Source organism: Ascaphus truei, chromosome 3 (genome assembly GCF_040206685.1).
Source record: "Ascaphus truei isolate aAscTru1 chromosome 3, aAscTru1.hap1, whole genome shotgun sequence".
Taxonomy (NCBI): Eukaryota; Metazoa; Chordata; class Amphibia; order Anura; family Ascaphidae; genus Ascaphus; species Ascaphus truei.
The window spans coordinates 162813284-162885372 of NC_134485.1; the positions used below are offsets into that span (position 1 = coordinate 162813284).

General features: G+C 42.2%; 1 protein-coding gene across 1 annotated transcript; it reads left to right on the top strand.

Moving 5' to 3' along the window:
• Positions 1–22870: 22870 nt before the first annotated feature.
• ATP6AP2 (ATPase H+ transporting accessory protein 2) lies at positions 22871–47903 on the top strand. Its single transcript, XM_075589691.1, has 9 exons — positions 22871–23079; positions 38205–38332; positions 39294–39422; positions 39992–40087; positions 40644–40781; positions 43019–43072; positions 44161–44310; positions 46170–46289; positions 46777–47903. The coding sequence occupies exons 1-9, from the start codon at positions 22971–22973 to the stop codon at positions 46969–46971; spliced, it is 1119 nt and encodes a 372-aa protein (XP_075445806.1). The 5' UTR covers positions 22871–22970; the 3' UTR covers positions 46972–47903.
• Positions 47904–72089: the final 24186 nt, after the last annotated feature.

Consider the following 72089-nt stretch of genomic DNA (forward strand, 5'->3'; position numbering starts at 1 on the left):
CTTGCCAATGGGAATTGTGCTTACGGGCTCAGACCCAGCAAACGGTCCCTTGGCCAGCCCTATACCTCCTGCTGAGTAGGTACACTGGAAGGGAAAGATCTTGGATACCATTTAAGAAATGTAATTCTTCAACTCCACAAAAATGTAATAAGCCTAAAGGACAACACAAATCTATACTCAAAAAGAATATCTCTTTTTCTCAGTCGGCCAGTGCCGGATCTGGTATGTCTGATAATGACTTTCTTCCACAAGCAATGTCATCTAATTATATGGAAAAGCAGAATTACGATCATCGTAATGAACAACGTGGCGGATATCGAGGCGGTGCTTCTTCAATCCAAAATGGCCAAAGAGATACTGAGTTTGAGACGAGAACCTTCTTCGGATCATCAAAAAACCAGGGCACTACAGGCGCACAAGGAGGAGCCAAAAAAGAAAATTCAAAAAATCCTCAGAAGTGGAAAAAGAACTTCTAATTGAACAAACTGGTATTATCAATCTCTCTGATACTACTCTCAATCAGGTTGAATTATCAGTATTAGATAAAGGGCTTAAGTTTGCTCCTAGTACTGATTTCAAATTATTTGACACCATAGTAGATTTGCATAAATACATACGCAAACTGACACTTAAGAGATTCTATGGTCAAAAGGGTAATGCTATTCAGCCTGATGTACTTGAAGATGAGATTGATGATATAGCTCCCCTGGAAAGTCTCTGTTTAGAGAAATTTAGTTTTAAAGAACATTGTTGCTTACAGGACTTGAATGATCTGATCAATGAAAATGTTGATGTAATTGACACCTCTTCCCTTTCAGGTAGACAAGCTTCCGGCTTTAAAAATAAATCAATATTTTACCCTTTGTATATGAAGGGGAACTGTCTTACAACCTTTGAACAACTAATAGAACGGGATTTGTCCCTCCTATCTAACGGATATACTTTTTCTTTGTCACCTTTACAACACAGTTTTGATAATCTAACTAAAGCAGAAATAATAGCTTTGAATACTCTGAAAGCTAATAACTCATTGATTATTAAGGAGGCAGATAAAGGGGGAGCCATTGTGGTGCTTAATAAGACAGATTACAAAATTGAGGCTCTACGTCAACTTTCTGATGAGTCATCTTTTATTAAACTACGTGGCGACCCTACTGCCCCCTTTCTAAAGGAATTGAGAACACTATTGGAAGAGGGCTCCTTATCGGGTGTTCTTGATGCCAAAGAACTGAAGTTTCTTTTTCATCCCTATCCTACCATCCCCATTTTTCATCATCTCCCAAAGGTCCATAAGACTTTGGTCTCCCCTCCTGGGAGGCCAATAGTCTCCAGTATTGGATCTTTAGGAGATGGTGTATCAAGGTATGTTGATCATTTCTTACAGAACATTGTCCACTCATTGCCATCGTACATTAAAGACAGTGGAGATCTTCTGGCTCAACTTGGATCCATTAAATGGGAAAGTAATTTTATCTGGCTAACGCTTGATGTCACGTCGTTGTACACAGTGATAGCCCATGAACATGGGATGGCAGCTGTCAGATTTTGTTTACAACACTCTGATTTTTCACTTGCACAGAGCATTTATTTTGGACGCAATGCACTTTTTGTTAACGCACAATTATTTTATGTTTGACAGGGTTTTTTATCTCCAAACATGTGGTACTGCTATGGGCACCAGTTTTGCCCCCTCCTATGCCAACCTATTTTTAGGTTGGTGGGAGTCGGACCACGTGTTTGGAGATAACAACCCCTTCAGACATTTTATCACTTTTTATAAACGATACATTGATGACCTTATTTTCATTTGGAATGAGGATTTACACACTCTTTTTTTATTCACTGAGTATCTTAATAATAATAATTCAATTTACACTTCACTCAAAAATATGAATTTCACAGTATACAATATCTAGATTTACTTTTATTTATTGATATGCACTTGAATATTAGTACAGATATTTATCGCAAAATTAATTCACGTAACACTTTTTTGCGAGCTGCCAGCTGCCAGCTGCCATCCCAAGTCTCTCCTTAGAGGAATACCTAAGGGTCAATTAATAAGATTAAAAAGAATTTGTACTAATGATGAAGATTTTTTGACTCAGTCTAAGGATCTTTTGGAACGATTTGAAGCCAGAGGCTATCCAAGCCACGACATAAAGAAAAATTTTGATGAGGTCAATGATATGGACAAGACTATGCTTTTACAAAGAAGGAAGGGACGAGACTCCGGTGCTCAATCACCGCTCTTTATCACACAATTTAATAAACAAGCTGATCAAATTAAAAATATTGTGCGAAAACACTGGGGAGTGTTGGCAGCAGACCCTATTTTACATCACATCTATAGAGAAGGCCCCAAATTTGTCTTTAAAAAGGCAAAAACCATTGTGAATCATGTCTCTTCAAGCTTATTTTCTACAGAGAAAACACTTGTTAGAAACTTACCTAAAGGAAGTTTCATTTGTTTCAAATGTAAATCATGTAAATCTATGGATTCTACATCTGAATTTATTTCCACCAACAGTGGTAGAAAATACAAAATAGCTTATTTTATCAATTGCAATACCACGTTTGTGATCTACCTTCTCAGATGTAGATGCGGGAAACAGTACGTTGGCCGGACGATCAGAGCCTTAAAAGTTCGTATTCTCGAACATTTACGTTTAATTATCAAAAAGGATATCAATCATCCAGTCTCCTTGCACTTCACTAACAGTGGTCTGGGTAATGTTGATAATTTTAAATATACTGGTATAGAACATGTACCATGCCCCCTGAGGGGAAGTAATAGAATGAGTTTACTAAATAAAAGAGAACTATTTTGGATCTTCATCCTTCAGACTCGTATTCCCTATGGTCTCATTTCTAATTGGGACTTTGTCACGCTGTGCAGCCCGCAGACCAGACCAGTCCCCTGTACTGAGGTGGGATGTAGAGTATACGCACCGACAGTAGAGGGGGCATGTCCGGGATGTGGCGTAGTAGCATGGCCAGGCCTGGATGTAGATAAAGAATGGTCAAGTACTTGCCGAGTCCGAGGATATAGAAAGTTCCGTAGTCAAAATCCGTAGATGAGTCCGAGGGTCTTAGAGGTAGAGTAGTCTGTAGGAAAGCCGAGTTCAGGAGCCAGAGGGGGTATTCAGAAGAGCAGGGTCAATAGCTGTAGGAAATAAACACAAAGAGAGCACGACACAGGTTCCAGGCAACACAGGTAGCAAGGAGCTATGCAGAGCAAGGAAGTGAAAGCAAAGCAGGATATTTAAAGTGGCAGGGACCAATCCGGACGAGGGGCATGGCGGGGGCGTGTCGAGGAGCTGCTCGTGAGTGGCTGAGAGACCAGGACGTAGTAGAGCACAGCAGAGACTGCTGGAGACATGGTGAAGACTCCCACGCCAAGCGGGGGGCTGAGACAAGCATAATGGGCGTGCTATAAATCCTTGAAGGAAGCGCGCGCTCTGTAACACCAGCACCATAATCCAAGATGGCGGCCGCGGCGGAGTTCAAGGTATGCGCTGGGCGTCGGCATGGGTAGCGACGGGGGGGCAGGGGCAGCAGCCGATGCAGTACTGGTAGTGGGTAAGGAGGGGTCACGCCGCAAGGGACGTGGCCCCGATTCCTTACAGACTTAGGGCCTCTTCTACATGATTCTTGAATTATGCTTATAGTTACCCGTTGGATTTGATAATGTTGTTCTCTTATTATAATCATCTGGAGGCCTCATGTGTCTTGATACATGCAAATACAGCAGAGACTGCGACTATTCTTTTTTATAACTTGTATTTTATTAGTGGGTAAATACATGGTATACATGAAAAACAGATCCAATACATGGTGAACAGGGTAGCATAGATTACACAATGATATAAGCATAACATATCTATCGAGCCCACGCGGTATTTCGAGCAGTACTCAACCGCATGGGTAAAGATCGTAATTTAGGTTATGTGTATCCAAGGTAAAATAATACTTGTTACAAACAAGGAAAAATAGAAAATAGAAATAATAAAAAAAAAAAAAAAAAAAATTGAGGGAGGGCGTTAGAGGGGGTGGAGAGAGGGAAGGGGGGCATATAGGATGAGGATGTAATGGTTTCTGGAGTCTACTGAGACGGCTCATGAGCTGTGGGACCTCGTAGAAGATCGTGTGGAAGTATAAGTAGTTAATAAAAAGGGAAAGTGGTGATCTAAATGTAAACTTAGTTTCCACTCTACCCAAGGAGAACGCATCTATTACTATTATAGCCAAATTGTGTCACGCTCTACCCCGGGGATATCTGTCTGAGCAAGCCATGGGGCCCAAACTTTTAGATAATTGTCGCCAGTATCATTAACTAAGCTTGTTAGCTTTTCCATCTGGCAGATATACCAAATACGGTTCCGAATCTTTGGGATAAATGGAATTTCGGGGCGTTTCCATAATGCTGCGATCTCGCACCGCGTGGCTATTGCAAAATGTGCAATTAGTTTGTTGTTGGATTTTGAAAGGCCCTTTAAGGGTCTGTTTAGGAGAAGCAGCCACGGGTCTGGGGGAATAGTGAGATCGAATATTCTCTGGATCCAATTTCTGATCTTTTCCCATATCGGGGATATCCGCGGGCAGGACCACAGCATATGTAACAGGTCAGCTGTTCCTCCGCATTGTTTAGGGCACAATGGAGAGGACCCTGGTATGAACTTAGATCATTTGAGTGGGGTGAGGTACCATCTCATAAGGACTTTATATGCGTTCTCCTTCAGTGTGGTGCACATCGAGCTTTTTGCGGCTCCTAAAAATATAGTATTCCATTCTTCAGCCTCCAAGGTCTCCCCAAGGTCTCTCTCCCATTGGGTACGGAATGATGGCATTTGTTGCCTTGAAGTTGCAGGCTCGACTACCTCTCCGTATATCGTAGATATGAGTCCCTTTGTGTCGGTTTCTGCCCGACAGAGCTTTTCGAAATTCGTCAATGGGGGATATGGGGCGAATTTATTATAAAATGCTCTGATCTGAAGGTATTCGTAGAATTCAGCATGGGGGATATCTTTTTCTAATCTGAGATGGTCAAATGATTTAATTTTTAGATCATAGCCCTCCAGATCTTTGAGTCTATTATATCCTTTTTATCTCCAGATTGAGTGATTATGACCAATAACACTCGGCGCAAAATTAGGATTATTCCAAATAGGTGACATCAGCGAACTTGCTGAGGTGAGTGAGTTTTTCAGTCTTGATACTTCCCAGACAGATAAAGAGTTAGCCATTGAGGTGAGTGGAAACAAAATGCCTTTCCTTGACGACTTAGGTAGCCAAATCAAATTATTAAGCTCTAATGGGGAGCAAGCAGCACTTTCTAGCTCCACCCATCTTTTTTATTTAGGGTCGGAATGCCATTGTATGATCTGGCTCAATTGAGCCGCTTTAAAATATGACAACAGGCAGGGTACCGCTAAGCCCCCTGCAAAGGTAGGTCTCTTCATATTTAATTTATTTACTCTCGGTTTTTTACCTCCCCAGATAAATTTGGAAATTTCAGACTGAAGTGAGAGTATAGGATACGGGGAAGTAAATACATCTTCACGCTATGTATCCTTCCTATCCAAGAAATCTTCTTGGAAGACCATCTGATTAGGTCTTGTTTTAGAGTCCGGATTAGTTTGGGATAATTTGCCTTATAGATGTGTTTTGCATTTTTGGTGATATGGATCTCCAAATATTTGATTGAATTCTTTTGCCAGTTAAAATTAAAATTCAATTTCAGTAGTTTCTCTATACAGTATGTCCAGGGAGATTGATGTTCAGAGCCTCAGATTTGGATTGGTTTATCTTAAACCCAGAGCCCTTAGAGAATTTATCTAAAAGGTCAAACAGATTAGGCAATGATGTGAGGGGTTTTGAGATGATTAATAGGATATCATCTGCATACAGGGCCGCTTTGTGTGATTGGGAGTATGCGTTTAACCCTGAGATATCCGGATTTTCTCGAATACGTGCCGCCAGGGGTTCAATACATAGGGAAAACAGGAGGGGGGATAATGGGCACCCCTGTCTCGTGCCACTTTGGATAGGGAAAGGGTCCGAGGGGAAGCCCTGATGTATGACTCTGGAAGATGGGCCTGAGTACAGCGACATAATCTCTCCACTCACCCGATTACCGAAGCCAAACGCCACGAGCGTCTCCCGTAAATATGGCCAGTCTGTCCTATCAAAAGCTTTTTCCGCATCCAGACTTAATAACATGCTTTTTGTGTTATTTTTGTTTGCCAATTCCAACAGATCAATAAATCGTCGGGTGTTATCCGCTGCCTGCCTCCCCTTAACAAAACCAACTTGATCTGGGTGTATTAGTCTGGGTAGGATTAGACTCAATCTATTGGCCAGTAATTTGGCATATATTTTTATATCGGTATTGATTAGAGAAATTGGTCTATAGCTTTTACAATTGAGCGGATCCTTGCCAGGTTTATGTATTAGTGATATAGACGCCCGTAGCATATCCTCGGGAATAGGGGCTCCTGCTAAGATAGCATTAAACATATGGAGCAACCGTGGGGCGAGTGATTCAGAGAACTTCTTGTAGTACAACCCCGAAAAGCCATCAGGACCTGGTACTTTTGATGGTTTCAGTTCCTTGATGGCTTGCGACACTTCTTCCAATGTGAAGTCAGCGCTCATAGCTTCTCTGTCACGCTCTGTCAATCTCTCCAGTTTTGAGCTGGCCAAGAAATCTCTCAGTGCTCTGCTCGTGTTATTATTGTGTGCCACTTTCTTTCCATCGTATAGGGAACCATAGAATGAACCAAATTCTTCTACTATTTTTTTAGGGTTGGCCCTGGGTATACCTGATTTTAAGCGTATAGCTTGGATATTAAACTTAGATTGCCTATCCTTTAGTGCTCGAGCTAGCATCGTATCCGGCCTGTTAGCTTTTTCATAAAACTTCCTCTTTGACCAACATAAGGAATTATCTGCTCAGGAAGTCAATAACATATTTAATTCAATTTTTGTGTCTTTCAGTTCCCGTGCTGTAATTGGATCTGGGTTGGTTTTATGGTTTGATAGCAGGGAATGTAATTTGGATTGGAGCGTCCGAATTTTGGAATCTCTGACTCGTTTTCTTTTGGCAGTAATACTGATTATTATGCCCCGTAAAGTTGCTTTATGAGCCTCCCATAAGACCGTATGGGATTCCACAGAGCCTGTGTTAACCTCAAAAAATTGAGTTATTTCCTGATCTATTGTAGTACAAATTCGGGTATTTTAAGAATAGATTCGTTGAGTTTCCAATTTGCTCCTGGTCGATTGGTCACAATATTGTTGCACCTGAGCTCGATTGGTGCATGGTCAGACCATGAAATATCATGGATCATTGTATTAGTGACCTTCGGAACCAGGTGGCACGAAACGAAGAGATAATCGATTCTGCTGTATGAGGTATGTGGGTGGGAGTAGAAGGTATAGTCCCTAGATGTTGGATGGAACTCCCTCCATATATCTACTAATTGAATGTCTTTCAATGCACTGCATAGGGTGTCTTGAGCTCTTTTATTATCAGAGTCGCCTCCTCCTGACCTGTCCAGGGAAGATTGCATTGTAATATTGAAATCTCCTCCTATTATGATATATCCTTTAGCTACTGAACTTAACAGGCGGAAGAATCTGTCAAAGAAAGATGCCTCTTGTACACAGGAAGCATATAGGGAGGCCAATGTGATGGGCTGCTCGTGGATTGTTCCAGTGAGAATGAGATAGCGACCTTCTGCGTCTTTCTTAATTGTCTGGGCTACAAAGGGGATGGTATTATGAAATAAAATGGCCACTCCTCTTTTCTTGACAGATGCCGAAGCCATGTAAAATTGAGTGAAGCCTTTATCTAGAAACCCAGGTGAGTTATTCTTGCTGAAGTGCGTCTCCTGCAAGAACAACACCTCCGCTTTTTTCCTCTTATAATCTGTGAAAGCAAGGTTTCTTTTGATCGGGCTATTAAAGCCCTTTACATTATGTGAAATACATGTGAGCGCCATTTTTCATGTGTAAGAGAAAATATGTATAGTGAACAATGTACTTACTCTTGATGTTATTCCTGGGGTTTCTTACAGCTATATTCATACCTGCTATGCCAGCTTGATGTGGTGGACGGAAATCATGCATCCTAGGGAGGGAAGGGTGAGGGAAAGGGCGGGGATAGGTAGACAATACAGGGACTGCAACAGAAAAGGGTGGGGAGGGAAAATAAAAGGTGAGAAAAAAATAAATAATAAAAAAGAAAAACACAGGATACAAGAACGTATCTCGGGAGCCCCCGAGAGTAGCTCCTGCGCCCAGAGGGTGGGGCGTCTGGCTCCAACTTAATGATGGGCCAGTCTCCTAGAGTGGAGATCGACCACCCTGGGTCTTGGGAACGGTCCTTCAGAACTGAGGACCGAAAAAGGGGACACATGCACGAAGGAGAGTAGCTCCCCCGGCATCATACTCATATTGTACAACTTGTAAAACTTGTAAAACTGGTATCACTTATATATAACTCATATATAACTTATATGTCTTGTCTAACTTAACAAACTAACTTATCAACCTTGTCAAACCCGTCAATATTCCATACTCGTCCAACCTGTCAACTTTATTATTTGTCCAACCCGTCAGCTTTCAAATTTGTCTAGACCGTCCATTGTCATGTAGTATGTAATTTATATAACTTGTCACTTGGATAACTGTGACAGAATATATGCCTGTAATAATATAATATTATATTCATATCCGTAGAACATAGTATATGCCTATTGAATCTTTAGTATCGCTCTCCCTTGACCTTGCGGAGTGATCCAATTTATTATGGGGTGGGATATAATGTTTCTATTCGTATGAACATCCCTTAGAGCTGGAGCATCTTGTTGTCCTAGATTAACTAACCATTCCCTCAACTATATAGCCCACTATACAGCCCAACAATATATGTATATGTATCTCTGTGACATCTATACAACATAAATCTTATGGAGTCAATATGATTTATATCTCAAACTATATAACTAAAATATACATATACATATACATATACAAATGGCACATAACATGAATCACGGATATATATATTCGCTACCGAAGGCATGTAACCTATATGGACACATACATATACACATACATATATATATATACATATATATCCAGACACATACACATACATACATACACCCGTACATACATATATACATATATACATATACGCACATTCATACGTACACACATATACATACATACATACACCCGTACATACACACATACATACACACATAACCATAGTCCTAAAAATACATATAACCACCTATATAACATATATGATAACATATATAGCTTATATATCAGTAATATGCCCTTACTTGTATATACTTCATTATATATCTACAACTATTATATAGCTATTATATATCATACTTATAATATGACATCTGTGCTTAATACCTGAATCCCATCCCAGGAATGTAGATATTGTAGAAAATATATCATAATTAATTATATTATTAACCATGTTAATTAATTAATTATATATATTATATATATTATATTAATTATATTATAGCCATATCATCTTATGTTCATGGCATAACCATAAATTGCTGAATATAGCAATATTTAAAGGGGCGGGCAGGGGGAACTCTTTATTCGATGTGGCATCTTGTAAATAACTATATATATATATAACTATGTGACCCAAGCAGAGCAATTTGGACTACTTAGGGTTTTGTGTTGAACTTCCAGATTGTCTAGGGCGGTCGGAGTGGTGTTCCACAGTTTCAGCACTTCTCCGACCCCCTCGCGACCATCCCGGACAACCCCCGACCTCCATCTTGGGTCCTGATGTGTTCAAAGTCTACGTCATCCGGGGGCGTCCGAGATCCCGCGAGAAGAGGGCGCCCGGCGATGACATCATCTCCCAAAGCGCTCGAAAGCCACTCTGCTTCCCGCGCGAGACCAGGAAGGAGCCTGGCAAGATGGCTGCAGTGCTAAAGTTGGGTGCGTGTCAGCTCCAAGCGGGAAACGATATCCTTCATCCAGGAGACATCCAGGTAAGACTGGTCCTTGTCGGGGAGTCATCATTGCGGTACTCCGGCTCCTCCAGTGTAGGACGGGGGTGTGAGAGTGCGGGATCTTATGTGGTAGTGCAACAGAGCTGGTTATTCTTTAACAGGTCCAGGTGTCATCCCAGCTGCGCCATCTTTGGTGGGTTTTCTGGTACCAGAGGTGCCTGCGCGACTCCAGGTGGGTGTTGGAATGCTGGAACGGGTCGGAGAGACGTGGGGTGGATTATGGTTAGCCCCGGTGAGTCCAAGTTTGGCTAAAAATCCCTCTCCTTCTTCAGAGTGTGTGCTACTCCATTTTTAATGGATAGGAGGGCGCAGGGAAACAACCACCTATACCTCGTGTTGTTATCCCTGAGAACCTTAGTGATGTGTGCTAAGGCTTTCCGTTTGGCCAAGGTGGCCGGTGCCAGATCTTGAAATATTTGTATTTTAACTCGAAAGCTAGGGAGTTATCCTCTCTGGCAAGCCTGCAGACCTCCTCCTTAGTGCGGAAATGGTGGAAGCGGGCCACAATGTCTCTTGGGGGATCACCTTTCTGGGGCTTGCTACGGAGAGCCCTATGGCACCGGTCCAGTTTGATTTCAGACTCCGGTTTATCAGGGAAGATATGTTCCAGCCAGCTATTTGTAAAATCCTCAGGGTCGAGGACACTTTCTGGGACACCCCTCAGCCTTATATTGCACCTTCTGTCACGGTTCTCTGCGTCCTCCACTTTATCTTCCAGAAATTTGATTCTGTCATTCATTGTGGAGACTTGATCCTGCGTCTGTGCAATGGTGGCTGTAGTTTAATCAGTGTTTCTCTCCAGGGTGTCAGTTCTCTCCCCAAGTGCGTCAACCTCCTTCCTAAGAGCCCACAATTCAGTCTTAAAGAATTTTTGCATCTGGGCGCAAAATTCTTTCAGGTCCTTTCGTCGGACCATCTCCTCGTCCCTGTCATCCTCCTGAGAGGGATCACTGTCGGGGTCCATGTTAGCAAGTTGAGCGGGAAGCTTTGGTTTCTCCGCTGGTATCTCTGCTTTCTTTCTAAAATATGTAGTGACCGGTTGACTTTTAGCTCGGGCCACTCTGCCTGCTGGCATCCTCGGGTGTTTATAGGTTTTTCTTTGTGGTTTATATAGTTAGATCGTGGGATCTGTTGCTGTAATTAGCTTTATTAATGCAGGTGGGAGCGGAGCTCAGAGATCAAGGCTCCATCTTCCTCACCGTCGCCGCCCCTCGACTGCAACTATTCTAACACAAACCAGTGGCAATTGCCAAAAAGACCCAGGTACACCCAGGTACATGCTGGATACATGTCTTAAACTTGCCTTAAACTAGACCCAGCATTTCTGCATTGATTAATGGCCCATCAGATTAATAGCAGGGGTCCCTGGCAGTCCCATTCAAATTGAATGGGACTGCCAGGGACCCCTGCTGTGTTAATCCTATGGGTCATTAGTCAATGCAGAAATGCCTTAAACTTGCCTTAAACTAGCCAGGTTACACCCAGCACATACCCAGAATGTAACCGGGCTAGTTTAAGGCAAGCTTTAGAATAGTCGTGGTCTCGTCTGTATGTATTTGGTTGTGTTGGTTTATGATTTAACAATATTTATTTATGGAATTATATATTGTTGTGTAACTTGGTTTATGTACTGGTTTCAACACATCCTGCTGCCTGTGCATAGAGGACACTCATTTTAGCATTGGCATTTTTGTGTTAGGATTGTTATTACTAGTTCAGTTTAGTATTATTTATGTATTTTGTACAAAACTGATATCAAATGATTATTATTATCTTAGGCATAGTTTAACATATATTGCACTAATTGAGTATTTACTAATTATTTTTTTAATTTTCAGTTTGATGTTTATTCACAAGTATTATATACTGGTGATTAATATTATCTTGTGAATTATTATTGTTTTCTTATACATATATATATTTTTTAGATATATTTAATTAATATATGTCATACTACAATAGTCTCCGTTCATCACTGATGTGGTTGCTTTACCATAAGTTAGGTATACATATACCCCGATTCTTAGGAGTTTTTGCTTAACATTTTATATGTTTTTTAATGGTGTAATATATATATACATATATAGATATTGCTTCACATATATATTAGACTTTTTAGTTCATGTTTTGTGTATGTATTCCCGGAGCATGATAGAGTTTTAGTGTTTTGTTTAATAAAGTTTTCTGTCAATAGCGGTCCTAACGCGCGGACGTCATACGTCCCGCATCATTTGACATACCGGAAGTGGTTGGGATTGGCTTCAGTCGCGCGAGTACCTGCTATTTAAACATGCTCCAGTAAGTAAGATTATTCACCTTGATAAAGGGCTTGCAGCCCGAAACGCGTAGGTGTGCTGTTCGTTTCTTCTATCCATTAAACTTTATTTTTTATTGTGGGACCGCATCCTTGATATTTTTGTCAGCAAGCACTAGACGTAGTGCTCCGTTTTTTTTCTCCTTCCTACGTAGGTACATTGGAAGGGAAAGATCTTGGATACCTCATCACCAAATACATGCTTCCAACCTCATTAAGCGGTTTCAGGCACAGTACCCTCTCAAACCATATTGGAGTCGTCCAGAGGCCACTCCTCAAAGGGAAGAGGGGTACTGTAAATAATCGGGGAGCACGTTCCCTGCGGCGCACTCTCTCCTTACCTGTTGTCTCGGACACACGCGCTCCCGCAGCTTTTCTGATGTCGTGGAGTCTGGCTTCGCCCCCCGCTTGTGACACGCATCAACGTCGCACAGCGTGCACATGTGACGTGTGCACAGCTCCCAAGCTGCGTGTCAACGCTCGTTATCATGCCCACCTGTCTCCTGTGTCTGTCTCACTATCAGTGCCTCCGCGGAGGCCTCGCTTCCGCTCCGCCCCCCTCTCTCATTGGTCATGCTTCCTCATATATGCTCAGCTGTGCCACTTGTACTTTGGCTGAGCATAGTTCCAGTTAGCGCTGTTCTCCCACTTCCTGGTTCCTTGTCCTGACTTGCCTTGTCTCAGTTACCTTGTTTCAGATTAATCTCCTGTGTACTAACCCGGCTTTACTTTGGACTCCGCACTTCTGGCTCACCGACCCAGCTTACCTCTGACCTTCTGCATCTCTCCAATCCTGACCATGACTAACAGACCTCTACGCTCCTACTGGCTCCAACCCGACCACGGCTAAACGGACACTGAGAATTCTACCAGCTCCTACCTCAGACCTCGGCAAGTACTTGACCATTCTACCCTCTCCAATCCTGACCCCGCTGCCTGACCATCCACACTCCAGACGTGCCCCCGTGGCTGTGGGTGCGTTATACCCATTCCCACCTCAGTACCGGGGTCCTGCCTTGTTTGTGGTGAGCACAGCGTTATAGGTTAAGTCTATTTCCCTGCAGACACTGAAGCGCCTACGCAGCAGGAGGTATAGGGCTGGACAAGGGAACCATTTTCTGGGTCTGAGCCCCATAGGCACGATTCCCATTGGCAAGTACAAATTTGCCGCTTGCCAGCAGCTCTGTCATTGAGGGGCGGTCCTGTGTGCTTAAGCCAGCCCCCTTCTCTGATTGGTGCAGCCGGGCAAGCTCTCATCCTCTGATTGGCTGCACCATCACGATCTGCGCTCTGATTGGCCTGTGGATCCTGCTCCATGTTAAGTATAGCAACCGAGGGCTATGTAAGAAGCGCGGACGATCAGGGAACTAGATCGGAGACACAGCGCATTCTAAGTCAAACTTCTTTGCGTTTTGTCACTGAAATTGTCAGCCCTGAGGCTGAAACAGACACACACACAAAGTGACACACACACACACAGAGTGACATGCGCACACAAGGAGTTCACAGTTAGTATAGAAGTACAAATAGCTAAAATGGGATGTGTGCTGAGCACGCGCATTCTAAGTCAAACTTCTTTGAGTTTTGTCACTGAAATTGTGTTTTGATTTTTAATTAAAAACATTACCATCACAAATACAATTTCTGTGACAAAAGACAAAGAAGTTTCACTTAAAATGTGCATGCTCAGCACACACACACACCTTTTTTTTCCCCTCTCGAAAGTTCTGCATAAATTCTTGATGCAAAAAAGTGCACCATTGTTTTCCCCATGGATTTCAAAGTAAAATAGAAAAGCAAGGATTACTTGCATTTACAAGTAGTATGGTAGAAAAAAAAAATATAATTTAATTGCTGGAGATAACTTGACTGTTTAGAAGGGAAAGGAAGTATTTAAACTGTTCTTCTTATACTGTATTGTATTGAATGTCTTTATTTATATAGCGCCATTAATATACATAGCGCTTCACAGTAGTAATACATGTGGTAATCAAATAATTAACAGGTAATATAAATAACAGGTCATGGGAATAAGTGCTTCAGACATAAAAGTAACATTAAGGAAGAGGAGTCCCTGCCCCGAGGAGCTTACAGTCTAATTGTTAGGTAGGGAGAACGTACAGAGACAGTAGGAGGGAGTTCTGGTAAGTGCGTCTGCAGGGTGCCAAGCTTTATGTATCATGTTCACAATATCCACAGTGCTATTCATATGCTTCTTTAAACAAGTGTGTCTTAAGGTGGGTCTTAAAGGTGGATAGAGAGGGTGCTAGTCGGGTACTGAGGGGAAGGGCATTCCAGAAGTGAGGGGCAGTCAGTGAAAAAGGCGGAAGAGGGCTATAGATACAAAGGGGGTAGAAAGAAGACTTCCTTGAGAAGAACGCAAGAGTCTGGATGGCGCATAACGAGAAATTAGGGCTGAGATGTAAGGAGGGGCAGAAGAGTGTAAAGCTTTAAAAGTGAGTAGAAGAATGGAGTGTGAGATGCAGGATTTGATCGGAAGCCAGGAGAGGGATTTCATGAGGGGAGATGCTGAGACAGATCTAAGAAAGAGTAGAGTGATTCTGGCAGCAGCGTTTAGGATAGATTGTAGGGGAGAATGGTGAGAGGCAGGAAGGCTGGACAGCAGGAAGTTACAGTAATCAAGACGGGAGAGAATGAGGGCCTGAGTCAGAGTTTTAGCAGTCGAGCAACAGAGGAAAGGGCGTATCTTTGTTATATTGCGGAGGAAAAAGCAACAGGTTTTGAATATGAGGGGCGAATGTGAGAGAGGAGTCGAGTGTGACCCCTAGGCAGCGTGCTTGGGCTACTGGGTGAATGATCGTAGTTCCAACAGTAATGTGGAAGGAGGTAGTAGGGCCAGGTTTGGGAGGAAGTATGAGGAGCTCTGTTTTAGCCATGTTGAGTTTAAGGCGGCGGTGGGCCATCCAGGATGATATAGCAGAGAGACATTCAGAAACTTTGGTTTGAACAGCAGGTGTAAGGTCAGGTGTTGAAAAGTATATTTGTGTGTCGTCAGCATAGAGGTGATAATTAAACCCAAAAGATGTTATTAGGTCACCTAGAGAGAGTGTGTACAGAGAAAAGAGAAGAGGTCCCAGGACAGAGCCCTGGGGTACCCCCACAGAGAGATCAATAGAGGAGGAGGAGGTGTTAGCAGAAGAGACACTGAAAGTATGATGGGAGAGGTAGGATCAGATCCAGGATAGAGCTTTGTTCCGAATACCAAGAGTATGGAGAATGTGAAGGAGAAGAGGGTGGTCCACGGTGTCGAATGCTGCAGAGAGGTTGAGTAATATGAGCAGAGTGTAATGACCTCTGTGTTTGGCAGCATGGAGGTCGTCAGTTATTTTAGTGAGGGTTGTTTTAGTGGAGTGAGCAGTGCGGAAGCCAGATTGTAGAGGGTCTAGGCGAGAATAGGTGTTGAGAAAATGGAGCAAGCGAGAGAATACAAGACATTCAAGGAGTTTAGAGGCAAAAGGCAGGAGGGAGACAGGTCGATAGTTAGAAAGACAGATAGGGTCAAGCTTGCTGTTCTTGAGTAATGGTATGACTGTTGCATGTTTGAAGGAGGATGGAAAGGTTCCAGAGCAGAGGGAGGAGTTAAAAATGTGTGTGAGCATAGGGATTATAGTAGGAGCAAGAGGTTTTAGGAGATGGGAGGGAATGGGGTCAAGAGGGCAAGTGGTAGAGGGAGAAGAGGCGATCAACATCGACACATCCTCCTCTGAGACAGTGGAAAAAGAGTCAAGGAAGGCAGGAGGAGAGTTAGGAAGAGGTGTAGGATGGGAGGAAGAAACAGAGGGGATGTTCTGCCGTATGGATTCCACCTTTTCCTTAAAATAGTCATTATACTTTATTTCCTACTTCCAGTAAAACACCAGTTGTGGCAAGAAACTGGTCAGCACAAAGAAATGAAGGTCCCTACAAAGGTCTACTGTTAACTTAGAATTGTTATTTAATAAAATCAAGATTTAAAAGTTCATTTAGAACCTGAGTTATATGCTGAAGCATTGCATGGTTTGCTGCTCTATGATCTTTATAAATAGAAGATTGATGCCTCTACAATATTGTATTGATACGTCTCTGAAATTGAAAATCGCTCAAGGATTTATGACACATTGATAGATAGATAGATAGATAGATAGATAGATAGATAGATAGATAGATAGATAGCAGAATAAATGAGTACTTCAGTATTACAGTAGGTGATACATTGTTAGTCCAAATAGAAAAGGTATCACCTAATACTGAATTACTCATTTATTCTGCACTATCGCAACTGGACTAACACGGCTATTTCCAGATAGATCGATAGATTGATAGATAGGACAGGTATCTGTACCTTCTTAGCCAAGCTTAATAATCAAAAACGAATAGACGATACCATTCTGTGCCGGAAGAGATCATTGTATCTAGAAATCTTGCACAAATGCCACAGAACGGTATCGTCTATTCGTTTTGGATTATATATATCTATATGTGTGTGAACATGACAAAGAAAAAAGAATCCCAGATTAGCACTCTAGCATACAAAAGATATCTTTTGTATGCTAGAGTGCTAATCTGGGGATTCTTTTTCATCATCCCAAGCACCGGCAGTAGTGTTTATATCTTACACTTCACCTACTGGTTATAGCACTTCTTACTTTTGGTCTGTTGCAGGTTGTTTCTTGTGTTTCATATATATATATATATATATATATATATATATATATATATATATATATATATATATATATATATATATAAAGCAGAAAATAGCCGTGCTAGTCCAGTTGCGATAGTGCAGAATAAGTGAGTTCTTCAGTATTAGGTGATACCTTTTTTATTGGACTAACAATTTATGTCATAGGACAAGCTTTTCAGAGTTCTCCTCTCTTCTTCAGGTCAGCAATACTGATATACAAAGGATTCAATGGCTAAAGCAGTGAAGAGAGAGGGGAAAAAAAAAAAAAAAAACAACAGATATTTACTGTAGATAAGGTAGGGTGTTAAGTGTTTGAAGCCAGGGGACAGTGTCAAAGAAAGGACACTTTGTCTCCCCCCCCAGCGTCCCTTTCCCTCCCCACCTTTCTTTGACACTGTCCCCTGGCTTCAAACACTTAACACCCTACCTTATCTATAGTAAATATCTGTTGTTTTTTTTCCCTCTCTCTACACTGCTTTAGCCATTGAATCCTTTGTATATCAGTATTGCATGACCTGAAGAAGAGAGGAGAACTCTCGAAAGCTTGTCCTATGACATAAATTGTTAGTCCAATAAAAAAGGTATCACCTAATACCGAAGAACTCATTTATTCTGCACTATATATATATATATATATATATATATATATATATATATATATATATATATATATATATATATAGACAGAAAAAGAGCGAGAGCGCACGCCCCATAGCATAATACTGCATAAAATTTATTAAAACAAGGAAAGAGGATGGGGGGTGGGGGGGGGGTAAGGAATCGCACTCACAGGATGCAAATAGTTAAAAGGCAATTTGTGATTATATCACCACCATCCGGTTCTGGATACTGGAACACGTCTCCGTGGACTCCTTCAGGGCTGCCAGACACGATCACCAGGGACCAGATGTTAAAGGCTCCGTTCGCTCTCTGTACAGAGTCCAAGACTCCAGCTCACACTTTCAATGGCCGCCGATCGTATTCCCACGCTTGGTGTAGGCTGCTGCGCGTGCGCGGCGTCGTCGTGATGACGTGATCGCGCTCTCAGTACCCTAACGCGTTTCGTCACCTGACCGGTAACTTTCTCAAAGGGCTGATGTCGAAAGGAATCAAGTCCTGCCCTCATATAGCCAGTCCGTTGCCAGGCAACCCGTGATCGGGTGATTAATAAAACCTGAGTGGTATTAAATGGAGCTAATATATAACATAGATGCTAATCATATTGAGGACTAGTTTTCTAAGGGCTGATAGGGACTAATGCACTTAAGGAATGAACATACAATAATTACAAATGTGCGATTGAAACACAATAATAAACAATAATGAACAATAGTATGGGAACAGAAAGGATATCATGAGTCCACCAGGGGTAAGAGTCTGGACTCAATGAGTGTCTGGATGCTAGTACACTGGTTTGATCTCCTGACCTTTTGGACTCTCCTCGCTCTCCTCAAAGGAACCTATGGATGGTTCCTACCTGCGGTCCTCTTTTTTCCACACTCCTTAATAGTTCACTTTCCCTCCCTCCCTTCCCATCCCCACATTCCCCTCCCCAGAGCCCTCCTTCCCATTCATTTCATTATCTTTCATTTTTTCACAATACCCATCCTTTCATCCCTATCCATTCTTAATCCACCCCCTACAATATTTGAAGAGGTGTTTATTATCATTTTCCCCCATTCTTCATTTCATTTTCATATTTATTTTTATTTTTAATTTAGTTTTCCCAATTAAATATAAATTTTTAATATTTTTAATATTCTTCATTTAGAAAATTCCTTTATTGTAGGAGTTCCTATGCACTATACATAAATTTAGTCTACAATTATTATAATCCAAACCTTGCCCTTCCTCTCTTCATCTCTCTATTAACCCATTGTATTAGTACAAGGGTATGATTGTGACTTTTAAAGGTCATTCTTTTCCTGTCTCTGTGGAAATAAGTTAATCCAATTTCTATATCCTATAGTATTTGAGGCACAAAGTGTAATAAATTGAATACTATGGAGCATATATAATCTGTTTGTATTTTCAGTATACAGAGATATTAAAAGGATATACAGATACAATCTATTAACCCAAAAGGGAATGTATTAACTTCTTAATATACATCATTTTTTTCTCTATATACATTCATGCCTTATATAGATTATGGGTCTTAAATCCTTCTCCATGTATATATGGATATGGAATTGGAATTTATGGGTAATGTTGTTCTGTTTATGATTAAGATCTGTCAGATCTGAATTCATTGTTTTAATTAATGCAATCTTGCTTTTACATGTTGATCATGTTGTGCAATGTATGGTATAGTTATCCACACTTATGGAGAGTGTGAAAACTAATTTTGCATACATCTTGTAAAATATTTATCTTGTGGATTTTCCTAATGGGAAACCATCAAATACAGTTTGAGAATAATGTTTGGAAATATACATTGCAGTACAATGATTGATGAATTTATATGGTGTCAAAATGTTTGAATTTTATTGTTAGTGTTAAAAATAATGTCATGATATCCTTTCTGTTCCCATACTATTGTTCATTATTGTTTATTATTGTGTTTCAATCGCACATTTGTAATTATTGTATGTTCATTCCTTAAGTGCATTAGTCCCTATCAGCCCTTAGAAAACTAGTCCTCAATATGATTAGCATCTATGTTATATATTAGCTCCATTTAATACCACTCAGGTTTTATTAATCACCCGATCACGGGTTGCCTGGCAACGGACTGGCTATATGAGGGCAGGACTTGATTCCTTTCGACATCAGCCCTTTGAGAAAGTTACCGGTCAGGTGACGAAATGCGTTAGGGTACTGAGAGCGCGATCACGTCATCACGACGCCGCCGCGCACGCGCAGCAGCCTACACCAAGCGCGGGAATACGATCGGCGGCCATTGAAAGTGTGAGCTGGAGTCTTGGACTCTGTACAGAGAGCGAACGGAGCCTTTAACATCTGGTCCCTGGTGATCGTGTCTGGCAGCCCTGAAGGAGTCCACGGAGACGTGTTCCAGTATCCAGAACCGGATGGTGGTGATATAATCACAAATTGCCTTTTAACTATTTGCATCCTGTGAGTGCGATTCCTACCCCCCCCACCCCCCATCCCCTTTCCTTGTTTTAATAAATTTTATGCAGTATTATGCTATGGGGCGTGCGCTCTCTCTCTTTTTCTGTCTGTAGATATCTGTGGAGTTGGTTTACCCCGTGTGAGAGCAGCCTAAAGACCCCTTTCAACATCAGAAACCTCATCATTATGGACTAATTATTGAAGGACTGGTTGGAGTTTTTTGATTTTAGATTTTTGTGTCTTTCTTTTTCTCTTTTTTTTTTAGCACGTTTATGCACTGTTTTGTTTACTTTTATTGGTTGTGTTATAATAGAATGCACTAAGGTCACATTAGTTTAAGAGATATATTAATATTTTCAAACATTATTCACTTTACACAACTCTTTATTTATTAATTATAGTTATATTCAATTTATCATATCACAGTTATATTATTATTTTTTGGCGCCACACTTTTTTGTTTTATATATATATATATATATATATATATATATATATATATATATATATATAACACACAAAAGGAGAAGTTGCTCAACACATAATATATAAGGTTAACTCAAGGTAAAACTAACTATAAGGGTAAAATAAAATATATACCCCAAATAAAGTCAGTATATAAATTAAATAGGACCTGATGGTGCTAGGGGATAGTGAAAACTATATAAGACACACAGATGAAAAGAACAAAGACAATCCCCTTAGTAGCACTCTAAATTACACCCAAACTAATCCATAAAACAAAGATTGCTAAAAAGAAACAGATGCTCCGCCAATTCAGAAAAAATGAACAAGATTTTATTGATTTAACAACAAGACACACTAACTTAAAAACATAAAAATACTAAAGACAGCCTATGAAAATATATATGTATCAAAAATATAAAGAGAGGACTACTAATCAAATACTATCAGTATTACGAAAAGAAGAAAAACTAAAATGTGTCTAAATAAAGTTTAAATAATGACAACAAAGTAGTTTAGTCTAACATAATAGGCAATACAAAATATATTCCCACTGACATATGCATGAAAGAATGATAAATCATTGCGTTGGAAAAAGTATATAGTCAATGACCCAGTATATAGCCAGGAAAAATTAATATGTATACCAAAAACAGAGGGGAAAAAAAAAGAGATAAAGCAACCAGGGAAAAATAATATAACAATAATAATAGTTATACCCTGAACAGCATTTCCCCAAAATGAAATCAATGAGAACTGATGCAGCAAATAAAGAAAAATATGACTAATAAAGACATATTAGCAAACAGAGTCATACATATTGAAAACACCACAAAGCGCAGCACTGCAAGGACAGGTAATGCCCAAACAGTAAGGAGGGTAATACTCAGCTGCAGCTAGATTGTGTAGAGTTTGTGTCCATATTGATTGTACAGGATGTGTTTCCAAAGTCTGCTTATAACAGGAACAAAAAATAAAGTCCAAAATGCTGCATCAGATCCATCATAAGTCCCTCAGAATAGAAGATTACATAAAGGCTGTAGTAAAGTAAACACTCCGGGAAGAAGCCCACCGACGGGTGAAACATGTAGAGTGTTTACTTTACTACAGCCTTTATGTAATCTTCTATTCTGAGGGACTTATGATGGATCTGATGCAGCATTTTGGACTTTATTTTTTGTTCCTGTTATAAGCAGACTTTGGAAACACAGACTGATCTTTTATTTTTCTTAGTTTTAATTATGTTCATTAGCTTCTAACAAAGTATAATGTATAGACAGCACTATAATAATCAGCTATAGGGGAAAAACAAAATATTCGAGATGTGGTGCAGCGAGAACAAACCTTAATTCCCACAATGATATAACCAAAATACACAAATGGTTCCCAGCACTCAGAGAAAGTATCGAAACAAAAGTAGTGTTGTAAATAGACTTTTTTTTTTTACTAAACTGTATATTGAAGTGCCACATAGGCTAATAAAGCCACATAGGCTAATAATGTCAATGAAAAACATAATAGCATATATAGATAAGCAAACAATCAATATAAAGACTAAGATGGCTCAAAAAAGAGTCAATCAAATAATTCTTATCTGGAGGCAGAGTAGTGGAAAAAAATATTATCTGGAGTGGTGGAAAAAAAGGAGAGCAGGAAACAATGGAGGGGGAGGCTATGGGCACATAGGATTAGAAAAAACTAAAGCAAGGGGAGGAGGGCAAAAAAATCACAACAGAAGGTGAAAATAAAACAGGTGAAATTAACTAAATGATAAGTATCATTTGATTGACTGTTCTTTGAGCCGTGTTGCTTTTTATATTTAGTGTTTGCTCAACTATATATGCTATTATGTTTTGCACTGACATTATTAACCTATGTGGCTGTATTACTGCCCCTGTATATACAGGTATATTGACGGTTACCTTGTCTCATGTAATATATGAGTAAAATACAATTTATTTACTAAACTTTTTGTGCCGATACTTTCTCCGAGTGCAGGGAACTATTTATGTATATTAGCTTCTGTGTGTGTGTGAGAGAATGTACTGTACTACATAAATAGGAAACATCAACAACTGGAGAACTGTACATTGTAACAAAACGAGCGTCCATTTTGCTTCCTTCCCCAGCCATTTCCTCAGCTGCGCCTCACGGTCCCGCCTCTATACAAGTCACATGTCAATCACGCGGACTCCCCACCCAGCGCCTCCTTTTGCTTCCATGTTGTCACGTGATATGGAAAGGGGCGGAATGAGAAGCCAAGGCGCATTCGGATAGGTGGTCAGGGCTGTTAGTCAGCGTCTCACCGGGAAGACGTCTCTAGCTTCTCCTTCAGGCTCTGACTCCAGTGAATTGGGGGGGGATGCGGGGCTTTTCTATCGGGTCATTTTTATCCAGTTCAGGTGTATCTACATTCACATCACCCGGAACGATGCAGCGTCTAGTCCTCGCACTGGCTACCTTCATAGCAGGTGAGATAGGAGGATACTTTACATTCATCCCGTGTCACTGTGTGCTATTCTGATAGCTGCAGATTTGCTGTCGGGCTTGGAGAGCGCATCATATGACTAGTGGGGTATAGGTACAGTACATACAAGATGAAGCCCTCTCCATTTAATTAATAGTGATTAAATGACAAATATGCTATGTGTTCCCTTGTAATGTATTGCCTGTGGATAGAATAGGACCATATGTGCCTTTTTTTAAATTAATATAACAATTTGTATAGAGTGTGTGTGTGTGATTCCGATTCCAAATACATCAGTTGATTTTGCGTGGTGCACAGATAATGAAGGATTCGTAGAAGAAAAAAATATATACTGGCACTCTCGGGACTTGCCAAAATCGTCAATAAATTAAATTTACATTATCAGCGTTACGGTGCAAAAAGGGTCTTGACAAAATATCTTTTTTTTTTTTTACCAAAACGCTGATGATGTAAATTCAATTTATTTACCTTTTTTGCAAGCCTGCAAGTGTCTGTGTGTGTGTCTGTGTGTGTGTCTGTGTGTGTGTCTGTGTGTGTCTGTGTGTGTGTGTGTGTCTGTGTCTGTCATTATCTCTCAGACTTGCAAAGAGAGTCAATTAAATTTACATTATCAGTGTTTTGGCCCAAAAAAGGGTACTTTATTAAGACCCTTTTTTTGACTGAACCGCTGATGATGTAAATTCAATTTATTGATGCTTTTTGCCAGCCGAGTGTGTGCGTGCGCGCGCACACACACGCACACCTTTCAGACTTGCAAAAAGAGTAAATACACTGAATTTACATTATCAGCGTTTAGGTAAAAAAAAAGGGTACTTTTTTTTTTTTTTTTTTTTTTTTTTTTGACCGACATGCTGATAATGTAAATTTTAATTTATTTACGCTCTTTGCAAGTCTGACAGAGGGTATGTATGTATATATTCAGCAAGCACATCCATTCAAATGGAAAAATCAGGAAATATTTGTTACATCAATGTTTAAAGGGATGCGATTGCTCTTTTTGTATATGCACAACTTTTGAATTTGTGATTTTTGTAACCACCCCACTTTTGACCCAATTTGAAATGTTTTGAGTGCCTTCAGCTACAATATTTGAGATATATAATGTGTGTGTTTGTTTTTACTTGTATTTTGTTTTGATAACGATGCATCAAGAACAGGTAATGATTTCATAATTGTCTTTAGTAACCTTGCATTTTCTGATCCCAAGTATCTTGGGAAACCTGCCTCCATCGGCAATGGATTCTAAAACTGTTCAGATCTTAAGCAGAAAGAAATCTGATATGAAGACGCAGGGGTCGTACTTATAATTCATCTGATCGTAAATAAGGAAGTTCATTCTATCAGGATTGTTTAGAAATAAAATGTGGAAGTGACTCCTTGTGTTGAAATGTTGAAGGTTTGTGTGGAGAGTCTGAGCTGGAACTAAATATATCAGCTGACTCTCTGGTAAGGAAGGTCTGATCACTCCTCGTAATGTGGATCTACCATTATGTGTAGCCTTCTAGAACAGGGGTGCGCAAAGTTTAACCTCTGCTCCCCCCTACCTTGTCTCCGTCGGAGATAAGGTAAGTGACCTTACAGAGGCGTCACACTCCCCAAGCATTTTAATTTAAATGCCTTCGGGAAGAGTGCCGGGCCTCTGTAAGTGCCATGTCCCCCCAGAAAATCTTGCGCACCCCTGTTCTAGAAGGTAAGACAGGGCTCTTCAATTAGTTCTCTAAAGGAGCCAGATCAGATACCTGCTACAAGTAGAAGGGCCAGAAGATTATTGTAATATAATTTTAGATACTTTTAAAGACCAATTGTATTTAAACATTTTGTAAAATCTGTACCATGCATTTTTACATTAATTAATAAGTGTGTTTGTGTCAAATTGCACTTGGCTGCCTAATCTACTATTATGTAATAAGCAGAAGCCGAGTCCAAGGCCACATCAAGGCCTGGCCGCACGTTGAAGAGTCCTGAGGTACAATCATGTAGGTGTGTAGTAGCTTTCCACAAAAAATATCTTGTACTTGTACATGCCATACAAGCCATTTTCAGTACTCTGTGAAACTGTTACCTTACTGGAGAAAAGTTCAGGGTCATTCTGGTGACTAAGACTAAAATGGAGAAAAGCAGCTTCACTGCACATTGATTAGGATGCGAATGGTATTAATCTTTAGCTGGTTTTGTCCACATAAATGGTTGCATTACAATAGCGCTCCTACTTACTAAATTTATTATTATTATTATTATATGCGGGCACAGTATACAAATTGCTGAGGCACAGGGTGATAAGGTGACCTGTTCAAGGTCACGAGTATGGGCTTGTCTGCTTTCAAAGCAGTGACAGCCAGCCAACTGCCAACGCCTTACAACTTAATTGGATATTTGTTTTGTGTTATGGGGAAAACCTGTACCCACCCACTAAAACACATGAAAGAGAACATGCTAGCAGCTAGTCTGCATAAACAAAGTGCCTTCTACTCGTGGTCTAGTACAGTGGTGCGCAAACTTCTGGTGCTGCTCCCTCCCCCTCCCCCCCCCCCCCCCGATTGCTCTCTCCCAGTGCTCGCACGCCCCCCCCCCCTACCATTGTGACTGTGCATTTGATGCCTTGTTGCCTTGATGCTATGGCGACGTGTCATCCGAAGCCGGCTGAATCACAGTGAGTTACAAAGGACTCACGCGGTCCCCCGCCAATTAATTTAAATGCCTTGGGGAAGACCGTGGGGCCTCTGTAAACCCCCTCCCCCAGTTTGCGCACCCCTGCTCTAGTAGCTGTGTTGATTCTGGAGAAATGTAGATTTGTTGTTTGTGATTCCTTTTACAGGATATATGATATTTTCATCTATGAAGAACCCTAGTGTACAAAGCTTTTGAAACCTCGTACTTAAATGTAATGGCATTAGCATTTGAGAAAGGCCCTTGGGGCCGAAACGTCATCACACTGGCTAAATAAAAAATTTTCACAAGCAGAAATCCGTAGTGCCCAGGCGTTTCCTTCCTATTAATTTATATAGCGCCATTAATGTACATAGCGCTTCACAGTAGTAATACACATGGTAATCATATAAATAACAAATAATATAAATAACAGGTCATGGGAATAAGTGCTTCAGACATAAAAGTAACATTAAGGAATAGGAGTTCCTGCTCCGAGGAGCTTACAATCTAATTGGTAGGTAGGGAGAACGTACAGAGACAGTAGGAGAGCATTCTGGTAAGTGCATCTGCAGGGGGCCAAGCTTTATGTATGATGTGCCTAGTATTATCCACAGTGCTATTCATATGCTTTTTTAAGCAAGTGGGGCTTAAAGGTGGATAGAGATGGTGCTAGTCGGGTATTGAGGGGAAGGGCATTCCAGAGGTGCGGGGCAGTCAGCGAAAAAAGTTTAAGGCGGGAGAGGGCTTTAGATACAAAGGAGGTAGAGAGAAGACATCCTTGAGAAAAACGCAAGAGTCGGGATGGTGCATAATGAGAAATTAGGGCTGAGATGTAAGGAGGGGCAGAGGAGTGTAAAGCTTTAAAAGTGACGAGAAGAATGGAGTGTGAGATGCGGGATTTGATCGGAAGCCAGGAGAGAGATTTCATGAGGGGAGATGCTGAGACAGATCTAGGAAAGAGTAGAGTGATTCTGGCAACAGCGTTTAGGATAGATTGTAAGGGAGACAGATGAGGCAGGAAGGCCGGACAGCAGGAGGTTACAGTAATTAAGACGGTAGAGAATGAGGGCCTGAGTCAGAGTTTTAGCAGTCGAGCAACAGAGGAACAGGCGTATATTTGTGATATTACGGAGGAAAAAGCGACAGGTTTTAGAAACGTTTTGAATGTGAGAGAGGAGTCAAGTGTAACCCCTAAGCAGCGTGCTTGGGCTACCGGGTGAATGATCGTACTTCCAACAGTAATGTGGAAGGAGGTAGTAGGGCCAGGTTTGGGAGGAAGTATAAGGAGCTCTATTTTTGTCATGTTGAGTTTAAGGCGGCGGAGGGCCATCCAGGATGATATAGCAGAGAGACATTCAGAAACTTTTGGTTTATACAGCATGTGTAAGGTCGGCGGTTGAAAAGTAAATTTGTGTGTCGTCAGCATAGAGGTGATATTTAAACCCAAGAGATGTTATTAGGTCACCTAGAGAGAGTGTGTACAGAGAAAAGAGAAGAGGTCCCAGGACAGAGCCCTGGGGTATCCCCACAGAGAGATCAATAGAGGAGGAGGTGGTGTTGGCAAAAGAGACACTGAAAGAACGATGGGAGAGTAAGAGGAGATCCAGGATAGAGCTTTGTTCCGAATACCAAGAGTATGGAGTATGGAGAATGTGAAGGAGAAGAGGGTGGTACACGGTGTCAAATGCTGCAGAGAGGTTGAGCAATATGAGCAGAGTGTAATGACCTTGGTCTTTGGCAGCATTGAGGTCATCAGTTATTTTAATGAGGGCTGTTTCAGTAGAGTGAGCAGTGCGGAAGCCAGATTGTAGAGGGTCTATGAGAGAATAGGTGTTGAGAAAATGAAGCAAGCGAGAGAATACAAGACGTTCAAGGAGTTTAGAGGCAAAAGGCAGGAGGGAGACGGGTCAATAGTTAGAAAGACAGATAGGGTCAAGCTTGTTGTTTTTGTGTAATGGTATAACTGTTGCATGTTTGAAGGAGGAGGAAAAGGTACCAGAGTAGAGGGAGGAGTTAAAAATGTGTGTGGGCATAGGGATTATAGTAGGACTAAGAGGTTTTAGTAGATGGGAGGGAATGGGGTCAAGAGAGCAAGTGGTGGAGGGAGAAGAGGAGATCAACAATGACACATCCTCCTCTGAGAGTGGAAAAAGAGTCAAGGAAGGCAGGAGGAGAGTTAGGAAGAGGTGTAGGATGGGAGGAAGAAACAGAGGGAATGTTTGGCATATGGATTCCACCTTTTCCTTAAAATAGTCAGCAAAGTCCTGAGCTGAGATGGAGGAAGAAGAGGCAGCTGAAAGTGGTTTGAGTAGAGAGTCAAAGACAGAGAACAGTCGGCGTGGGTTAGGCTTGTGCGTGTTGATTTAGAGAAGAAAAGTAGGGTTGTTTTAGCTTGCGAGAGGGCAGAGTTCAAACAGGATAGCATAAATTTGTAGTGCAGGAAGTCTGCGAGAGTATGAGATTTCCTCCAGAGGCGTTCAGAGGAACGAGTGGAGGAACACAGCATGCGCGTGTGTGAATTTAGCCAGGGTCTGAGGTTAGAAGGGCGAGGATGGCAGAGAGAAAGTGGGGCATGTAGATCAAGAGAGGAGGATAAGGCAAAGTTGTAGTTCCTGACCAGGTTGTCGGGGTCAGTAGCAGAGTTAGGAGAGGGAGGAGTGTAAAGTGTACTCAAAGTCTGGTAGGTTAATAGAGCGCAGGTTTCTGCAGAACCGAGGAGTAGATGGAGGTGGAGAAGGGGAGAAGCGAGAGAGAATGAGATGAAGTGATGGTCAGAGAGAGGAAATGGAGAAATTGGAGAGAGAGAGAAGGTTTTTAGTGAAAACCAGGTCTAGGTAGTGGCCATCCTTGTGGATGCTGGTTGCAGTTTACTGTTGAAGGCCAAAAGAAGAGGTTGGAGAAAGCGGGAAGCCCATGGGAGAAAAGTGTCATCAATGTGGCAATTGAAGTCCCCAAGGAGAAGAACAGGAGAGTGAGGAGAGAAAGAAAGAGCCAGGATTCAAAGTGAGAAAGGCAGAAGGGGAATGAGTAGAGGTAGGTGGGCAATAGGTGACCGCCACGTGGACAGGGAGAGGAGAAAAGATCTGGACAGTGTGAGCCTCAAAGGAGGGAAAAGCAAGGGAGGAATGGGAAGGGTAAGGTAGCAGCAGATAGGAGAGCAGAAGCCCCAAACCTCCACCCCTGTCATCAGGGTGCGTAGTGTGAGAGAAAGAAAGACCACCATAAGAGAGGGCAGAGTCAGACTGAGTGAGCCAAGTCTCAGTTATAGCAAATTGGATGAGAGAGAAATAAGTCATGCACAGAGAGGAACTTGTTAGAAAGGGAGCATGCATTCCAAAGAGCACAGGAGAAGGGGAGAAATGAGGGAGTGTGGCAAGGGATGGGTATGAGGTTGGAGGGGTTGACACCAGAAGCAGTAGAAGTTGCATTTGGCAGGCGAGGACGAGAGCATGTAGAAATAAGGAGTGGACCAGGATTAGGAGAGAGATCTCCAGAGGCAAGGAGGAGAAGCATGGAGTGTGAGTGTGAGTGTGTGTGTGTGGTAGGGGAGTGATTTAGTGCAGGCGATATTGCTATGTAGTGTCAGAGGGCGCAGGTAAGAAAGGAGTTCATGTGAACTGAGAAGTGGTGAAGGAAGGAGAGATGGAGATATATGAATAGCGTTAGAGACATAAGGAAGTGCATAATTTGAGAAGTGAGATCACAGCAAATATAAATAGTTAAGGCGGCATCACAGCAATAGTAAAGTGCTGAGATGTGCAGTCTGGGATAGATGATATCCTCCTTTCCTGCGTAGTTGAAATGCAGGACTCGGGGCCAGTAGGTGTTGGCCAGTAGGTGTTGTCCACTTCTTCACAACTTCCTTTTAAACTTCATCTACTTACAATGTGCTACTTGCAGATGTACTGCAGGCAGACTAAAGCTGTTCTATCTGGGGTTATATGGGCCTAACAAGTCACCTGACAATTAAGTTCAGCCTTCTTAATTAGCACATGTGAGGTCATTCAAACAAATGTTTATCCTACACAGGGTGTTCCCTGCCTAGGGTGAAAGTGTAATTTAATTAAGGGTTGAATGAGACAGGATTCAAAGATGGATTTTACCTAGCATTGTTAAAGTTGCATTGATTTACTAGCATTTGGGTCTGCAATGGTTTTCCATGTGGCATCCAAACCTTTGGCGTACATGGGAAATACCAAAGCACTTCGTAACGGAGTGATGTATCCACCCATCCCTTTAACCCTATGCCAATATTTACCAGCTGAATCTAGACTTGGAGTGGCCTTATGATTAAGATTTTGGGCACGTCACTTTATTGTCCCTTGCCTCAGGTATTTTATTCTTTGCTGGCATTGCTTACATTTTGTTAAGTACAGCAAATGCAGCATAATTTTAAATATATGAATATTTATAATTAGTGATGGTAGCACAATATTTGTTGTTGTCCTGAAAATGTTTCTAGTTTCTTCTTTGGGTTTTACGTATTTGAGCTGTGTATGGACACATTGAGGGGCCCTTTGTCAGAGATGTTAAACATTAACTTTTGCTTTATTGAGATGATAGTTACCAGTTCCTTCACATCCTCGCAGAAGGTTGGGAGCAAAATTGAGCCAAGTACTGTATGTCCGAGTAGGATCTACCTTCAGCTGCTCTCAGTTCTGCAGAAGTTCACAGGAGTATAATACAAGTGCCTGTCCCTGTGAATTCCAATGTGATTTATCTGGTATTGAATTGCCAGAGTTGTGCACCTTTGCTCTGCCTGATTTTGTTTATTCCTTATTCCTGTGATGTATTTACCTAATAATAGGTTTAAAACAAAAATACTACTTGTGAGCGCATTCACATGTCTCAAACAGGTCTGCAACCCTGCCTTCCCCCATTTTCTCTTGGCATACACTGCTTCCACTGCAGCCAGGGATTCTAGGAAAGAATATGCAAATGAGTTCACAGAACTCAGCCTGGGTTAAAGAAGTGCATAACCAGTAAACCTACTCATAGACCACTATTTCGAGCGTTTGGTTCAGTAGGAGGACGGTTACTGGCTTTGCAAAGCTGGTAAGTGGGTATAACCAGACACTAAACAAGTTTTGTAAGTTTAGGATTCACAGCAGCCCACCTTCACCACTTTTCACAACCAGCGAGGCATGTTAAAGTTATGGGAGGAAGTGAAAATATATTTTCAACCCTGGAATCTAGAAGGCAGAGTCAATATGAGAAGGCTGGTTACAGCTGTAAATTATATTACAGTTATGTATGATGGCAGTGTGTGTTACTACTATGGAAGGGGTATGCAAACTGGGGGGCATGAGATTTTTTGGGGGGGCACGCAAAGCCTCGAACTCCCTTGACTCAGGCGTCGCCATGGCAACGTGGCATCAAATGACTGTGGGGTCACGTGATGTCATTTGACGCTAAAGAATGTAAGGGGGGCGCAAGCACTTGGGAAGAGCAGGCAGGGGTGCGCCGGGTATAAATTTTGCGCACCCATGTACTAGGGAACACCACTATGTCCTGGTTTATAATTTAAAACATATACCCCTTTCTGTTAAAGGAAATTGAACTGTACTTTTATAAATAAGTAATTTAATATAAAATAAAATGTGGTGTACCATTTTCCTTATAAAAGAATGTGCAATATATACCCATTTATTTATATGTATGTAGAGGTATCTGTATTAAGCCGAGCTTAATAATCAAAAACAGATAGTCAATACCGTTCTGTGGCTAACTAAATGCTTTTTATTTGTGCGAGCTTTCGAGATACAATGATCTCTTCTTCGGGCGATGTTACAATTGATTCAGCCAAAAAACTTTCTTGAAACAAAGCATCTGTGGGCGAAGGCAATCCCTCCCCCTGTGCAGTATGTGATGTATGACCTGAGGTGTTAAATGGTGGGTGTGTGGTGTGTGCCGTTTACAAAATACTGTGTATGCTTGATAAGGGTACTTTGTCAGTTTTTTCTGGTTTGTTTTGCCATGTCTTGTATTGTTTTCAGATTGGGCCGGGTAGTTCAAGTAAATACCAACAATTCATTGCTATCTCCAGGTTTCTCTACTGCTGCTGATTTTTGTCAGAAGGTCATTTCATTGTTATTTAACATTTATTAATTATTGACGTTTCAAGAAGTTATTATTATTTTGGGTGTGGGAGGGGGGAGAGATGTCAGGTTTTGGATACTTGAAAATAAATGCGTAAAGAATTGGAATGTAATATGTAACACGATCTAACTTTGTGGCCTGGAATTTGCTGCACTATGTGATTGGGACTGGTCTGTTGCTTGCCTTTCTCTCCCTGGATTAAGAGAAGTCAGAGGGGATCAATAATACCTCCATGAGCACTTGGCACATGTACAGTCTTGGCCCATGCTTTCTGGATTACCCAAAACTGCTGTACGCCTATCTAAATATGATTAGTACGGTCCATACTTCATATTTATTTAGTATGTGTGTCAATAACCTAGATTTGATCACTGCTGTTGGTGGTTTTGCTGCTAGGGCAAACTGCCACTTTTTTTTTTTAATATCTATCGATCTCTCTACCATGGCTCTACCATTTCAGGGACGCCTTGTGGAAAAGCTACAAAATAATTGGCACTACCAAGGATCTTAACTACAGATGCATGCAGAATATGTGGACGAGGCAAACAGGACATGCAAACGCACAATATTACTCTGACAATCTTTGCCAGAATACATCAAACTCAGCTAACTTTTGGAAGGTTATCCGCAATATATTCCAGCATTCTAGCCATCAACAACCAAGTAATATCAATAAGGAGGATATTACTCTGACAAATCCCACTGACATTGCTAATGCATTCAATGATTACATTGTAGGGTGTGCTACTAACTTATTAGCGAAACGCAACCCAAACCACAAACATGAACCTCATTCTGAGAGTACCCCTATAGCCCCATCCTCTCCCAACACTGCTCACAATTTTCAATTTGTCCCAGTATCTGAAGAGAAGATTACACAAGCACTCCTCAAATTAAAACTAAGCAGCTAATGTGGACCTGAATTACTGCAAATCTAAATTCCTAACACTTGGTGCCCCAGCCATTTCCGAACCAATTACTTCCATAGTTAACTCTATCCTGTCTGCAGGCCATATCCCTAAGACCTGGAAAACTGCCAGAGTTGTCCCAATCTTCAAAAGTGGGGACAAAAACACTGTCTCAAACTACAGGCCAATCTCTCTTATCCCAATACTATCCAAAGTCATGGGAAAATGTGTTCACTCCCAATTAAGCAATTACTATACCAAGACAAATTTCCCTAGCCAAGTCCAAACACTTCGCAGTAACTACCCTGCTAAAAGTTTGCAATGAGATCCAGTGTGGAATGGAAATGGGTCAACTCACTAGTGCAACATTCCTAGATTTTGCAAAGGCTTTTGATACTGTTTATCATGTTATATCTTGCTTAACAAACTCCAGTGCTCTGGAATAGGGAAGGTAGGAATTAAACCAGTTTCAAGCGTGCCATCAGGTAGATCTCAACATGTGTATCTCAGGCTCTAACTCCAACCCCTTGGATATCACCTGTGGTGTCCCGCAAGGCTCTGTTCTGTGGCCCTTACTCTTCTCAGTGCTCATAAATGATCTTCCTACAGCTTGTAAGGGAGTTTCAATACACATGTATGCAGATGACACAATCTTATATACACACAGCCCTTGCCTCTCCAACCTTGAACACATAATTCAATCTGATTTTTTGAGACTTGAAAATTGGATTTCCCAAAACAAACTGTTTTTAAACACTGACAAGACTGTAACAATGGTAATTGGGACCAAGGCTAAATTGTTAAAGCTTCCAATGACAGCTCCAAATCAGAACAAATGTTAATACCACCCTAACTCCTATTACTAGTTTTAAATACTTGGGTGTATGGTTTGACTCCCACTTAACATTTGGGATGTACATTGATACCCCGACATCCAAAACCTATGCCAAACTAGGTATACTTTATAGGAACAAATCCTCCCCAAGTCTGCTGGTCAGAAAGTGTATCGCACAGCAGATGTTAATGCCAATTATCAACTATAGGGACATAGTATACGGCTCGGCATCCCAAACCCACCTTGGCAAACTTGTTACCCTCTACAATTCAATATGCCGTTTTGTTCTCCAATGAAAATACAACACACATCACAGCGAAATGCTCAATGAACTAGATTGGTCATCACTTGAGTCTAGGCACAAAGTTCATTTTTCCTTTCTTGCCTTCAAATACTTTATGGGAAAGCTACCCATCTATCTGAACAAGCTCCCTACCACACCCCTACCACATGCAGCACTTATCTGAGATCTGACTCCAAAAGATTGTTCATGGTCCCAAAGTATCCAGCCGCTCCTTCTCTTACCGTGCACCCCAAAACTACAGAACAATCTACCGGAGACTCTCAGCCACCACCCAGTCTAAATTCTTTCAATACTAAAGCTATCTTACATTTTAATCTGGTCTGTAACTGTTACATACGCGTATAATATATATTATCTTTAACTGCATGCAATGTCTTGTATATAATGTTTACCCTGTTCACTTGTGTAACTATGTATTTGTAATCATGTATTATTTGTCATCATAACTTTATGCCCAGGACATACTTGAAAACGAGAGGTAACTCTCAATGTATTACTTCCTGGTAAAACATTTTATAAAATGGATGGATAGATTTATTTATCTATCCCTTTCCATGGCTATATCCTAAAATTAAATTGGTCGATATCCAGAGTATGAAAACAAAATTTTAGAAGGGTAAAATGAACAAAAACATCAATCCACTTAAACTACTTTTACAACAGATTGCAAGTCGTTTTTTTTCACATACTGTTTACCCCAGGTGATGTTGTAGGTACTTCAGAAACAAAGGTGACACTTCTTTCTGGTACAGTGCTGCAAAAGAGCTGCTGTTGACTGTTAATCTCACTGTTTACTATTGGCAGCTGCCTTCACTGTGTGTGGAAAAACTGCACCTCTGAAGATGTGGACTTGTGTGCAGTAAACAAATGCAGAAATGAAGAATGTGAAAGCAAGTGGTTAGACAAGAGACATCAGGAAAATCTCCTTTCTCTCCTTAGCGATGCCCTTGGTATTTATTTAAGAACCTAAAACCCATAAAATATAGGACCTTACTCTTACTAATAAATGTGGTATACAGATAGCAGCCTCTCTATTATCTGTACTTACACGATTTATACCATATGCTCCTACATGTAATTCCACTGTATCGAGAGTGTGTGTGGGGGGGGGGGCTCATCTCTGGAGTGCCCCCCTCCTGCTTCAATGCTATGTAAAAAAACATTAGAAAAAAGGGGGGAGAGAAAAGGACCAGCTTGAATTTCGGCTTAAACAACCTAGAAATTGACGGTAGATGATAAGTGGTTGGTCCATCTACTCTGTCCATATTCCGATCTGTTTTGAAACCTCACACTGGGATTCGTGCCTATTTGCCACATGTATGGTAGCCTTGTGTCTATCCCAAGCAGTTTTTATTCCCCGTATTAGCCTTTACCACCTCCGCTGGGAGGCCATTCAATGAATCAACCACCCTTTACATGAAGAATGACTTCCTTACATTTCCCCTTACCCTGCAATTCGCCTGCTTCAGAGCCGGACCTCTTGCTCTAGCACTTCTGTCTCTGAAATATGCTTCCTCGGTTAATACTCTTGATATATTATAAAGTTTCTATCATATCCTACCCTCTCCTTTCACTGATGCCCTATTTCTTAGGTTGCACTCGGTCTATCTTTCACATTGTTTTCTCGCTGTTGCAATTTCTCTGGTATTACTCTTGTATTTCCTAGTTAAGCCAATTGTGTATATTTTATTTTGTATGCTTTCCTCAGTGCTATGAGAGGAGATAATTCTAATAAAAAAAGAATTCCATCCATTATGTATTTATGTATGTATAGTTATACCATCACTGTCCTCTAGGGGCTGGAACAGTGCAGTAAGTGTGCTTTCCAGTCCACAGAGGGTTAATTCCTCAGAGAAGCCAGCAGCAGCTGCTAACTAATGGAGTTAATCAGACTCCTTGAGTGAACAAGAAAGTAGTTTAAAAGACAGACTGAAAGCTGGTATGCGGGAGAGACTGTTTTCCCCAGAGAAGGGTGGGGGGGTGAAGGGTAGATGAGATAGATAGAAGTGCTCCCTAGCTGCGGAAGCTGGTAAGAGGACCTGCAGAGGAGAGTTTCTCTGGGCTCAGGTGGGGCAGAGTTCCCCTAAGAAGGAAAGGACCACAAGGCTGTGCTGAAGCAGGCATATCTGCTCCAGAGGACTCAGGCTGCGTCCATAGATGGACCAGCCGTGCTGAGGCGTGCGGACGCTCCGCGCTGAGCCCCTGCATCCTCAATGAGGATGCCTTGAGAGGGGGCTCACGCGAGCGTCCGCAGGCGTGCTGAGGCGTTGGAGGTTTCAGCCGAGCGCCAAGCTGTTTTTCAGCGCGCTGTCGGCTGAAAACCTCCAATCACTGCACAGCAGCGTCAACGTCATGGCGCCGTGACATTGACGTCAGTGCGTCGCGGGCGATTGGCCTAGCGACGTCACTGCCCCGCCTCCAACCACCCCCCCCCCCCCCCGGCTCCCTTCGCGCACGCTGGCTCGCCTGCAAGTCCGTGCAATCGCGCTGACTGAAGCAGGCGAGCCTCAGCGTTAGCGCGCCTCCGCTCTCCCCACACCTCTATGGCCCGGGCCTTACAAACAGATAAGCAGAAAAAACCTTTGTTATTGCCGTGTGCAAAGACTGTGTAGATTGTTGCATATGCCAGGGCATGTTTTGAGGGTGGGAACCAGCATAGCTGGCCATCCAACTAGTGAGGGCGCAAGCTATGGTGTAGTTGGCTTTCCCTAAAGGGAATAGGTGTTTGTTTTCTCTTTGGTTTTTCTTCAAGGGACAGTGGGCCTGTTGCTATATGATTTAATTCCTGTAATAAACCCCTGCATAGAAAATACGGTGTTTCCGGCCTTAAATTGGGATACAAGAGACTGCAACGTGGTGTGGGCATCACAATGTAATTTTTTTTTTTAAATGTTTTTGTTGATTGTAATCTTTTTTACGTTGAGAGATCTCTTCTTGTCCTTTCCAACGTGGTGTTTTTTTTATTATTCATTTATTTTTTATAAAGAGCAGGACAAGTTTAGGGGGCACGATACGAATATAATGAATTAAACTCATAGTGCAATACCCACTCCCCCCAGAAGCCTAAGTGGTGCTACAGCCATAGCCTTAAGGTGCAGTCTCTCCTACAGATGCAGCAGCCGTTATTCGAACAAATCACATAGCCGTTTTTGTGAGCTCTGCTGTATTCCATGCGGCATTAACACGGCCAATCACACCAGGCACCCGTGTTTATCGCGGTTGCTTTGTTTTGAATTTCATGGATTCTGTTTTTGTGTGCAATGAAATTAATGAATTGTACTGTGCTACTGTGTCAATTTCAGTTGTTTCAAAACCAGAACACAAAAATGCAATTTTCTGCACTCGCGTCTTATTCGGTAAGGTTGGAAAAAATCACGCGCCATGACCTGAATGTTCCGAGGTATACAACACGTGAAATGTTCGAATAACGGAAGCTGCATCTGTATGCCCAAAATGGCATGTATAAATGAATGTGTATGTATATGTGGTTAAAATTAAAGAAATGGGACATAACATGGTTGTTAAACAAGCAATTGAACATCAAAGGTACTTTTCTAATTTCATTTGTTGGCATGTTTTGTATATTATACATTTTGTGTTATAATATCTATTGCACCACAGGGATCACAGGTGTTACTGCTCCAGGATCACCTCAGCCATTGTAGTGGTGACTTGGTCATGACACCCACCCCTCTGTGGAATGGCAGGGCAACTCCTGTTCTATTTGCGGCCCCAAATCTCAAAGGGAAACGGTTGTGATCAAAAGTATGATGTTCATTGAACAGTCCTTGCAGTGTTAAGTGAAAAAAAATCAATACTGTAGTAAGGATTAATGAGGTCTGACTTCTCCGGTATTGTAGATTGTTTGTTTGACTCCCAGATAAAAATTAGGTTGTAAGCTCTTCGGAGCAGGGACTCTTTTTCCTAAATGTTACTTTTAAGTCTGAAGCACTTCTTCCCTTTTGTGTTATTTATATCTTATTATTTATATGATTGTAACTATTACTACTTTGAAGCGCTATGTACATTAATGGCGCTATACTGTACAAATAAAGACATACATATTGGCAAGAGATACAGACCTTGATCAGTAGCGTTATAATAGGTGTGTTACTCTTGCTACGTGTCGCCAATTGCCAACTCTGTGATACATATTGAAAAAGACAGAACCAAATTGCTTTCACAGATTAAGTAATAACATTTAGAATGACTTGACTGTTAGGCAGCAATAATGCTGCTCGATACATTTATCAGCATTTTAAGTATGCGGTTTTACAGTTGTTTTTCCCCCCCCCCCCCCTTTTTGTCTCTAGTTTCCTCTGCTGATTTCAGTGTGTTAAAGTCGCCCCAAAACCTAATATTCCGTGAGGGAAGTTGGCCCATTCCCGGGGAGCGTATTCCTGATGTGATTGCTCTGTCAATGGGATTTTCTGTGGAAGAGGTATGGTTGTAGCGGGTTTTCTGTAGTCAACATACTGTACAAAGTGACTGACTAATGTAGCTACACTTTAGGTAGCCATAAAAAAAAAATACTTGTGAGGCTGACCAGGAATCCGCTTTGGACTATTTTTCTTGTTCGCCTTTTTACATCTATGCCACAATTAACGTTTCAAACTAATTCATTTTTTTTGTGTACCTAAAATCTTCACAGTGATCTCATGTAAAAGTCCATATGAAACACTAGACATGAGAAATTCTGTATGCATATTCCTCTTTGCATAATTTCTATTGAATTTTTTTTGTTTCTGCCCAGTCACTTTGTCTGACACTATTGGACAGAATTCCATCTCTGTCAGACCCTGAATTACAGGGAACATAGTGACAGACTAACTTTATTAGTTATAGTGTATTATCATGTTTAATATTAATATGGACTGGAATGTCTCCTCTTAATCAGTCCTTCAAATGTAGTCTACACTACTAGTACCTGTATATTTTTCACGGCGACGGGTGCATACTGTACTTGGAGACATATCTATATCTATCAGGCACTCCAGGACTTAACCTTTATTTTTCTATTGCAAAACTAAGTCCTGAGTGCCTGCTTCTTTTCTGTCTTTCAGTCCTCACCGGTTTGTACCAAGACAAATATATTCTACTCCGCTAGAGCCATCCATTCAGTGACCGTTCGTAAAGTTTAGTCATTGCGACCTGGAATCTTTTTAGAAACGGCCTGTACAATTTTCAGTAAATGTTTTAGAAACATGAAGTTTTGGAAGACTGAAAGTGCAATTTGTTCAGTATTGGCCTGGAGATTTCAGATCTATTGCTCTGTGTTCTCATCTCCATTTCACGTCTATTACTATTAGACTGTTAATACTTTTAGGTCATAACGCTTTGTGTATTGGACCTCATCAAAGATGGAACCGTTTCAATCGGTATCTTTCCATTCACTTTAACAGGATCTGTCATGGCCTGGGCTAGGAGCTGGCAACCTGTTCCAGCGTCCACGTGCAACCGCACTGGTGACGGTAATAGGGGTGGATAAGCTGCCTCTGACCATCACTGGAATGTCCTATCCAGTGGAAAATGTGAGTATGTGAACAACACATGCTGTTGTGTGTTAAGAACAAAATAGATAATTTAGAAGGTGCCGCTATTTTTATTGTATATCCAAGGCTGGGTTATGCAAGTACAATCCCAAATATTATACTCAAACTCAGCCTTGTCACCTCTTTAGCCCTGTCTGCTGGCTATGTAATGTGAAGCTTGCTATATCCTGCAAACAAGACACACAGTAAGGTTCTGGTGTGTGAAAATAGAATGTTATATTGTAAAGGTGTCCCACTTTCAATAAGGGGCTGTTTACCAGCAGAGGTGCACTCATTGCTTCACATTCACATGGGGGCTGCACTGTGGTTTATGGTTCTACTGGACAGCAGCCTGGTTCGTGCGAGTGTCTTGTATTTGTTAGAATCCATGGTAAATTGCCAATCTCTTTAGTGCTGTAGAAGTCCTTCAGCGCACTGAGTATACATGTTTGCGTGTAATCGTGATCTCCACAGAGATTACTGTAAACAGGTGGATAGGGAAGATAGGTTGTCTTTGTCTTCTGCTGTTGACATTATTTCTGACCGTCATATTTTCTTGTTTCCTAAAGCCTGTTCCGTACAGTGTTGACAGTGTTATAAATTCCATCCATTCAATGTTTGATGAAGAAATGCCAGTCGTTTTACAGCTGGCCCCCATAGAGGAAGTAAGTATTGTGTAACTTTGCATGCCTCTGATGAATACAGGGGTGGGGTGGGGGGGGAGACGGAAAGTATAACCACTGATACCCCCGACTGAGCATGGTGAGAAGTTGGATAACTCGCAAATAACGATGCATCAACTTCAGTTCATTTGAGTGGAAGTCGATGCATCATTAATTGTTATCCTGCTTCTCAGTATATTAAATAAGGTCCTTCATTGTTTTAGCTATGACCTCTGGAGGTATGGATCCTGGAGTCCAAATATTAAGGGCATTGAGTGTGTTCAGTCTGCTGTTTAAAATTCATGCTTCACTTCTCAATCAGTTTTATCTTCCATATGCATATGCAACTTTATTACTGCTTTAAAACACTATTTAAAGAAAATTTCAGTATAAACCTAATTCTGTTTTAAAAATGTATAAATCTATAGCTTTTCCAAACTATAAAGTTATAGTTATGAATAATTATGAAGGTCAATGAATGTTGACAGCAAGGTATCCTAATAAATAACTTGCCACATTCTCTGTAATGGGGCTAACCTACATTGTGTTGTTCCTGCAGAGGGTATACATGGTCGGGAAGGCAAACTCTGTGTTTGAGGATCTTGCTGTGACGTTACGGCAGCTGCGAAGCCGCCTAGAACAAGATAATTCCATTCTTGCCTCTCTGCCTCTCAGCTCTTTGTACAGAAATGATGAGGTAAGTCCAAGAACAAAGTAATTATGTCTTATGATAGACTCTTTCTGTTTAGTTATGGTATCGTTGCACCTATGTTGCGATGTCTCTTAGAAATGAGTGTAAATTCATGGTGTACTGGTGTATCAAGGGTCCACAAATGGGAAAGTAGCAGACTACTTTTGGGCCATAACGGGCAAGACACACACACACACACACACACCCCACACCCAAACTGACCATCGCAGCAACCGCACTCAATCTGCCATGGGAGATTTGGCCAGTTTCCTGCATCTACACAAGGTTGATGGAGTATCCCATTAATTCTGGGGGAGTTGGTCAGTCTGGATGTCAGCGGCCCATAAGGTATTGTCCCGGGTACCTTTAATCAACCAGTTCAAGCCTGGGTACATTAATCCAATCCTCTGCCCGTTTATTAGCATCCTGAAACCACCATCTTGTTTTGGTAATTTAGTATTGTTAAGAAACCAGCGTTTTTGCAGTTTACTGAAAATACCAATAGTATTTTGAACCTGTGCATCTCTTGATTTGGCCATTGCATATACATGCATGCAATTTTACGTTTTTGCTGCCAAGGGAATTTGTATGACCGTTCAGAATCTTTCTAATGCTGTTTGAGTTGTTCTGCACCAGGGTCGGTGTGCACTTTGTGTTTATAAGAATAATATTCTAGGGGGGAACAGAGATATCCTAATTGAGAGAGGGCACAACCAATGTCTATCAAAGGTAATCCCATATTTATGGGAATGCAAATATGCCTGAGGGATCTTGTAAAATAGTGTCCAAACAATGTAAATGTATATGCAATATGTTTAGTAAGTTGAATTTTTTTTTTCTCCCACAAATACGAACGTATCTTTAATTGATGAAACTATGCCCTCTAGTAATCAATGGTACCCATTTATTTGTAGGAACAGAATAACGTCTTTGAGCCCTTGTAACTGTGACTAACCCCCACGAACGCCAAATAATTATAGAACTATAATAGAATAATTGTGGATGTGTTTACAACATATAAAAGCAAACCATACACACAACTCCAAAATGGATAGGGGGGTGGGCACTCCCTACTCAATCTTTGGGCCTACACCCATAAATCCAAACATCTGATCATTGCAAACTCCTTCAGCACATAGCATGCTTAGTGCAATGAGAAGTTGAGTAACTTCTTGTGACTATCAGAAATGTTTACTTAATAAATCCTCAAAGTCAAACTACTTTCTATTTATTTTTGAGGCTGCCCTCGCAATACCATCCAGAGGGATTTTTTTTTTTGTGTGTGGGGGGGGGGGGGGTACTCTCTATGATTACCTCTTTTTATTGATCATGAGATGTAATGAAACCCCCTAAAATTAAGAGGACGCAGAACCCTCTTGAATTTGGACATTGGGGAGGGGGGGCACCCTACCTATCTTATCTACCTACCCACTCATTCTCTCTCCCCCTGTGCCTGGGTGATAACCTCATCTGTCGGGTTAGTGGTGTTGTGTTTCTTTTGTGTGTTGATTCCCTCAGAAGCAAATGAAGTCGGTTTAGGCCCAATCAATGCCCCCAATGGCTGTGGCAGGGAGGACGTTTAGAAACGTTCTAAGGACAATGCAGGTGTCAGTCCTCGGAACGTTTACAAACGCTACAAGCTTAACGAGGGTGGGGTTCATTAAAAGTTTGCTGCTTTTGTCTAGTTGGAATCTGAATTTACATTGTTAATTAAAACACTCCATCAGTCTTGGGTGGGGAAATGTATGCTCTTTAACAGTGCTTTCCATCAGTGAATTTGCCCAGTAAAGGATATTTTGCTGTAGAAGTTGGTATGTCCGTTTGACGTACAAAATATCCTGAACTGGAACAAAAAGGAAATTCTCCTTCGTGACACAGAGGTGTTTAATGTTCTCATCTACTAAAAAAAAAAAATTGTGACCCTTTTTTCTGCCGGTTATTTTTTCCTTTAAGTGAGTGTCTTCTACTAAAAGAGTCCCTGCTGTCCGCATCCTAATAGACAGCTGCATAATTCTTGTGTAGTTGTATGGCAACCCTTTTCATATAAATATAAACATGACATAATAATGTCCAGCTTCACACTACCTTAGTTGCATGAGGTGCAGTAGTTCTGTACAAACTAACCAGCATTAACAGTTAGATGAACGATGAAAACTTCAATTGTGTGGTGTTTTTGTATTTTTTTTTTTTACATTTTCTAATCAAATGTACATTTATTTGTTTCTCTTTTGAAATATTTGAAGACTGACCGGCTTTTCTTATCTGAATTGCAAGTACTACAAGATATTCCTACTTTGGTAAGTTCAAGAACCTTAAATAGTGTATTATTTAATAACCAATAAAGATGGAGGTGATGCGCAGATTTAACCACCAACACAACAAAATACCATTTTAGTTACATTAAAGTGTAGAAATGAAACTGCACGCTTCTTTCTGCCTCCAAACAGCCCCAGCCAAAGGAATCCTCACAGCTGATCGATGATCACGCAAGCCCAATGTTTCGTCAGCTGATGTGCAGACTTCATCACCCCTGATGAAGTCAGCTCATTAGCTGACGAAACATTGGGCTTGCGTGATCATCGATCAGCTGTGAGAGGATTCCTTTGGCTGGGGCTGTTTGGAGGCAGAAAGAAGCGTGCAGTTTCATTTCTACTGGAGGCAAATATTAAGAGCTTTATTGCGGGGAGAATAACCGTGAGGTCTGGTTATATGCTTATGGGCTAGTAGCCCCTACTAACATCGTTGGGCTCCTGTACCTTCCGGTTGGTGAACAAAGACAAAGAATGACACACTGCTTTTCCCGGATCAGCTCATTCTGGCCTCCCTGCCAGGACATTATTGGCCAGTAATGCCCGTTTCTTTTAGTGTACTTGAATACAGTACACTAGAAGACTACTTGTACACCTCCACTTCTAATAAGGTATGTATGTGCTACTTTAAAGGAAATACTTTTATATACCATTATAGGATTTGCTATAATACATTATCCTTGCAAAAGTTCTATGGCGATCTTGTGCTCTTATCTACAAACCATTTCACAGCCTTTCTTATTGGAATCTACGGTCTATCCTGTAACTGCAATACAATTTCAGAGAACATATTGTACAATATTTATGAACCAATTTTTCTTTGGTTGACCTGAGGGCTTCTTTCAGTTTCACCTTGTACAATATACAGTACCATACAAATATATAATAAACAGACTGCAGTGTGATCACTCCTTTGAGGCAACCATTTAACATATGCCCCGGAACAAAATACCATAAGCAAATATTTAGAATAATAAAAATACACAATCGTAATGTTATCTGGAAGTGTGTTTCTCAAAATAAATGCAGGTGAGACTTTAATATTACGTCTTTAAGTATTCTGTCTTGTCATGTAGCTGTCTCGGCACAAGCATCTAGCCAAAGATAACGCTCCAGATATTTATTCGCTGGAGTTGACCGGCCTGGAAGAGATCAAGAAACGTTACGGAGAAGACTCTGTGAAGTTCAAGGATGCTACACGGATCCTTTCTGAATTTTTGCAGAAGGTAATGGAGCTGTGAAGGGTTAATGCTTGTTTGTGAGCGGAAATGTATCTACTTTAAAATAACTTGATGGGTTATACACGTAAGTGCATAAACTTTTAACCTTATCTGCTTCTAACCATGGTGTCGGGAAATCTCAAATCATTATTGTTGTGGGTAACAAGGTAGAAAGAGTGAGTGCAAAATGCTTAAAATCAACTTCGGGTTGAGGAATAGCATTGGAAAAGACCATGTGAATTGGTTGTTGTCTTTCAAAATATGAGTAGGTGAAACTTTGATTCTAAGGGGGAGATTCGCTAAGCACCAACGCGGGGTATTGCACTAGCTCTGGAGTTCGTCAATGGCAGTTAACTTTTGGATCTGGCTGAGATACCTTGTATCATTGCTTGGTGAAACCGTGCCTACGTGTCTAGTCATTCTCTGAATAGGTGGTGGAAGTGTGATGAGTATGGAAAAAGACTATTTTTTATTTTCACATCTATAGGACCACTTTTTTTTAAAAAAAAATCTCCCCTTCAATTTTCTTTTACAAAGAAAAAGGGATTCTTTTTAGAAAGCATCTGTCTCTTGCTATTTTTACAGCATAAAGATTGGACTGTAGTTTTAAAAGACGTTGCCTTTAAGTGAAGTAAAACGCAATTTTTATATTTTGTAATCTGTTCAAATAGCACACTTTTTTTTCTCTCCAAGCCTTATTGAACACTACTCCTAATAATTGTATTGATTGCAAAATTCTGGATGACAGCAGTCTCTTGCAGGAGAAGTGATGCACCAGACAAGCAAAGCAGCGTTTATTTATAAGATTATGCAAAGCGAAATGTGTCGGGTGACCTGTAAAATACAACGATCGACCTACACTTTCTTTTTCACCCTCCCTTGCATCCTGACACTGCTCACATGATATGGTCGCGCAGTATACCTAACCTGCACCCATTGGTAAATTTAAAAACATCTTTACCAATATTTCTGCATTACATTTCCCCATTTCGAGGGGACAGTATTTCCAGACAACGACATATTTCCTCTAACTCTACTTCCCTATTGGAGTGTGTGTTTTTACAATTTAGAAAAAGCAGTCATTCTGTTTGACACACTTTTTTTTTTCTGTCAAATCACTTCTTTATACATATTTAACTACTTCATCCCCTCAATTCACAATACACATCTTGACTAGATCACTTTCTAAACCAACCCCTCATAGTGATCGTCTGGGGCCCTCATTCCAGCATCCACTGTCCTCCGTTGTCTTTTTTGTGATCTCACAATTCCTCATTAGTCCCACCCTAATAGATATATAGATAGATGGGATGGGAAAAGCATAAAAATGTACTTCTACACTATAAGAAGATTTAATGGTCTATCTGCGTTTTCTTCTCTGCAGTCAGCCATGTTTGGTTTGTGATGTTATTTAAAATGACAGCAGCAAAACAAGCCAAAAAGAAAAATAAATATAAGGTGCACTATAAAGGGGATTTTACAAAATTTTCCTGCATCTCTTCAATGCACTGACTGAATTAAACGGAAGGGGAAGGTAGGGTATACTCCGCTGTCCAGCGTGCGCTGCTGCAAATGGAAGTGGTCACATGATTGCTAGTGACAGTCTGTGGCCATGGAGGTGGCAGGACCCTCAAGCAACAGAGGGGGGTTAAGCATTTTCTCCCGGTATTGATTAGAAAACTTTTGGATAAGCCACGGGGGTTATCTAAATACACTGTGATAGTGCCGATCATGGTACTGTGGCACAGAAACTTTCATTAACGTCCGCAGGAGTTTCTATGCGATGGTGCCTTTAATTGTCTGTGTGTTTTTATATATCAATATCTGGTGCATGCTGAATCCTGTGCTGACCATGCATGTTCCAGTTTGCAGATGACATGTACAGCATTTATGGTGGAAACGCGATTGTAGAAGTAGTGGCCGTGCAATCTTTCGAGACTCCCCTTGTGAGGAAATCCCGCTCCATTCTTGAATCTGTATCCATTGTAAGTGCACGTCAATGTAGCTTTGCCTATTGTACTTAATGATGTGGAAAAAGTGAAACAAATGGTGTGTATTTGTCTGCATAACATACAGTAGAAATATTATTTTACAAAGCGCTGCACATTTTCAAACTCAAGTCCCTAACGCAACATTTTAAATTTATTTTTCGTGTGTTTCTCAGACACGGAGATACATTGTAGAACAGTCTATTTTAGTGTTCTATTTCTGTTCTCTTGTTTATATATTTGGGTCTTGACCATTTTAATATTTCAAAATACTCCATACATGAAGTTTTGCATGTTACCTATACATGGAATACCTAATTTCATTATTGTTTTCATTGAAATACATTTCACTTTATATTAATACATTGCCTTCACAAACACACAGCGCATTTAAGGTTCAGTTTATCATCTTAAAGTATAGGTTGGTGCATTAGCCATGTGACTTATAACTCAAGCCACTTATTGCATTTGTTGATCTGTTTAGAGCAATCCCGGAAGTCCTTACAATCTGGCGTACCAGTACAACTTCAACTATGCCGTTGTTTTCAACATTATCCTGTGGCTTATGATCGTACTCGCTCTTGCTGTGATCGCCATCTCCTACAACCTTTGGAACATGGATCCTGGTTACGACAGCATCATTTACAGGATGACCAACCAGAAGATCAGAATGGACTAATATCTTTATTTCCATAGATAGATATAGATCTATCTATCAAATTACAAAATGATTTGTCCTGCTTGTAGATGTAACGTCAAGCAGAAGAATAACAGTTTGACAAATAAAACCCCACATAATCTGTGATGCCACAGAAAATTAAAGCAGCATTGCTGATATAAACACAGAATTTATAAACAGACAATGAAAGGTCAAATACCCCACTAACAACCTGATACCTTGAAGAGATTGTATTGTAAGTACTTCACTGTTGATATGTGTTCTAAGTGATGCACGAGCAGTGCTGCTTTAACAGAGGCAAGTAAAACACTGCAGCTTTAAATTGTGTAATAGTGAAATTGGTTAATTTTATTCATTCCTGTAGACACAGTTTTTGCTTAACACGAAAGTGAGCAGGTGACTTCAACATTCAAGGTGTACTGTTCCTGATATAATTTACCCTTTGTTATTTCCTGCGCAAATCCTCTCCCCCACCCCTCCCCACAAAAATATAATGTATATATTTAGGTCTTTATTTGCTAAGCAGTGATATTCCAGAAGATCCAATTTGCTGCTGGAAGACAACTTGCAGTCTACTCAAGAAAGTGGGCTACAAGGTGTCTTTCGGCCCAAGAAGGTGTCATGGTTTAGCACCGCTTAGTAGTTATGGGCCTTAAGGGACCAATGCTATATCTCTTTTCGGCAGAAATTCCAACCAGACATGTCAGCAGGTCGGAGTAATCCCATTAGTGTCGTATTACACTCTCTAATGTAAAGCATCATTTGATCACCTGAAAAATGCACTGGACTATATTTATTCAGCAACTTAAACAGCTGATACCTCACCTTTTTATGAAAGTGATTTTAAGAATATGATCTGACTCTTATTTTGTCCTGTTTTAGTGTCTGCTATTTTATTTATATACATTAAAAAATAATTACACTTCTCTTTATACGGACTACACAAATGTTAATGTCACAAGTTTGCTATCTTCTTCTACATCTTGGTCCTGTGCTATGACATCCTGGTGTATGAAGATCAGTTTTACAAATATTCAAAGACTTGGTCACTGGGGCCTATTTACCAAAGTCTCCCATCTGAAAAATTAAAACAAATTAAAGGAGCAGATGGACTACCTTTTTAGGATGATAGAAGACCAGCGGCAACCTAGTGCCCCAGCCCTTTGGGGGATCGTGATCACATGGTCACAACACGCCCTAATAATGTCAAAGGAAGTCCTCTAGAGACGAACAAACTGAGGATTTGTACTGGATGTCACATAGGCCACCAGCATGCCAGCTCTTGTGACTTCAAGCAGGCATCATTAGGGCACTAATGGTCTTTAGTGATGCTTTTAAGCCAAACGTGAATGGTCCATAAGTTGCCTTACGGCGCTAAAGTGCTTATAGACTTAATAGTTTATTAAATATGGGCCTAAATGCTCCAGAACCATTGTTTTTAGATGGGAGGAATTACTATATTATAAATGACAAATGAAAGTGTTTTTAATTCCATGTACAGTAGAAGGAATTTAGTATATCAAAATTGAAGGCTAAAATTAAGTGGTCAGGGTAAGTTTATGTACGAATTACATATATGGAAAACCTACTTTTCCCTGTGTCTCAGGAGTCGTGTTCCAAGTTGTGTTCAATGTTTAAATGTAGTAAACTTTGCTGAAATTGTGTACATTGAAAGTACTTGACTTGGTCTGTTCTATACTTCATAAATGGCTGCTAATATTTACATTTTTACCCCTGGTGTAAATATTGTCACACTTTAAAGCGTAAAGTGGTTACTTTTTTTTTTAATGGTTTATAGATCTATTTATTTTAACCCAGTCAGTGCTGAGGGGCCTATTCAGAGTGAAAGGAGTTGAAGGCATAAGCCAATAGATGATACACCGTCTTCTGCCATAAGAGGCCTTTCGATTTTGGAATACGCCTTGACTTGAAAGGCCTGTAAGTTCTCTTTCAGGGCTGTTGGGCGCATTATGACTGAAGACTGCTTGTGGCCCATAATCTCGTACTAGATTTTATTATTCTTTATCAAAGCCGAGCTCCAGCTGCCGAGATAGTGAGCGACCAGAGGCAGAACAAAAGTACCAAACTACATCCAGAAAAACGCTTTTGGAGCGATGCAGAAGGGTCAGACAATAGCCATGGGGGGGTTACTCATTTAAAATGGAAGTACTGCTTGGGCACTACTGTACAAAGTCCCATTGACTTGAAAGACTGCCCGATCTACAATATCACACTTTTTTTTTTTTAGTGAAACTTCTTTAGCGGCGTGAATGCAGTTGATTGAGGCGGAAGTAAGTGGTGATGGAAGTGACATATCTCCTGGCAGAAGAGGCCGTCAGTGTTGCCATCCTCCACCAGGAGTCACCGCTGGATGGGCGCACAGACACCTCTCCCCGAGATCTGGGCGCTGTGGCTCTGCCTGTGGAGGGGAGCTGCTCCGGTAATGGGGGGGGGGGGTTTGAGCGTGCTGCAGCACCTCCTCCCTGCAGACCGCCCCCCCCAGCGAGCCGACAAGCATTAACCCCGTACCTCCGGCACTGATTTTGTTTTGATTTTTAATTAAAAACATCACCATTACAGAATATAATTTCTGTGACAAAAAACAAAAGTTTCACTTAAAATGTGCGTGCTCGGCACACACAATTTTTTTAAATTTATTTTTTATAAAGTGTTCAAATGAGATGTGCCTGGTCATAGATGCCATGAAAAATGTAGTCTCTTATTTTGTGCTTTATCAAAACTTAGAACAATTAAATCTTGCATAGATGACACTGCACAAAATAGTTGTTGATAATACATTTGTGCAAGTAAAATAGTAATGGGTGCTTTGAGGTAACAACTGATTTTTGTTATTTTGTTGAATTTCCCTTTTGTGTTTTCTGTTTCAACCAGAAACCTGTGTTACTGGTTACTCCTCTTCACATTCTTTGTATGTGGCTGGTTAGTCATTCTTTCCTCTCCTTGCAAGGGCAATAGACGCCTAGAGGTTTTTTTGTAAATATGTTGAAAGCTTCAGCACGGGGTGGTAAAGTATTGGTGGTGTCAACAAAGTGGAAGAAATGGCCTCTGTATTAACAGTTCTTTCTATAAGCTGATCAGATTTTTTATTTTTAAATTCAGGACTAAAAGACTGCACATAAGAACAGAAAACACTGCAGAAGACGTGTAGGGATTAGGGTTAAACTGCATAATAGACCTTAGGGAATTATTGTTTTGTGGTTGTTAAGAGGGACTACGAAATTGTAAGATTTGTCTCTAATGTTCCATGAAGCCCAAAAAATAGAGGGTTTTTTTTTTTTTTTTTTTGAGATTTTAATTTAAAAAGTTAACTTTGCATAGACAGGAAAGAATAGCAGCTACTTTAATAAAGGAATGTATCCATCGTTGCACTGAATTTAAAATAATGGTAATACAATTGATACACACATTCTGCTTGTTTTTGTTTGGGTACTTGGGATAGTTACTTTTACGGTGTTTGGTTTGGATTTATTATGATAATTTTAGTTCAACAGGGCCAACATATTCTGTAGCGTAGTACAATAGGGTTCGAAGACGAAAGACAACATAAATAACAAACTTTAACATTGTTAGCGTAGCTAAGGAGGGCTTTACCCATTTGTGGGCTCGGTTTGTGCTTTGCGTTTGTGATAATAGAGGTTCATTATGTTCTCCAGTGAGCAATATTGCAATATTGCTCTGCTTGTGAACAGGATACAGTGCAGCTAAAATCCTTCATACTGCCAATGCAGCTAGTAACATTGCAGAGAAATGCATTGTTCGCTGTAGCAAAGAGGTGAACAATTATTTGGGGATTTGGGCATTACAAAATCAACATTTTCTTCAAAACAAAATGTAAAATAAAAAATCTTTTAGGAAATGATTAGTGCAGAAGATTGTTTCTTAATAAGTGTACAGGTAATTGAGGTGTATTGTGCTGTATCTCTGTTTAGTTTAACTTGTTTGCGTTGATTATGTTGTTTCTTTAGAATTCATGCTCTCCGTCTAAGGGCTGGGACCCGCTGCGCCCGGCGGCGCGAGCGGCCGCACGAGCGTTCCCCACCAGCAGGGGAGTCCTCCCGAGCCGGTCCCAGTCCCCACTCACGGCACAGCTCACTACACGCTGTGACGCATCAGCCGCCAGGGGATTCAAGAGAATAGTAATCCCAAGTGGCGACGCATCAAATGGTGTGGCTGTGAGCCAATGAGGAGGGGAGGCTTCGGGGAGCGGGGAGGAGAGTGTGGGGGGAAAGCAGCGATTTTAAATAAACTCTGCAGCACCAAGGAAGTCCCCCCTGCTCCCTCCCACAGACTCTCTCCTCTTGGGGGAGGGGGGTCCCCCTTCCGATTCCCCCCCCAGCTCCGATCCCCCGGGCTCCGATTCACCCCCCGTGTGTATTTGTGAGTGCGTGAGTGCCTGTCTGTGTGTGTGAGGGGCGGTCCTGCCCCCCTCACGTCATGGCCGCGCCCCCCCGACCCGTTTGGCCCCGCCCCCCTCGCTCGCAAAAATGATCCCTTTGGACCGGAAAAAGCCCCAAGTGCCTCTCCACACGCCGCCTGTCTGCAATGCGGGCGCGTGGTCTGAGGCAGCGGGGCCTTAGCCTAATGCTGGACTTGGAATTGTATAATTTAAAATGACAAGAAAGAGAATAAAGTCAGAAAGGATCACCATCACCCTGTGTAATTGATTTATTTGTACAGGTAGAATAGTACAACATATCCTTATCTGTTTCCTACGAAGTCAAGAATTGCGGTTTCTCTATTATAAACTAATTGAAGGGAAATTCATTAAGCGGTATTGGCGCTCCACCGTTTAATTCCAGTACCAGGGTGAAAAATCTGATTTTATAGAAAAGTTGCCAAGTAAGTCTTTTAACCCTTTGGGTGCCCCAAGACATAGTGACTACGTCATGGGGTCTGGCACTCCATGTTTCCATGATGTAGTGACTACGTCATGCCCTTAGAGTGCTTGTTTTCCAGGGGAGATCGGGTGTCGCAGGATGCAATCTGAAGTGCAGGAAAATGGAAGAGGACTTCTCTTCTGTTTTCGGGGATAAGGGATGCTGTGATCAGTTTTAGTGCCACAGCCCCTTTGGTGTTCAGGGGTTAAATGTTGACAGAAAATATCAAATAACACATTTTCTTTAACTAATTTGAGCTTTCTGATGGTCTTTAATAGATTGGACAACTGCAACAAGGATTATGCACATACTGCAGAATAAATTATGCATATCTTGTTTGCCTAGCCAAAAACATATTTGCTTTAAATATGCATGCATTGATTTCAAGCACCTACATAAGTCAGGTATTTAGTGTAAGTGCTGAATATGGCATTAGTGTAATCATAGATTGAAATATCAGCTTTAGTAAATATGAAGTGGAGTTTTAAAATCCCTGAACTATTTTAACAGGATGAGTCTTTCCAACAAGGCCTGGTGCAAGGGAATGAGGCGCCCTAGTCTTGTGACCCCACTCACTGTCGAATGAAAAATTCTGCATTTATAATTACTGATTTATTTTACAGTAAAAAAAAGAATATGATGATGTTAGATTCTCATTGTACTGGGGGGGAGGGGGGTGCGTATAGGTAATTGCACTGGGGAGAAGGAAGGGGGTAGATATGTACCTTGGAGGAATAGGAGGTATGGCCAAGAGGTGCCACAACAGAGGGGAGGGAAGGGCCCAAAGTGTGCTTACCTGCAGCCTTGGAGGCTGCCTGTTAGAGACCTGCCGGAGAGGGCCTGTCAGAGGCTGTTCAAGGAGGTGCCTGTCTGTACCACCGACCTCCAGCTCTCATTTTGAGAGGCACCTCTGCAGATCTGGCACATGTTGGGGTCGCCAGCTGGGTGCTCAAACTCATTGACTCCCTGGCTCGGGACAGTAGTCCCAGCTGTCCCCCTCTGTTGGTAGCCATGCTGCCTCATGGAATGCCCAGTTTTTTGCTGTCCCCCAAATTTTTCCGCTCTAGGCGACTGCTTAGTGGTTAAACCGGCCCTGCTTTCAGCATGTTCTGACTGCAGCGTTCATACTGCTGTCTAGCTGTCCAACCATGCATTCATTGAATAAATAAGGAGCTAAACTTTGCGCAGAATTCTAGGTGGTCTCCAACAAACAGCTTTTGTTTATCAGAATGGCGTACATAATATACAAACCAAAAGGTATTACATTTTTGGAGGTTATGTAACCGTCCCTGCCCAACTTCCTAAGGAGGTTACATCACTGTGTTGTGTGTGTGTATATGGTTTACCTTGGCTAAGTGCTGTAATTCAGGTGGCTGGGCAATAAGGTAGCAAGGTTGTATAATGGTGCCTGGAACTTTTATAGCACAACTGTCATTTATTATCCTGTATACGTAACCCACTAGCTTTAGCGGTTATGGTTACTGCCACTCCCACATAAGCCTGAGAGGAAAGTAGATGCAGATTCGTGGTTAGAGACGATTCTTCCAACATCTGGGACTCCTCGTTACTGAGGCCCTCTGGCGCATGCCGTTTCATACTTCGCACTTATCTTGGACTTCCTTAGTCTTCTCTAGGGATCCTAACTGCTAAGATTACTAACATAAGGTAATAGAATAGACCAGGCGCCCTAATTTAAGAACATGGGTGTCTACTCTCACCGAGGCTCCTCTCATCTCCTCCTGGAACCTAACCTTCCAGAACCGTCTCATGTTAAATACCCCTGTGTGATGTCTAGATCCCCATAGCAACCCAGAAAGGGCCTAGCATTCACTAACACTGCTTGTAACCCTTTAGGAGGTGGGTTACATTTACATGCCCCGTAACTTTACCAGACAAGTAACCAATATATTGGCAACACGTTTCTACTTTTTGTGTTCTTATTCGCTCCTAAAACATGTTCCTAATTTATATGGGTTACAGTAATGCAAACAAATTTTTGACTGATTTATTTCATTAGCGATTACTAATGGGGGTTATCTGTAACGGTTTCTCTTTGACAGTACATAAACTTTTGCAGATGTTCCACACACTCTACCCTTCTCGCCTGTAATGCAAAGATTCTGGCTTCAGCCAATAACTTGCACACACTGAGTCAGTAAACAGTCTTAGAGATGTAATCAAAAAGCGATTTGACTTGGCTTCGGTTATGTTCTCAGTTATAGCTTGCACAGCTAAACAGCATACAACAGGAAAACGCTCAAAACACCAGAGGAAGCCCCAATCAGTCTAGTCTGATCCTGAGAGAGCGAGGGGAATTCTTGGCCAGGCAGCTGCACGGTCCATGGATGAAGCTTCTGGCACTATCCCCACCTTAGGTTCTTATTTATAGTATTTTTTTGTTAGGCTTCCTCCAATCAGTGCTGAATGTTGTAGCAAAGGCATACGGATGAGTCACACTTCCTTTGTAGTAAACAACGCTATATATGGTGAACATGTGACACACAGAGAGAGATAGAAAGAGCTCTGCTCACCCAAAGCACATGCCGTGGCACACTTAAGCTGATGAGTGGTCAAATATGTGACGAAAGAGAGCTATGTTTACTGAAAGCACATGTTATGGCATACTTCAGCTAATGAGTGGTACTTTCCCATACATTCTACCTGTTGATTTGGGTGGCAGGACAATATCTTCCTATTAACTTATCGGTAATGCCCGCACTCAGGGTGCAGTACATATAGTCCACTTTGCTAGAAAGATAAAACCCCACATAAACAGTAACAATAATCATTCAACAATTGTTGCCCCAACACCACCATAAACATCGGAACTACCTTGAGTCGTGGTTCCGTAGCTAGACTTGTTTTTACATAACAAGCCCTTCTCTGGAATGGAAATTAACTTTTACCGACAGTTAACCTAGTAAAACAGCAATGGGTTGTATATTAGAGACAATATTCCATAGTCCATGGGACACCCACATACGGGTAACCATCTTATTCCCGTACTGAGGTGGTTCCACAGATCTGACAATTCATAAACGGGTAACCGTCTTCTTCACGCACTGAGGTGGGTCCACACATCCGACAATTCATCTGGTTGGTTTGATTGGACAAAGTGTTCAGTACACTGTGAATCCCGGGCATCCAGATATCCATGGATACAGCAAAACAAACAGAAAACCAAATATTAATTAAACGATAGGCAGGGACATATTCAGGGTGAAGGGCCCCTTGTACTAACACTATTATGGTTGCTCCTTGCCCTTTTGCTATCACTCAACCTTGCTTACGTCCTCCTTTGTTTTGTGGTAACAGTCCCATATCCCCCAGATGTACACCTGCTGAAATGCTCTCTACTTCAACATTACCAAGTGTTACTGTCCATCTGTAAGTTTGTGGGTCAATTCGCTCAGAGGCCTCTTTCCTACCAGTATCTCCCACCACCGTCCACCCTGTTTCTGTTAGCAAGGGGGAAAGGTAGAAAAACACTGCGCTCCCTTCCTGAGATTCATCATAAATGCCTAGCGACACACTGACTGGTTCTGCTCTGCCTGTAGCTGTTACCTCTGAAGGGGGACTAACTTCATACCAGTTGTTGTGCAAGCGCCGGGGGGCTTGGCCCTCGAACATTAAACGTAACGGAGTATGGGGTATGGCTTTCCCCTGTCCCAACATTCTTTCATATAGGGTACTTCTTGACCCTATTGGGCGTCTGTTTAATAAGAGTAATGCCTCTGTAAAGATTCCTTCCATCCCACCCCCTTTAATGTCTGTGTTGTGGTGAGTTTACGAATTTGTTCTTTTAACAACCCAATACTCTGCTCTACCAAACCAGCCGCCTGTGGGTGATATGGAATATGCAATGTCCACTGCACCCCATAGTCCATAGCTCATGCTTGCACAACGTGGCCAGTAAAATGGGTCCCTTTATCTGATTGAATTTCTTCGGGCATACTGTAGGCAGTCACAATCTGCTGTAGCATTCACAGAGTAGCGGCCTGGTCCGCTTTTCTGTTAGGCAATGCCTTTATAAGTCCTGAGAATGTATCCACAGCTGTGCAGTTGTAGAGTAGTCCTCCGTGGCCTTTTGGCAGTGGGCCTCTAAAATCTATTTGCCAGACCTGGCCTAGGCCGGAGCCCCTTCGCAAATTCCCTTAAACTTTTTTCTCCAACGGCCATTGCTTGAGAACACCACACACAGGACATTGATTCTTTACAGTTTTATTTAACATATCCAGGCTTATAGGTAACCCTCGCCATTGGGTCCATTCATATATGGCCTGTGCCTCTAAGTCCAGCCAAATTAAGTAGGATTGGGTCTAGCATCCGGGTTTCCGCCACTTTGGCTAGTGCATCAGCATCCAAATTTGGACCTCCCTGGGGTAAATGGCGATCGACATGTCCTATATGGATTGTCTGTGTATTTCCTGCTATCCAGAGTTCTTCCCAAATATCTGAACCACCCCAAACTGGCTTGCCGTGTATATTTCAACCTCTCTCCAACTTGCCAGCCATGTTGTAAGTCCTTTATAACAGGCTCAACTGTAGGTATAGAAAACAGAGCCTCTGTGGTTTCTTGAATTACCATTAATATAACTTGTAATTCAACAAATTTGCTGAAACCACCTGTCCCTTGATCTTGGAGGACGACATTGTTTAGGTTTAGATGCAGCTGTTGCCCACTGACGGCCTTTATATGTCATCTGGTCCGATCCATCTGTGAACCACACAATCTCCCATTTCTCCACGTTTAAATCTTCATATGGGGGCCTAATAACCCCTGATTGTAACAATGCTTGCACTGTGTCCTCTATTTCTTTGTGCCCCCTGGCAAATAATATTGTTTCAAACATACAGGCTGTCCTAGCGCAGGTATTCATATGGGGGTCCATTTGGCATGTCCTCTTATTATTTCCTTGATTGCCCATAAATAATAGGCCTTATGAGGGAACCCAAATGTGCTGGCACCCCCGACTCTGTATACTTTGACCCAGCAACACATCTATGCCCAGCATGTTTTCTGGGATTTCAGTTACTACTACACTGATGGTGAAAGAGGGACCTTTATTGAATGCCAAGCGCACTGTAACCCAAATTGCCCTGGTGATGGCCCCACCTAGACCCTCTATATGCACTACTTCTCCTTTTCCCTATCGGGGTTCCCATGTATGATTGTCACCTTGGCCCCTGTATCTATGTGAGCCATAAACATTTTTCTCAGTAGTGGGTCATTAGTTATAGCCCCCATAATCACTGCTTCCTTCCCTGAGAGCCTGACACTGTCCCCATCACAAAGGTGCAGCACCCACTGACTTTTCAGCCCTCACTGACCTCATATACACTTTGTAAGGGTTCCGGTCCTGGGTTTGGTTGGAACTCACCCTTACAGCCTGTAGATGTTCCAGGCAAATCTCTCCTTGAACTGTGCAATTGGGAACAGCTGTTTCTGGACTTTCCCCGCAGTCTGCCTTATCGCTGCCTTCTGTGCTGCTCTGCCCCTATTGGCTATCCATGCTATTTAGGGTCAGCCCTTCCACCAGGAAGGGGCTGAGCATAGCACTTTCTTTCTGTGTAACCTGTGCTTGTCACAAGCACCTCTGTCTTGCCTGTCTGCAGTATATCCTGCTTCCAGAGACCTATACCCTGCTTCATGAGGCCTTCCTTGTGCTTCAGCCCCTGCGCTGAAGCTTCTCTGTTCTGGAGGTCTTTCCCGTACTGAAGCGCCTGTGCTGGATCTCCTGCGCTGTAGCTTCTCTGTTCCAGAGGCCGTTCCTGTGCTGAAGCTTCCCTGTTTCCTGAAGCCTTCTCCTTCCAGAGGTCGTGCCTGTGTTGAAGCTTCCGTTTCCTGAAGTTCTCCTTCCAGAAGCTCCTATGCTGAAGCCTTCCCTGGTACTGACCCCAACCTGTGACCTAGACAATTGCTCCTTTGCCGCTGTACTCTGCCTTGACCCCAGCCTGGTTACCGTTTATGCTGCGCTCTCCAACCCCGACCCACGACAACGGAATCCGGACCCGGCTTCGCGGCTCCAGGTCAGGGTTTCTCTATCCCCACCTCAGCCCTTGGGTCCTGTCCTGGTTTGTGTTGAGCACGTCCGTTACATTCTTTAACTATAGACAATTTTTCCTGGACGGCCTGCAGTTCCAGGTCCCCTGTCTCCCTCAACTGGGCTTCCTTCTGGAGTGCCGGCAACATTATCCATCCCATTCTGCTGTGAATTTCTGCTCCCATTTCTTATAGCCCAATAAATTTTATCTGGTAAGTTGATATCCCAGCTTTTCACCTACTTCTGGGTGTACCGGGGGTATATTTAATTAGTTCCTTGACTACGGGTGATCAGGGTCCAGATCTATCCCACCCGGCTATGGAGCCGTTCTTTCCCTCCCCATCCCCCATATTTCCTGTCTTCTTGTACATAATTTGTTACAGACAGATAAACATAACACCAACCAAATACTCATAATGAATAAGCATATCAGTGTCAGTTTCCCCCACTTACATGTCTGATGAAACAGAGATTTGGTGTAAATTTCTGGGTTAATCCTGGCAAATGTAATCCAAAGATTCTGGATTCAGCAAATAACTTACACACTCTGAGTCAGGAAACAGTCTTAGAAATGTAATCAAAAAGGGATTTTACTTCGCTTCGGTTATGTTCTCAGTTACAGCTTGCACATCTAAACAGCATACAACCGGAAAATGCTCCAAATACCCGGGGAATTCCCAATCAGTCACGTCTGATCACAAGAGGGTGAGGGGAATTCTTAGCCAGCCACCTGCACGGTCCATGGATGAAGCTTCTGGCACTATCCCCAGTCTAGGCTCTTATTTATAGTATGTTTGTTAGGCTTCCTCCAATCAGGGCTGTGTTGTAGCAAATTCATACTTAAACTGATGAGTCACACTTCCTTTGTAGTAAACAACTCTATATATGGTAGACATGTGACACAGAGAGAGAGAGAGAGCTCTGCTCACCCAAAGAACATGCTATGGCACACTTAAGCTGATGAGTGGTCAAACATTTGACGAGAGAGAGCTCTGCTTACTCAAAGCACGTAATGGCATACTTTAGCTAATGAGTGATACTTTCCCAAACATCGCCACAACATCACATATAGTGAGATGTTGCCTATATGCTTTCAAACCTTTGTTTCCACGATGCTGTAAATGAGTCCCTGCACAAATGTGTGTGTGTTTGTGTAAATATACACAAGTGTATATATTTGTTTATACAGTCTTCAGGCTCTTCCTACTAACTGTCTCATGTCGTCTAACCTTATTTAGCATAGTAGTACCACAACATGTCTTCCTCACTCAAAATGGTGCCTGCAAATAACATACCAAGCCAAATCACAATCTCTGTGCATGTGTTGGTTTTTATAGCACCTACATATTCTGGGTGACCATTACAAACAAACCAGTTACTATGTTAAAAAAAAAAAAAAAAAGACAGTAGTTAACCTTTGAATGCATGTATTGTGGTAAAATGCAGCGAGAAACAAGTTAAAGATGTCAGAATTACAACAGTGATGGAGAATAACAGGTATGTGGATGGCATTTCCATGATGCTTTGGGAAGTCTGTGAGCCTCCATTGTCTTGGTTACTTTTATTGGACCGGACTATAGTTACATTATTTCTCTATGACACAAAGTAGAAAGATGGGCTATTCTGTGTATTGGTGTGGCCATGGTGTACTAATGTCAACTTCGAGTAAGTCACCAAATAAGGCAATCCTTCATCAGTAGATAAGAAACAGGTGAGGCAGAAACCTCATTCTTATTATTTCAGTCTGTATTTTATTTATTTTTTCCAACTTCATTTATTCCGATCACACAGATAACAGGAACATCATATTTCACATTACAGCATTGATCATAGCTTACATTGGTATATTTGGTTATTACACAGCTTTTGGTTATACAATACTCTAGAACAGAGGTGCGCAAACTGGGGGGCGCAAGATTGTTTAGGGGGGGCGCAGGCAGCAGGGGCGATTTTGCAGAGAAGCAGAGAGAAAAGCCGTCTGTAGCTGCAATTTCTCCTGCAGCCATTAGGTGGCGCTGTGCTGCTGAGTTTATGCTGCACAGGCTTTGACTTGCCGTGTGATGAGGTGAGTGTGTGTGAGACGAAAGACATGGAGAGGTGGGAGAGAAAGAACCACGGAGAGAGGGAGAGGCGGGAGACATTGGGGGGGGGGGGGGGAGAGAAAGAGACATGGAGAGGTGGGAGACATATTGGGGGGAGGAGGAGAGAAAGAGACATGGAGAGGTGGGAGACATATTTGGGGGAGGGGGAGAGAAAGAGACATGGAGAGGTGGGAGACATATTGGGGGGAGGGGGAGAGAAAGAGACATGGAGAGGTGGAAGATATTGGGAGGAGGGGGAGAGAGACACTGGGGGAGGTGAGAGAGACACCGGGGGAAGGTGTGAGAGAGACACTGGGGGAAAGGTGAAAGGGAGAGACACTGGGGGAAGGTGAGAGAGACACTGGGGGAAAGGTGAGATAGAGACACTGGGGAAAGGTGAGATAGAGACACTGGGGGAAAGGAGAGAGACACTAGGGGAAGATGAGAGAGACACTGGGGGGAAGGTGAGAGAGAGACACTGGGGGGAAGGTGAGAGAGAGACACTGGGGGGAAGGTGAGAGAGACACTGGGGGGAAGGTGAGAGAGACACTGGGGGGAAGGTGAGAGAGACACTGGGGGGAAGGTGAGAGAGAGACACTGGGGGGAAGGTGAGAGAGACACTGGGGGGAAGGTGAGAGAGACACTGGGGGGAAAGGTGAGAGAGAGACACTGGGAGGAAGGTGAGAGAGAGACACTGGGGGGAAGGTGAGAGAGAGACACTGGGGGGAAGGTGAGAGAGAGACACTGGGGGGAAGGTGAGAGAGAGACACTGGGGGAAGGTGAGGGAGAGACACTGGGAGGAGGTGAGAGACTGGCTGGAGGGAGAGACACAATGGCTAAATGGAGGGATGAAGGTCAGGCAGAGATGGCAGAATTGAGGGGCTTGGGAGGATGAGGAGTTTTGGGTGGCTGAGAGTTATTCTTTGGGTCAGGGGGTCACTTGGGAGTATTGATCAGCAGGGGAGATTCATCAGTACCCCCCATGAGTTTGGTTATGGGGGTCCCTGATCCCTGGGCAACATTTAAAACGGGAATAAATAAATAATACATAAAACTGGTAGGTAGGAGTGGATGACACTGGGGAAAGCAAATGGGAGAAGGAAAAAAGGGAGGGGGGGCGGGAGAGGGAGGTAGCAAAGAGGTGGATGAATGCTCCCTCAAATGGATTGCCTTTGTGCACCAGAAAAAAACATTACCAGATGCCAGCAACTATTATTCCAAAAACTTTGTGAACTCCAAACGGTGTTTACAGCACCAACTGTACAGGTTGAGCGGCAGGCTTTTTGTTTGAGCTACAGCACCAACTGCACAGGTTGAGCGGATGGCTTTTTGTTTGAGCCAGATGCCAGCAAACAATAAAATAAACAGTCTAGAAAACAATTGTTCCCAGGACACAAAAAATGGAAAAAAAGAGGAGCAGTGAACCAAAAGGTGTTAATGAACAAAACACAAAGTGAATGAAAAACAAAATGCAACAATGAGGGAGGAGAGAGGGATGGGATAGGGTATGAACAAATGTAAAAAGTACAGGGGAAGGGGGGCGGCAACGTTTTGGGGTATTAAACCCCTTCTTCAGGCCCGTTCCCAAAAGACACGTTGTATCTAATGGTACTTCCCTATTCCCTGTACCAGACTCCCAAAAAATAATAATAAATATAATAAAATAAACAGTGATCCAATACTAGTATACTGCCTGCGCGCACGCCTGAAGCCCAAGCGATTTGAGAACATGGCTGCAGGAGATTGTAGACGCGTGGCGGACGCGTCACAAAGCTGGTTCGCCCTCATTGGCTGAACCAGCTCACGTGCGCTGACGTCATGTGATTTTGATTACATCAGGCAGGTGGGCCCGAGAAATTTCATGGATGAAAAGGGGGGCTCGGCCTAAAAAGTTTGCTCACCCCTGCTCTAGAATATACTTTATACCTGTATCTGTCGTACGATCATTTTCTGTCTGTGCTTAGCTTCCAATGCTTCACACCTCCCTGTTATTATTCACTTTTTGGGGGATATTTCTCCCAGCTTAAAATGTTGCATAGAAACAAAAAGAAAACAGCGCACAACGCTCATAGCGAAGTAAATCAAGGATAAAAATGTATTAAATATCCATGGATAGGTAATGTGCGTACATCAGGGAAATATAAAACAGCATTTCATGGGACAAGTTACCCATACACCACACCAACATGAAGATCTGGACAATCACGGATCAATGTCCCATGAAATGCTGTTTTACTATTTCCCTGATGTACGCACATTACCTATCCTTGGATATTTAATACATTTTTATCCTTGATTTACTTCACTATGAGCGTTGTGCGCTGTTTTCTTTTTGTTTCTCTGTTTTAGCTCCTGGTGGTGTTGAGCCACCCCTCATTCAGCTGCAGACGCTCTTTCACCAGTTCACGTATAATTTTGTATATTTGTTATCACTAATATTATTTTAGTGCACTTTCACACCCTTCACAGCACTGTTTATGGTTTCGCACTGATTACTCCTCTTGTATCACTAAAATGTTGCATACCTGGCTGTGATCTTTTTTTTCTTTCCAAACTAAACTAACTTCTTTAATGCCTAACTTTAACTATAATATATAAGAGGGGTACCCCGCTTCAGCTAAAAGAGTATGGTGATAGTAGTGTTAGGAAAGGTGCTGTGGGTATTGGTAATGCACGTATAAAGGGAGAACAAGAAACCCACTTAAGCACTCACTTCCTTGGACTGATTGGAATATGATTGATATAAAATTAATGTTTATTGATCATCAAAGATAAAAGATAGGTGGTTAAAATCCAAATAAGGAACACACACATATGAATCCTATGTCGAGTGCAATCTGCACTCTGGATTATAATAAAAACGAAACAAATGAGTGAGATTAAATCAATGTTTCGAACGAGTGGCTGATGTGCAGCTAACCTTCGATATTGAGGTGTTTCAACAGCAGTATTGTATGGGCAGAGACTGAATGAGACGTGTAGCAGACTGTGGACTGATCCCTGGGGCAAAGTAACACCCTGTAGGAGGGGTGGGGGCGTAGTTAACCCTCCGAGTAAAACCTGATGTATACCTTATGTGACACCATACTGTACCAAATGATAGGTACCGAGACTGCAATGGTATATACAGATAGTGATTGTGTATGGTGTCCTGTCATAAAGCTAGTCACTGGTGAAGTGGTGACTCAGCTGTAATTGCTAGCAAAAGTACCAGGAGTGCGGTGTGGCTAATTAGTATGCCTATGCCCATATTATGGAATGGGCTCAACCGCTGGTACTTTTCACACTCACACTGAGCAGCTAGAAAGGCCCATGAGTGAAATCATGCCGCTGACAGTTTGGGTATACATTTACACAGACAGGCTGTCATGTAACGGTGTGGCTGTGAGTATGCACATGTCCATATTAATGAATGGACTCTACCGTACACAAACAGAAGTACACATAACAACAAACTAGTCAAAACTACTGTGAAGAAGAATGAACACCTTGTCTCCTTATTTCCTACTCTGAGTTTGTGCACTTGCGAGGTCTGACAGCTGATTCCCGTGCGATGCTGGATGCTGCCACGTCAGTGCTGACCATGCGCGTGCACGTGAATCGCCGACGTGCGCGTTTAGCGTGAGACGCTTTCTCAGGGCTATAATGGGAGGGGGAGGTCCCATAGAAACAGTCAGGTATATATGTGCTATAACGTGTTTCTATTGGTTGATTAACTCACTCTGGTGGCTGATGTATGTGATGGTCTGATTGGATCAGACAGAGACCATCAAAAATAGACTGGTATTGAGTAGCATATGTGGCCACTGTGCAATAACTGCTGGAACAGCACTTATCCATGCTACAGTAAAATATACCTTTATGATTACTGAAGCAGTTATATGGTATCGATGTGAGTAAAATACACACAGTCCAACACCTAAGTGCCTAATTGGAGGCCCTTATAATACAAATAGTGGGCCAATTAGTTTAATGGGGGGGGGGGGGGGGAAGTAAATACCTCCCTGTAAAGTATGAGTGAGTATAGTGAAACTTCTTTTATGCAAGTTGATGAACTAACTGATCCCCTATGATGAATATCACAGAGTAGGAATAAGAGTTGATAAAGTTATTAACCCTTGGTGGATTCAGACATCCACGTAAGTAAACACTTGAATTGTTGGTAAGTATAAATACATTGGCAGGAGTTTGTCTGCCCCGGTATACAGAGTTGCTTCAAGATATGCTGCTAAAGAGGGGGGAGCAGAGCTAAAGATGATTCCCTAGACTTAATGTAGTATAAGATAAGAGAGAGACTTATACTGAACTGTCTACTAAAAGAATGATGGTGAGGTCTCTTAGATAAAGGGGCTAAACAAGAACCCTTCGTTCAGGCCATAGGGTGACTGCGTATTAAGGGTGTAAATCAATTTTGCCTCTTTTTGCAGTAAGGCGGTGTCCCAGTCACCTTGTCTCTGACCTAAAGAGAATTGGTCAATGCCAGCAAACTTAATTTTTGTAAGATCTCCCTGGTGACAGTTATTGATGTCTCGCTAGAGGTTTATCGGCTTTGTTACGGACAGAATCGATGTGCTCTAGTACCCTATGTTTTAGGGGACGTCTAGTCTTGCCTACGTAGATTTTGCCACAGTTACAGTTGCCTTTGTATATGATACCTGAGCTGAGGCAATTTATGAATTTACGAATTTGGTAGGTTTTGGACCCATTCCGTTCGTAAACTTTTTGGTAACTGGCATGTACTGGCTAGCCTTGCATCTGCCAAAGCTAAATGACCCCTGAGGTTTAGGGGGTAGCCAGGTCCATGATGCGACCTCACAAAAATGGCTGTGAACTAGAACATCCCTAATATTCTGTGCTCGTCTACTGACCATTGAAGGGTGGTCATGTAGGAACTCTGTAATCTGAATATTTGCTTTTAGGATGTGCCAATGTTTTTGTAGTATGGCTCTGGCATGCTGCCACTGATTACTGAAGGAACCCACAAACCGCACCACTTTCTCATTGGCCGCTGGTGCTTGATCAGTCAGAAGGGTCCTACGTGGTATGTATTTAGCCCTTTTGTAAACTTCTTTAATGCCTAACTTTAACTAACAAACAGTCTAAATATATTGACGTGTCTCTCTTGTTCCTTTTATCTAAAAACATATATCCTGGTTAATCCTTGATTCCCTTATATATTAGTTTCCAGTATTTCCATCCAGATTTTCTTATTAACAAATTGGCTTTTTCCAGAAAGATTTTCCAATGTTCAATCATCATATTTTTTGATGAAGGCCCTTCTAGATATACATCCAGTCTATCCACTTTAAACAAGTCTAGCAATTTACGCTCTACTAGTTCCAAAGATGACGGTTCTTTGTCAATCCATTTTAGGGCAATACATCTTTTGGCGATCAAAAGAATTGTTTGTATTAGCCTGGGATATCTGGTTTTATCAACAGTCCCCCTCTGTTCTGCTCCATATAGCAGGTTTATGGGATCTCTGCTATATTTTATTTGGTAGATATCTCTAAAATTGATTACGTTGTTCCAGAAATTTTGTATCAGAGGGCATGTCCAAAACTTATGGAAAAAACGGACAACTTTCCCAAAGCATTTTGGGCAATTTCCCTTACACTTATCTGAAAATGTTGCTTGGATACCAGGTGCCATATATGCCCTGTGTATAATTTTAATTTGTGTTTCTCTCCAATATAAAGACTGGGTGCTTTATAAGATATTTTTTAATCCATTGATTATTATATCATGACTTTCTATTTCTGGAACATCTTTTTTCCACTGGGTCCACGTCCCTACCATAAGAGATTCCTCAGCCTTTGGAGTTGTTAATCAATAAATCCGATTTATATTACATTTTATGTTTTTTTGTCATTTTTAATGTTGAGTCCAGGACATTATCATCAAATCCTTGTGGATTCTGTATAGTTAGTCCGTTTACATAATGCCTATCTTGTAGGTAAGCAAAGAAACCTCTTGTCTATACTGAATTTGTTTTTAACTCATGGAAAGATTTACAGTGTCTTTCTTTTTTGTCAACTAATAGTATTATTTCTTTTAATTCCCTTCCAGGAATTCTTGATTCCCCTGTATTGGGACAAATTGGGATACTTCGCTGTTAAGCGCCAGCTGTTTCCTTATAGCTCTCCATGCCTTTTTTGTGTGGTGTATTAGTAAAGAGTTGTTAATATAAGTTGGAAGTTTTGAATCCTTATGTATGTAATATTGCCACCGGGTTGTGAGCCTCCATATATACTTTTTCCATTTCTGGACTGACAAACATATTTGTGTAGTTGGCCAAGTCTCTAAATATATCGAAATAGGCAAGTCTGCCCATAATTCTTCACATCTGGCATTGATATCCTCCCTCTAGCTTATCCATTTGTAGCTTTCTGCCGCGTATTCTCTTTTCTTGTCTCCCCATATAAACCCAGTGAACATACTATGCACTTTCTTAATATCTTTGTTGTTTAGGGCGATGGGGAGCATCATCATTGGGTAAAGTAACTTGGTGAATACTGACATTTTAATCACGTTTCCTCTTCCCCAGGATGACAGAGGTAGTTTGTTACATAGTGTAAATTTTTCCTTAATTTTTCCAATTATAGGGGTAAAATTAAGTGGGTATAATTGTTTCATATTATTTGGTATTGTTATACCTAGGTATTTAATATGTCCGGGGGCCCATCTGAAAGGGAAGGTGGTTCCGACATTAGGTTTAGGCAACTCATGGCAAACTGTAAGTGCCTCTGATTTGCTAAAATTTATAGTGTATCCCGAGAAAGATCCCAAATTCTTTATACTGTAGCTTTTATAATGGTTGATATGGAATGCTTTGGATTGGATACGAACAGAAGCATATCGTCCGCGAACAATGAGATTATACTCTCGCAGTTTCCCATTTTTATCCCTTCAAATTCCTTAATATTTGATTGATATACAGTATGGACAGTGGTTCTAAGGTCAGAATAAATAGCAGAGGGGATAGCGGGCACCTCTATTTAAACAAAACCTGTTTGACATTTGGTTTTTAACCATAATTGCTGCCGTTGGCTCTTCATATATGCCCTTAACCATTCATAGAAAATTTCCCTGAATTCCAAATTTCTCCAGTGTGTGAAATAGATGCCTCCCAAGCATCCTGATCAAGGCTCAGTATTATCTTATTCTCCATTACTTTATTGGAGATATGTTTCCTATTATAATAATCTATAATTGTCAAAACTCTCCTAATACAGCTGAACCCCATTATAACGCAGTCCTCGGGGTCCACCCGATACGACCACATTATAACCGGGATTGCGCTAAAAAAAATGGCCGTCGTGATCACGGGTTCCGCATCCATCGGAGGAGGAGAGCTGGGATAACTCTCGCAGCTCTCCCTGAACCTGGAATCGCAACCCCCTCCCCCCATGCTGCACTTATCCGCAACAGCTGATCTGTGTGCTGTGCCTAGAATCTGTGAGTCTGCGAGAGGGGGTGGAGCGGGGGGAGGATATCACAGAGTCAGGAGAAGCTGGGCAGGAACCAGCTCCCTTCTCTCCTCCCCCCCAGCGGAGGTACAGGGAGGGAGGGAGAGGTGTGTGTGTGGTGATGTGCAGGAAGGCAGGGGGATGTGATGTGCAGGGGGTGTGGGATGTGATGTGCAGGGGGGGCGATGTGCAGGAAGGGGTAATGTTCAGGCTGGGGGAGTGATGTGCAGGAAGGGGAGATATGATGGGCAGTGATGTGCAGGGGGGTGATGTACAGGCAGGGGGATGTGATGTGCAGCCTGGGGGAGTGATATGCAGGCTGGGGGAGTGATGTGCAGGAAGGGGGGAATTGATGGGGAGGGAGGATGATGTACAGGAAGGGGGGATGTGATGGGCAGGGGGGATGGGATGTGATGTGATGTGCAGGGGAGTATTGTCCGTCCGTCCGTCCGTTATAGTAATAAAGCTTTAAAAAAAAATATTTTTTACATTTTGCTTTTAAAAAAAACGGGTGCCACACTCACACAGCGTTCTAAGCGGATCCACATTTTACCGGATCGCGCTATAACCGGGTTGAGCTGTATTTACTGTGGAACTCCTATTTGGAACAAATCCGGTCTGATTTGGTTTTATTCATGTGTGTATCAAGGGTTTATTTCGATTTGACAAATTTTAGTGAGAAGCTTAAAATCTTGATTGAGTAGTGATATGGGTCGGTATGATCCACATCTCTTCCCTTTTTAGGTAACACTTTTATATATGCTGAATTAAATGTATGTGGTAGTGGTTCTCCATTCATTACATTATTAAAAATATCGGCCAAGATTGGTGCTATCTCCTACTTTAAGAGTTTGCAAAAATTCTCCGGTCATACGATGTGGTCCTGGGGTTTTAGTGGTCCTGGGGTTTTAGTGGCCCTGGCAACTTTTAGTGTGGATATTGCCCCTTCTATTTCTTCAATTTTTATGGAAGCGTTTAAGGTATCCAAATCTTTTTTTATTTAATATGGGGAGTTGTATGCAGGACCAGAAGGCCTCACTGTTTGCCTCATTATATGGTCTTTCTGCATATAGTTTTTTATAGAATTTCTCAAACACCACCAATATCTCTTTAGTTTTTGTTGACCTGTTCCTTGTGTTATTTTTGATTGCCGTAATTATCGTTGGTGTATATCCATCTCCCGATATTACTGATAGAAATTTGCCTGCTTTATTACCGTGCTTGTGATATTTAAGTTTGCTTAGGGATGTTGTAAACAGGATCAATTCATGCTTTCTCTTTGCTTGTAGGAATTTGTCTTTATTCCCTGTCGAGGGGTATGTTTTTACATTTTTAAAGGCCTTCGTGAGTGTTGTTGCAGCTGCTAATATTTATTCATTTGCTTTCTTTTTATTAAAGCTCACATACCTTATAATAATCCCTCTTAATACCGCTTTGGCGGTTTCCAAAAATACATTTTCCTCCTCTCTATGTTGTTTGTTATTAGTAGCAAAGTATTTGCATGCTGTCTGCAAAAAAGACTTAAATTGTTTGTTTGTTGCCAAATCAGCTGGAAATCTTCATTCTCCTTGAGAGATAAGTTCTTTATTCCTGACCAGGGAGGCTGCCAGGTGGCTCCCCTCTACCCCATGCCCCGAACCCACATGTAACATACAAACATCGACAGGAAACCGGAACTGGAGGTATAAAAGGCTGCGGCTATTTATTTATAACAAATACCTAATGGGGTAAATGCCTCTCCCTGCCAGAGTGCTAATTTGCCAGGATGGGGAGGGGACGGTCAGCCAGCTCTTGAACCGCTGACCTTGCATCCCCTTCACGAGCAGGCTCTCGAAGTCATGTCTAAATGACCCTGCCCACTTGTACTCCCCCTGGGCTCACACCGCCCAGCTCCCAGTCTGCCCCCAAAAGCCGCCACCGATGGGCCTATTTAACCCCCCTCATTAAACTGGCCCATATCGCCAAACATGCCAGGACCCTTCCCCAGCCTGTTGTTAAAAGGTCTATCCCGATATCCGACATGTGGACCCCGTCTGCCCTGAGTAAACCCCCTGAGCTAGCATCAAAGTCCGGGTGTTTTCCCAGCCCCCGCACTGCGCTACACACCTGCCTATGGCCCTATTCACCTTCTTCCGTGTACTGTCCATCGCCCGCGGTACCCTCATGCCCCTCCAGGACTGCCCTCTTGGAACCGCGTCCCCCACTCCAAAACATTTTGCTTGGGGGTGCGTCCATCCACAGGTAAGCGCACAGGTGCTTGAAGCGGCAGCTACTATATGTGCACCGGGAATCATTAAAAGCCCAGCAAACTCCAGCCTGACTGTCTCTTGGCTTGCCCAAGCTGTCCGCCTGGCATCCCCCGCTAGACGCCCCCATGAAAGGGCGCCGGCTTGTCTGCCACAACCCAATCGATCCAAAGGTCCACATCCTTCATGTCCCATGACATTTTACCTTTGTTCAACGCCATTTTTCCATGAATTTTACATCATATATCCATCCACTTCATAAATGCAATTATCCTGTTGCGCAACCAACCCCTTTTTACCAGCCTAGGTTTCTTACCTATCCTTGGCGTCGCAGAGAGACACGACCTAACCGGCGAACCGGGCCGAGCCTTGTCTTCGACCATCATCTGCTCCGCGCTGACGAAACAAGCTGGAATCTTCACCTGTCGCCCGCAATGTTGCGACCCTAGCAGGGGCCCTTTGTGCCGCTGACTATTCACCACACCGCACGCCACCGCTGCATGCGGCTGTCTTGTTCTTCCACCACCCGCAACTGTTGCGGGCGGCCGTTTTGTTCTCGCACCATCTGCAACCGCTGCAGACGGCCGTCCTGGTCTCCTTGAACCTCCTGTACCTGCCACTGTGGCGGGTGGCAATCTTGCTGCCACACCGGCCGTGACAGCTGCGAGCAGACGTCCTGCGTACTGTGACGTCCTGCGGCTCGGTGGCCGGAGGCCTCCGCCCTGCTCATGGCCCTTGTCTTCCACCTGTTGCGGCCTGCTTCAGCACCCTCCGCGGCTGGGCCTCATCGACTGCTCCATGGTGGGGGACGGCTTTGGTGCTTGTTTATGTAAGGAATCCGTTACTGGGTTTGGTGGAAACCATTTCCTTCCAGAACTGTGCTGCTTCCTGACAACTTCCCCTCACATCCACCTGTGCTGGCAATTACTGCAGTTCTGCCTCGGTGCTCTCTCATTGGAGGAATGCCCTCACACCTCTCTCCTGGGATTGGCCCGCTAGCCTTCTTATACTGCTCTCTTACATTGCTTCAGTGCCGAGCATAGTCCTTTTTCATAGGATGTTACTGTGTTTGCCACATGCTACCTGTTTGGCCGCCCTGTTCCTGTATTCTTGTTCCTGATTCCTAGTTCTGGTTCCTGATCCCTGTTCCTGGTTCCTGTGACCTGCTGCCTTTTCCCAAAGCAAAGGTCTGCCTACTGAGTCCTAGGTCTGCTGCTCTCTCGCCTCGCAGAGGCCTGTTTTGGACTCCTGTGCTGAAGCGCGGGTTTGCCAGCACTGCCCGGCGGTGTGCCTGTTCCGGTCTCTTTCTGCCTTTGCTGTGACCGGTACCATGGGCCGTTCTTGCTCCTCGCCAGAGGCCACTCCCACTCTGCTACTGCTCCTACGCTAAAGCGGAGTGCACCAGATTTCCCGTTGCCGAACCCCTGCTTGGATATCGATGTTTCTAATTTCTCCAACCCAGACCCTGGCGTGTCAAAGGATTACCCAGGCCTCTCCAACCCTGACCCTGCTATGAATGACTACAAACTGCACAATCCAGAACCGGCTTCGTGGCTTAAGGTTGGTGTATTCACATCCCCACCTCAGCCCCGCGGTCCAGTCCAGGTTTGTGGCGAGCACAAGCGTGATAGTTTAGCGTGCAAAGCTGCCGGAAAGTACCAGCCTTGTCCACTACCTTGGCATCACCTGTTCGTGAACAATGTGTTTAGCTGCCGGTCCAGCCAGCCCTCTTCGTGGTTCAACGCCTTGGCTTGGAGAAGACTAAATTGTTCAGCTATTGCTAGCGCCATTGCTAGTGTGGGATGAAGGTAATACTTGCTAGTGTGCGAGTGTTTTAAACTTGTGATGGGCGTCTGCAGGAGCAGTGACTGGCCTTCCTATGGAACTAGCAGCAAGCATGCATGTGCGTGTTTGTTTCGTAGAACGCCAAGGATGCCACACATCCAGGGAGGGGGGAAAAATGGCCGTTTGCCCAAATAGAAATCCCAGCTGAAATAGACAAGAGACATGCAACTGTTATTATCAGAACATCAATAGCCTTATCATTCCCGCGACCATGCCTTTTTGAAACCGCTGCTCGGGCCTTCCCCCACCTTCTGTAAAGAAGAAATTCAGATGAACAGGAAAACCCCCCACCCCCGCAGATAAGGATTTTTTTTCTATACTATTAAAATAGCTAACAGTGGAATCACCCACTGAGGTGGTCCTAGCTCTAGGTGGTACCTGAAACACAACCTGCCTCATAATATACATGCCTATGGTCCCTCGATGTAGAAGCCATGTGAGCACTTATATGACATGCCTAATAATGACTGCGTCCCATCCAGAGCACACAAAATTACTTTATATGTGTTCTAGCAACGGTTAAGAATAAAGGCAT

Excerpts from the sequence above, each read along its gene's own strand:
- ATP6AP2 (XM_075589691.1), top strand. The coding sequence starts at position 22,971 with ATGCGGGGCTTTTCTATCGGGTCATTTTTATCCAGTTCAGGTGTATCT. Across the intron at positions 23,080-38,204 it reads ACTGGCTACCTTCATAGCAG|TTTCCTCTGCTGATTTCAGT; the intron begins GTGAGATAGGAG and ends TTTTGTCTCTAG. Across the intron at positions 39,423-39,991 it reads TGTCCTATCCAGTGGAAAAT|CCTGTTCCGTACAGTGTTGA; the intron begins GTGAGTATGTGA and ends TGTTTCCTAAAG.